General features: G+C 35.9%; 4 protein-coding genes and 2 long non-coding RNA genes across 6 annotated transcripts; 5 read left to right on the top strand and 1 right to left on the bottom strand.

The window, feature by feature from the left end:
- Positions 1-12,924: 12,924 nt before the first annotated feature.
- On the top strand, positions 12,925-14,076 carry LOC123723391. Its single transcript, XR_006756728.1, has 3 exons — positions 12,925-12,951; positions 13,238-13,398; positions 13,888-14,076. It is a non-coding gene; the product is annotated as an uncharacterized LOC123723391 (long non-coding RNA).
- Positions 14,077-15,383: 1,307 nt separating this feature from the next.
- LOC123723042 lies at positions 15,384-16,208 on the top strand. Its single transcript, XM_045685582.1, has one exon. The coding sequence runs from the start codon at positions 15,384-15,386 to the stop codon at positions 16,206-16,208; it is 825 nt and encodes a 274-aa protein (XP_045541538.1).
- A 3,580-nt stretch (positions 16,209-19,788) lies between these two features.
- LOC123723043 lies at positions 19,789-20,613 on the top strand. Its single transcript, XM_045685583.1, has one exon. The coding sequence runs from the start codon at positions 19,789-19,791 to the stop codon at positions 20,611-20,613; it is 825 nt and encodes a 274-aa protein (XP_045541539.1).
- A 6,575-nt stretch (positions 20,614-27,188) lies between these two features.
- LOC106715889 (paraplegin) lies at positions 27,189-33,972 on the bottom strand. Its single transcript, XM_014509248.2, has 15 exons — positions 33,647-33,972; positions 32,990-33,142; positions 32,661-32,801; positions 31,249-31,386; positions 31,066-31,159; positions 30,777-30,910; positions 30,494-30,658; positions 29,914-30,065; positions 29,545-29,767; positions 29,320-29,453; positions 28,707-28,843; positions 28,165-28,367; positions 27,838-27,957; positions 27,581-27,763; positions 27,189-27,495 (listed from the first exon to the last, which is right to left on the bottom strand). Exons 1-15 carry the CDS (start codon positions 33,824-33,826, stop codon positions 27,277-27,279), a joined length of 2,376 nt encoding a protein of 791 aa, XP_014364734.2. The 5' UTR covers positions 33,827-33,972; the 3' UTR covers positions 27,189-27,276.
- Positions 33,973-34,287: 315 nt separating this feature from the next.
- On the top strand, positions 34,288-42,209 carry LOC123723044. Its single transcript, XM_045685584.1, has 2 exons — positions 34,288-34,386; positions 40,787-42,209. The coding sequence occupies exon 2, from the start codon at positions 40,845-40,847 to the stop codon at positions 42,207-42,209; it is 1,365 nt and encodes a 454-aa protein (XP_045541540.1). The 5' UTR covers positions 34,288-34,386; positions 40,787-40,844.
- Positions 42,210-48,897: 6,688 nt separating this feature from the next.
- LOC123723408 lies at positions 48,898-49,785 on the top strand. The gene is made up of 3 exons (XR_006756734.1): positions 48,898-49,025; positions 49,243-49,386; positions 49,706-49,785. It is a non-coding gene; the product is annotated as an uncharacterized LOC123723408 (long non-coding RNA).
- The last annotated feature ends 22,304 nt before the right edge of the window (positions 49,786-72,089 follow it).

The raw sequence follows: 72,089 nt of genomic DNA on the forward strand, positions 1-72,089 counted from the left end.
AAGATAATTTAAAAATATCAAAGCATAGTAACACTTTAGGTGTCGAATGGGACCCTAATGCTGATAATATTTTAATGACGTGTTCAAAATTGCAAGCGATAGGTAACCATGTTAAGTACACGAAAAGGACCGTCCTATCTGTAGCTTCGAGTATATTCGATCCTTTAGGGCTGTTGAGTGTATGTGTTATCCTCTGTAAAATTTTTTGCAGTCTTTGTGGTCACAGAAAATGGACTGGGATGACGAAATACCCCAGGCACCAAACTGTATCTGGACCAGATTTGTGAACACTATGCACCACCTGGTAAATGTAACTGTGCCTCGTCATGCAATCTGCAGTCATGCAGTGACGACTGAAATTCATGCATTTTCAGATGCATCCATGAAAGCATACGCTGGTTGTATTTATTTGCGCTCATTAGATGCATTAGGCAACTGTACGGTTCGACTTCTTAGTGCTAAAAGCAAAGTAGCGCCCTTGAAGGCTATAACCGTAGCTCGGCTAGAGCTGGTCGGTTCCCTCCTGGTCTCACGCCTCTGTAAAAAGGTCCTGAAAGCTCTACGCTGTAGCATTGTAAAATGTTGGTTTTGGACTGACTCTAAAATAGTTTTAGGTTGGTTGAGCCTATCTCCGCATAAGTTATGCACGTTTGTGTCGCACCGAGTTGCTGAAATTAATGATATTTTTCATAATACGAAGTGGATGTATGTTCCTTCTGCACAGAACCCCGCTGACTTGGCGTCCCGCGGCGTGTTCCCGGACGAGTTGGCGTCGTTGTCACTGTGGTGGGAGGGACCTTCATTCCTGAAGGATAACAATCAGTGGCCTGAGCAATGCGGAGTGACACAAATAGACTTACCTGAGATACGCGCGCATACGATAAGTGTTGACAAACCGAGTGCTGCGAGTAAAGTAATTGAAATGTCTAACTATTCTAGTTTTTTGAGACTAAGACGAATTTTTGCATATGTATGTCGGTTTATCAACACTTACATAAATAAACAGAAAGGTTCTGTTTCTGGGTCGCTAACTGTCGATGAGCTTGAACAGGCGGAATTAAAATTGGCCTATATTTCTCAAAGAGAAAGCCTTTCTGATTTTTATAATGATAAAAATAAAGCGTTTCCTGGTTTAAGCAAATTGAATCCTTATGTTGACGACTCAGGTTTAATACGTGTTGGAGGGAGATTAGATAATTCTAATTTTAATTTTGAAAAGAAGCATCCGATTGTTCTGTCAATTAAAAATCATTTCACGATATTGTTGTTCCGGTATTATCACTTGAAGCTGATACACGCGCCGCCGCAGCTTCTCCTTTCAGTCGTTCGCGAGCAATATTGGCCTTTAAACGGCAGAGTACTCGCTCGGAAAACGTTTCGTTCTTGCACGCGCTGCAAACGAATGAAAGGTGAAGCTGCCCAGCAAATCATGGGAAATTTGCCGTCACAACGTATTGTACCTGGGTTTCCATTTGAAGTCGTTGGTACCGATTATGCTGGGCCATTTTTGGTTAGTGATAAGAAAGGACGTGGAGCAAAATTATCTAAATGCTATCTCTGCATTTTCGTAGATTTTAAAGTTAAGGCGGTACATTTAGAGCTTGTTAGTTCTTTGTGCACGGAGGGCTTCATATTAGCATTACGTCGCTTTATATCTCGCCGTGGCAAGCCACGAGAGATATTCAGCGACAATGGAAGAAATTTTGTAGGCGCCAATCGTGAGCTTGGTGAATTTCTTAATGTTCAATCTAACTCTGTCTCCGATGCGTTTGTAGATGACGGAATTAAATTCAATTTTTCTCCAGTCAGCGCTCCTAATTTTGGGGGCCTATTCGAGTCCGGTGTAAAATCGGCCAAGTATCACATGAAGCGTGTCCTTGGCAATACTCATTTAACTTTTGAGGAACTCACTACCTTGTTCACACAGATAGAGGCTATAATGAATTCCCGGCCTTTATATCCTTTGTCCTCGTCTCCACAAGATCTTTTTCCTCTCACCCCGGGGTACTTCCTCATTGGAAGGCCACTGACTTCGCTGCCTGCGCCTAACCTGCAAGAAGTTAATCCCAGTCGAATCCACAGATATGCGAGAATCGAACAGGCACGTCAGCATTTCTGGGCGAGGTGGAGCCAGGAGTATATCTGCGAGCTTCAGCAACGTAATCGTTGGCAGCAACGACAGCCGGATATCAAAATTGGACAACTGGTGCTGATAAGAGACGAGAAGACGTCCCCACTGCAGTGGCCATTAGGTCGAGTTCAAGCAGTTTTTCCTGGATCCGATGGAGCCTGCAGAGTCGCTGATATCCTGACCTCCAAGGGCACCATACGGCGGGCTATCAACACGATCTGCCCATTCCTCGATGATGAAGCAGCTTAAAGCCAAGGCTTTAAGAGAGGGGAGTATGTTACCGCGAGTAACAACAGGTGCACTTACACATACGAATTGTACACCTGGCGGATCTTGAGCGACGTCACGGCGACGTCACGACCCCACCCCGGCGCCGGACCCGTGCCTGCATTTTACAGCCGCGACGGCAATACATGTTATCAATATAAAAGTTATACTTACCTGTACCAAACATTTTGTTATAAATAAAAAGTTATACTTACCTGTACCTAACAACTGCCTTGACACTTGTTGTTGTTGACACATATTGTTCTCTTTGCTTTTCAAAGAGAATGAGAGATATAACAATATGTTTTTGTACAGATGTTTCTGTATTAGAAATCCACTGTAATCTCAGATTAAGAATTAATGTAATAAATTAATCAATGACCAAAGACAGATATGGCCCGCTTAACAGGCTACAGTGCCTTGAACCCAGACCGTAAATTTTGAATGGCGAAGCACTTATCTCTTACATATGAATAGTATTGCTATCTCCGTTATATCAAAAATAATGAAATATGATAATGATAATATTGTAATACGAGCATCTGTCTTAACACTAAGATTCATTGTAATACTCGTAATTGTTTTAGACAACAATAAAGATGCTTTGATACGAACTTAAACAATATTTCTTTAAGATAAATCACTTATTACATCCAATATATTTAAATATATAAAAACAATAAGCCTGAAAACTGGTATTTTACTTACTCCTCCAGTTTATAGGTATAAAGGGGAATAAAAAGACAATATGATCTCACAACATTAATATTATTTATTTACTCTTTTTTCTTCATATAAGCAACACATTAAATTTCACAAATTATTAAATTACAGTAAGAAGAGAAACATATATATACAATAAGAATTATTGAAATGATAGTTCTTTTATTTAAATTTTATAGAAATGTAATAAGAGGTTATCTAGCTTAAGGCTTTTTAATTAAAAATGTTTATCAGAGATAGTAAAGGATAAAACTTATACTCAGGGTCGCGTTACTAGTTCGCGTGTCTTGATCAACTTTGCTTTTACCCACTTATTATTTTTAAACAATATTGAACCTTTAAATTATACCATTTTAAACAAATTAGTTATAAAAAAAAACACAACAAGTCCCTATGCTCAATCAGGCATATACCTGTGCAGTGGCGGCTCGGAGGGAAACCTCCGGATAACAATCCGAGCATCCACTGGACAGATCCTACTCAGGAATTTGGTGACACTGACCTGGATGTTGATTTGAAGTGATGGTAAGGAAGGTTGTACCTTACTGCATCCTAAGCTCTTTGCCTGGACTGCGGAACGGACTTCAAAGAAGCATGACTAGTAATGTACATGCTTTAATCCATAATTTCTATTATAAAGTAACAATTAAATCGAAAACGGAGACGAATGTGAACGAAATATAAAGAAAACCCATCTGAAAAAGACAAGACAGCCATTAGGACAAATCTAACAACTATAACACCGAATAAATTGAAATTATTTTCCTATACATACCACGGCGGCTGCTACAAATTTAATTTTGTTCTAAAGGACTTATAAACCAATCCGCTCGCGATTTCCCACCTCTCCCTATGAAACAGCGAAGGGGTCAATCAACGTGCTCAGCCCTAAGGCTTCAGGTTTGAAGAAATATGATTTTAATATCATAAAAAAACTTACCATTGTTATTTATTTTGGCTAACCTGCCATAATATTTTCAATATCAAGTGCGATCAAGAATGATTTAAATTCTCTAAAAGTAGAATTACAACAGCACAAATAATAAATCCGAGGACGGTAGACTACCACCGGCAATTGATTTTGACAATCTCCCTTTTTATACGACATTGACATAATTGACAGATGTGTGCGTTCGGAAACCGAAGAGAAGAAAAAAAACCGAATCAAGTAAAAGAAATGATGCGAAAAAAATCGCAACGTTACAATACCCCTCCACCAACGAAAGTTTCGAACCAATGAGAAACTGCGCTGCCCTCAGCGTCGGTAACACAATCCTCAATTTTCAGAGATATTAAATTAAACAAAATGAAATTATAACACTTTTATACAACAACTAAAACTGAATGTTTCCGAACGACTCATTAATTACTGTTGTGAGATTCAAAAAAAGTAAAAGCAAAAAACAAGCAAAAACAACAAGGACGAACAACCAAATCGGCAACACAAACCCGCGACATACACATTTCCTACACCAATAAAAAAAACAAAAGAAGAGAAAAAAATTAAAAAACAATGCAGCACATATTGTGAGCCAATTGTGCGCTCAAACTACCCTTCTGTAATCAATACCCCACCCCGCCAATCGTCAGGACTATTCTTACACTCAATCAAATTCCCTGCTGTCCGGACTATTAAAGTAGCAGAAAAGTTTGTTCACTTCTGTCACCCATTACGCGAACTTGAACTCTGAGTTTTACGGAGAAACTCACACTCCCTATTTAAGTTTACTTAAATTAATACTACAATGGCGTTCCTACCTATTTTGTTATATTAATCTACCTTCATAGTACAATAACCTATTTTCTAAGTACACACTGTAGCGTCTAAATTACTACAAAAAAAAATAATCACTCGTATAATAAATGTAGGGTGACAACCGTCTTCGCGGCATCAAGGACCGCTCTGGTTTTTAAACAATAGACCATATATTTGGTATCATTTATGATTACTAACTAAATCTTATATAACTAATCCTAATATGTAGCTATATAATAGGTACCGATTTTATTAGTCGGGTTAAAAATAAAAAAAAAATAAAAAAAATCAACTTAATAACTAACGTAACTAAAACTAAACTAAACTAAGGTTTGCCTTGGCATCGCCAGTGCTCCTGGGAGACACTGACACACGTAAACGTGGCCTACGGCATGGCAGATTTAGTTACTGGCCTTGAGGTCCTTAACATGCCAAACGCCTAGTGGCTTTCCATTATGGGAAACGAGTTCGTACACTAAAGGTGAACGAACCTTTGCCACTATGCATTTCTCATATTTAGGAGCGAGTTTAGAGGCTTTGTAGTTAGCAGCATCGCTTTGAATGTAAGTCTTCCGCCAAACTTCCTGACCTACATTAAAAGTGACTTGCCGCCTGCGCAGGTTGTAATATTTGGTGTTGGTTTGATGCGCTTTAAGGATTTTTTCTCTGACTTTTTCAAAGACCTCTTTCAATATACCAAACTCGCCTGCATATTCTTCTCGCGGAACAGTAACCTCATATTCGCAATCATCCGATTGCTTATAAAAAGAACCATTTATAATAGGCTCCCTGCCATGCACCAAAAAAAATGGCGAAAACCCTGTGCACTCGTTTACAGCGCTATTTATCGCGAACTGTATCTTGGACAGATTCGCGTCCCAAGTACGATGATCGTCTTTAACATAAGACGAGACTGCTGTCATTACAGTTTTATTATAACGCTCGACTAAATTAATCTGTGGCGTGTATCTAGGGCCATAATGCACTCTAGGTATATTGTACCGTTCTAAAAGTCTACGAAACTCCGATCCCGTGAATTGAACCCCATTATCGGTAATTACGGTTTCTGGAATCCCGTGCGTTAGCAGAACAAAATTTTCGAACGCCTTCGATACCAATGCACTAGTCGCGCGTCGTGAAGGAAACAGCATTGTATATTTGGAGAAGCAACAAGTTACCACTAAAAGATAGATATACCCAGATCGCGACTTAGGTAGAGGACCAACCAAATCGACGGACAATGCTTGAAAAGGTCTGTAACACTGTTTCGGTTTTCCCATTAAGCCTGGAGTGAGTTGAGTTGTGTGTTTATATGCAGCGCACGTACTACAGTTCCTAACGAAACCAACCACGTCTCGGTACATTCCGGGCCAGTAAAATTGCAATGAAAGTTTCCTATGGGTCTTAAAGACACCGAAATGACCAAAAGTGGGAGGTTCGTGGTGTTCAGCAATAACGCGAGATCGTTGCGCTTTGGGCACTACAACCTTCCAATCGAACTCCCGAGTCAGCGAGTATTTACCTTTACAGAACCGATACAGTGTGTTATTTTCCACACGATAGTTTGGAAAGTTTTGTGGAAAGTTCTTACAACCGTCAACTATCTTATTGTACCACTCATCGGTATTATCAACGTTACTAATCGGTCCTACCCGTAACAAACGAGACAATGCATCCGGTACTACGTTATCCTTTCCCTTTCTGTGTTCAACAGTGAAATTATATTGTGATAACCTACATCCCCAGCGTGCTAATCGACCTGTAGGATTCTCTAAACGCAAAAACCACTGCAGTGACGCATGATCTGTAACTACCGTAAACTTCCGTGTTCCTAAATACGGTTCAAATTTTTCTACTGCGTAGATTACTGCCAACGCTTCGCGCTCAGTAGCACTATAATTGCGTTCGTTTTTTGTCAAAGACCTACTGATGTATGCAATGGGATGTTCCTCTCCGTTCAGTACCTGTGTCAGCATACCTGCTACACCGTAGTTAGAGGCATCACAGTGTACAAAAAAAGGTTGCTCAAAATCAGGACAAGCTAATACTGGAGCCGAAACTAAAGCGTTTTTGAGTTCTGTAAAAGCCGAATCTGCCTCCGAGTTCCACTTAAACTTAACCTTAGTACTCGTAAGTGCATTTAAAGGAGCAGCAATACTCGAAAAGTTCCTTATAAATCTACGGTACCATGAACACGTCCCTATGAACATTTTCACTTCTTTCGCATTTGTTGGTACAGGAAAATTTAGAATAGCGCTCACTTTTCCCGGATCCGTACTTAACCCACACTCATTGTCTACGCCAAATTTAAAAAGTGGCAACATTGCCACAGAGCAGCGACAGTCTCAGATGAAGAATTATATAGATATGGCATGCGCGTTCACCCGTAAGGGACAGATAGAGAGTACCATAGACTATACCTATATATAAGTAAAAGGATTGGGGTTACCAGTTATTTGTTTTGTCCCGAAAATGAATAATTACGATATAATTTAATATAGACCAATTTATTTATTCCCAATTAAATTGTAATTAATAATTATAAATTGTAAATAAATATAAAAAACAATGCGTAATTTTTGTTTCTGTGACTAAGATTACGTAAACAGATTTTTTTAGTAATACTTAGTCAGGTCATAAATTCTGTCACATGTTTAATATAAAATAATTGAAACAAGTTTATTCATTATGTGACCATTTATATACCAAAATGAACTTAACAAAACATAGATTCTTATGACACTAAAGTTTATTCAAAATGACATCCGTGATTTTGAATACAGGCCTTCAATCTGCTCGGCCAGTCGTCTATCACAGCACGAACGAGGTCCATGTCAATATCGGCGGCTGCTTTAATCAAGGATGTCTTGAGTGACTCCAAAAAAAGAATTTCCCGATATTTTTTTCCCGCGTACCGCTTCAACAAAGCGCGGCATCTCTTCAGTCTTAGGTCCATTAGACGAGCATTCAAACGATGTCCTATTTTTCTTCGATATGCACGAAGCCCTAAGTCTTCATAAAAAGCTACAAAAAACATACCAATATTATAGTCATATAATTTTAAATTACTCTGTATATCATTACAGTGAACACTACATGTAAAACTACTTAATATTAAACTATTTTGATTGTAATTTCTAAGAAACAAAATTTACATGGGACAAATTAAAAAGCATACTCTTTAAAATCAACGGGATAAGAAAGTATCAAATATTTAAAAACACAGCATATACCAGAATTAAAAACTCCTTTTGAAATCTGTTGAAAATAGTATAAAAAATGTGAATTGTTTCATTTATATACATTATACATACTATAATTTATTTCCCCTAAATTCAGGGTAATTTTTACAACAAGATGGTGGTATTCTTTTTACGGGTAATAACCAACCAATTTGAAAAGAAGTTTAATATGGCCGCTTGTTTCCCAGATCTACAGTATATTATTTGACACAAATGACATCTGCGTTTGGGCGCATAATGTTCGAAAAATACTATTTTATTTTAGCTGATTTTACCCGTATTTTAACATATTAGTTATTAAAAAGACTGTAAAGAACAACTAGTTTGTATTTTCTTCCTTATTTTGTATGAATACATGTGAATAGGTGCGTAGTTTCAGTACTTACGAGTGAAAGGTTATGTTTTTCTCTTTTCGCTGACTACGGCTTTTACAACCAACAATACAGCAGTATACCATGTTTTATACACTTGATCTCACTAAAACTGTAATATCAAAATATTTTTGCACAATTACAGCCACTAAGTACTCACAATTTTCGAAAAATAGCACGAATGTCAAACTTTGTTAGGGACAACCTAGGTTGTTTGTAGGGGACAACCTTTGTTCACTTCAATTTCAACATCCAACCTTACAACAAGCACGCGATCAAGTAAGATCTTTCAATGATAAAATGAGTAGGGATTCATCGACTGGGAAAAGTCCTCAGAGAAATGAGTGTGAAAATATTATAATGAAGCTGAAAAATAATTTTACTTTGATTTTTGTTGTTGTGATTATGTATGTGTGTTCTAGTAACTAAAAAAATTGTTTGTTATTTAATTATATGAGCAAAATTATGAAATCTGCCTTTTTCTCTTTACCTACTGTTTTCTACTGTTTTTTAGGCGAGTTGTTGTTTCTTAGTTTTTTGAGGTTGGCAACACTGAGTTACATACTCATTGGATGACTCTTTGCTCATTGGTATGTGGTTTAAGTTAAATCCGTTACGCCTGCGTCGTGTTAATTTAAAAATTGATTTTGTGATCGCTTCGATATACGTCTGTTTGTTTTACGTTAAGAATAATCTCATCTTAATTTAAAGTAGTGCCTCGTTGCTGCCAATTTTGATGTGTGTGTTATATTAACCATGGGTATGTAAATTATTGTGAATGTGCACAAATATATATATATATATATTTGATATATATATATATATATATATATATATATATATATATATATATATATATATATATACATATATATATATATTTATAAATGTTATAGAATTAAGTTACATTTTTCTCCTCTTTTTTTAACCCCGCTATGTTCTTTAAAGCCAATTTTCTTTAAAGAATTTATTCTGGGTGGAAAACCAAAGAACCTGGGTGGAAAGAATATAAAAATATACTGTTCGTAAGAAACGGGATTCTTACCACGATTAGGCTGTTTGAGCTTATTTGAGCTTAATGTGCAGTGAGAACGCGGATAGTAGTAGTGGTCGCCGAATCAGAAAGAAGGTAGACCGATACGGCTATCTTAACATTTTTTACACTACCGCACAACACCAGTCAACCCGTGAACATGGCGCATGCAACTGTGCCGAAATATCGGGAGCTCGAACAGCCTAATCGTGGTAAGAATTTTCTTACGAACAGTATATTAGTAAAAACCACGAAAGTCTGAAGTTAAATATAATAATATTCTATCCTATTCATCAAAACCAATCTATGTCGGTCCGCAGCATGACATAAAGCAGGAAATTCTTGTTAACATAAATAAGTTGTTGAGAAAACCATAAAATAGCGAAGGCAATTTAAATAATTCGAATCTAAATTCAAAGTAATTTGTGAACCATTTTGCCTTCTATGGACCACTGCTTGGAAACCATTGCTTTTGAGAAACCCGAAATGACACCTCACTTATCAAAATCAAGTCAGTTATTTAGGCTAAAGGCAATCATAATAGAATGTACATATGTACCCATTAATATAAAATCATACTGATACATATGCGGCAATAACTTTTCTCCTGATAAACACAACAAAAACAAAGTTAAATAACATTTCACTTAACCTTTAGAATTCACTTTTGACATCCTGTCTATGCTGAAGAAGGTGAAGGTGGATCTAGCAAAGAAACAACATAAGCCTGCACCGCAGTTCAGCATTACGGAAGGGGTAAGTTATTCTACAGAATTGACTTAATCATTAAAGCTAAACAACTAGTTGACAAATTTTCCTTACCTCCTATATTGGATGTATTTGATTATATTAGCTAGCTCATTACAACAGATTTTTAACAAGATAACTAAATATAAAAATTTTTGTTTAACAATAAAACTATATTAGAAACTGTCTGTTAATCTGTTCTTGTCAATAGCTATTTACCATCATTAGCACCTCGGGCAAGATATCTGCAGTGCCCTCTTTTTTTACCATGCTTTTGTTGGTATATGGTAGGCAAATGCTTAGACTGCATTAACAAACCATAAAAAAGTTCATTTTTTTATAAATATGTTTGCCTTTTTTGTTTGTCACTTTTTACTCTGATTTATATGCATTTTTAGGTATCAAAAAGAACACAATTACTAAATAATTTAAGGAGAAAGTCAAGATTATTGATTTTGGATGCCAATAGGCGTTTACAAGTGCCCAATAAGGAACGTGACACGTCCAAGAAACTTGAAGAATTAGAAAAACGTAAGAAAAGGCTTTTAGAGTGGAGAAAGGAAAAAGAGAGGGAAAAAAAAGAAGCTGCAAAAAAAGCAAAGCCTTTCATAACTGGAATTGTTAAAGCTCAATTGAGTTATGTTCCACCACCACCACTACCCAAAGTTAAAAGTAAAGAACCTGCCTTCCAGGCAAAAGCTAAGGTTATGGATATAACAAAAAAAGATTGTAAAATTGCAAATAACAATACAAATAAGATTAAAAGTAATAAACCAATTTCAACTTTGCCAAAGAAAAATGAGTCTAATTTAGCCCCTAAGTCTAAGAAGCCTCCATCATCTAATTTGGTACAAGAATGTTCAAAGAAACCGCAAATGGTTTCCAAGACGTCAACATCACAAGCCGGTCAAAGTAATCAGTCAAAAGGTAAAGGGATTGTGAGGACCAAGAAATGCTTAGATAAGGAAATAACAAAAAAAGGTATTTTTAAGTTTTTACTTTAATACTTTTTGTTTGACATGCTGAAATATATTAGACATGTAATACATTGACAGTGTTATAATATTGGATTGTGTTGTGCTTTAATTTAAATGATTCTATGGCGGACACGTCGGAGCGATGGTCAGAGCATCGGTGACTCAGGGGTTAAGCACTTGACTTGCAATCTCCAAGTCTTGGGTTCGAATCCCGCACTGGGCATGCACGGTTGAATATGGCCTAGTCACCTCTAACTTAGGTTAGGTTATTGGAGGGATGTATATTGAGCTGATAATGCTGAATGGTGGACAAACAGTTAATTGATTATATTTCATACTAGATATCTCCAAAGAAGATGTTTCTGTCTCAAAGTTTCGAGTACAATTAGATTCAGAGGTTGATCGAATTCTCAAGATGTGTAAGTCATGGGACAGAGTCTACAAGACAACAACCCTTCCTAACTTTGCACAGGTAAATATTTTTTATCAAATCATTTTTTTAATAAACATGTACATTTTATACTAAACTATGAATTTACTTATCTATAGTTTTATATATTTAAATTGACTTCTTGTCTTGTCCACTAACAGTTTTGCAGTCTTGTGTTGTGTATGAAGACAATGGTTGAACAATGAATGTCATTATTTTGTGAAACTGTCCTTTAATCGCTGAAAAGCCATTATAGTCTCCTGTAATACTTAAAGTATTTTTGGTTTAAAAGAACATGAAAAATAAGCACTGACTGAAAATTTTATAAAGTGGTTTTTCTCTTACCAATTGTTTTCCTGTAAAGTTTAGAATTCAATGTAAATGCTCTTTGCAAATTATGACACAAACATGTCTGCTTTTAATAAGTCAGCGATTACAGTCTTATAGAGGTTAAAAATTGTTTGGATAAAATGAGAGAAGCCAGTTATAAATATATTTTAGTTTATCATATAATATGAATGATGATGTTTGGTACAGGAGCTAGTGATGTCGGCAACTGGGCAGGGCAGGCTATTGGTGTCGCAAAAGATGAAGCAGTTCCGCTCGTTGGTGGACTCTTGCGAGCAAGGTGTGTCCGGCCCCGGGCGAGTCACGCCGCAGGACCTGCACGGCTTCTGGGACATGGTCTACATCCAGGTTGTTGTTCTTTCACATCATACTCCTGACCTCTACATAACTTGTACAAGTCTCTCCAAACAATATATCTGCTTAGTGCCCTCTGCCTGCATCCCCCAACGCCCCGCTACACCTAACATTAAGTTCTGCGCAGCGACTTGTACGAAAATATGAGCCACCAAGAAATTAGAAAAAACTATACTAATAAATGCCAAAATTAACGGATGAGTATTTCAGAATATGCTTGCAAAATGTCCAAAGTAATGAAATGAAATTTGGCATCTCTATGCCAAATTTCTGAAGTAGCGCATAGGCTACTTAATCATCATCAGCTCACCATACGTCCTCACCGAGGAGCTACTACTAATTTTGTATTTCGAGCGGACGAAGTCACGGGCACCAGTTAACTAATAAATGAATTGTTGAACAGATCGAAGATATAAACAAACGTTTCAAACAACTGGAACAACTGAAAGCAAACAATTGGAAGGAGAATTCAGACGAAAATAAGAAGCAGTCTAAAAAGGAAAAAACCAAAGATAATTCAAATCCTCAAAAGAAACCAGCAGTCCAAAGCCGCATTCGTGAACTAATTTTAGGTAAAAACATTAATGCTATTTACAACATTTTAAAACAAGTTATGATTAAAAAATATTTTTTGTTTTGAATTGTGTTTTACAACATTTTGACTTATTAATATTGTTCTATGCCCTTTCTACTTATATTCCTTCTATTCATTATAAAAAAATATCAATAAGAAATACACCGATTAATTTTTCGCTTTCTTTTTCTAGATGATTAAATTTTTTTATAAAACAGATCCTTCATCAATAATATCCACTGTAATAACTTTTTTGTTCACTTTATTAATTTTTAAAATTTCAGAAGCGAGAAAGGCAAAGAAAATGTCAGGTAAAGAAGATAAAAATGTTGACATATTTGATGCAGCCTTGCTTAGTGTACAATCACCAACGAAGCCCAGCATTTCACGTAAAAATTCCCGGCTAGTTGCTGAATCTCCCATCAAAACACCATTCAGGGAACAGGTAAAATAGTTATATTACTTATTTTGACTGCAGTAACACTTATATAATAAACCAGCTTTTACCCGCGACTCCGTTCGCGCGGAATAAAAAAAAATGCATACAAGATAAAAAAGTTCCTATGTCTGTCTCCTAGTTCTAAGCTATCTCCCCATCGATTTTCAGCTAAATCAGTTGGACCGATCTTGAGTTATAAATAGTGTAACTAACACCACTTTCTTTTATATATATATAGATTCTATTTGTTTCTGTTTTGTAAAAAACAATGAAAGGGACAAAATGTATTACATTAAGACAAGTATCAGGCAGTGGACATTTAGCATTACATCTACTTGTTTGATTTCACCTCGATCACTTTAAAAATTAATTAATTTTATCTTATTTGAATTTAAAAAAATGCCATTTAACAAAAAGATGGTGATTTTAAAATTTATTAATCTTATAGATTGAAGAAAAAAGAATAGAATAATGTTTTTATTTACTAATTCACAGAATCGTGTATCAAGAGCTATACTTCGGGCATCTCTTATCGGAAAGTCTGTAGAAAATTGATTGGAGCGCTATAAAATTGTAATATATTAACTTACTTAAGATATAGTATTTTTATCTTACGAAACTAAGCTTATAACTACGCTAAGAATGTGTGAAGTCGTGAAGACATGTGGTATTTATAATCTTTATCATACTGCCTTTGTTCTTATTAAGGATCAAGACAGTATTTACTCTTCCATACATCTTTTACTGAAATTATTTCCTTTTTACACATATCCTCTTTCACATTTCAAATCATTCTATTTTACACTACACATAATTTTATCACATGTATATTTGCTATATTTTTTATACAATGCACATTTTCGACTTCAGCCGTGTCTCTGACAGTACTGAGATTTTTTACGCTTGCACAAATATTCACAGTTTGTATGTAAACTTAAACAAGTAAAGCATTCGTTGTTTCGTGTGATAAATATACTATTTTATAATTTAATTTTTTTTTGTAATTACTTGACTTCATATTTTTATTATATAAAATAAGTTTAGAATTATTGTGAACATATAAATCGACATGGTATTAATATTGTAAAAGTAATTTCAATTCAGTCTGATTAAAAAATAAATAAACAAGGTATAATTATGGCTTTTTATTTCTTATCTGATTTATTTGACAACAATAAAAACTCTCCCCTAGCAACCCACAATGACATACATATAAACTATAATATCTAAAAACTATAAGGCAGTTATTTTGGAAACTGCACGCATAGTGAGGAGGTTCCTGTCTCTGTAGTCCTCATCACTGGTTGCTTGAGTCATGGAATTCTGTAGCCGGTGTTTTACTATTTTTTTTATATTTTATTATTTTTTTATAAAACTAGCTTTTACCCGCGACTCCGTCCGCGCGGAATAAAAAAATAGAAAACGGGGTAAAAATTATCTTATGACCGTTTCCTGGTTCTAAGCTAACTGTCCACTAATTTTCAGTCAAATCTGTAGGTGACCTTCTACATATTCCAAAAAACACTCCACAGTCACACATACACACTCTTACATAACACACACACACACACACACACATAAATACAGGTGCTTGACGAGTGGTCGACGTCGCGCGTGACAACTAATTTTATTGACCTCTGATTGGCAATTTCAAAATTGCAACGCACAGCTGAGCGGGGGTCACTGACCGGTTTTGCACACGCACCGGACTTCAGTGGAGTTTTTACAGTGCCGCGATATACCACGCCGCTTACGATTTCTCAACGTGTACTTTGTTTCTCGAACAGTGATATTTCTCTTTCTCCTGTTACTTTTACTTTTCTTCGCTGTGTTGTACTCTCCTTCTATTTATTTATTGGTGTGTGTACGAGTGAGAATAAATTGTGTTGTGAATAACGGTCGCATCATTTCGCTACCTCACACCCTCACATCACCGCATCTCTCACCTTCCAACACCCCACACCACATTGGTGACCCCGAGGAGCATCAAGATGAGCAACACCGAGGATGCATTTCAGGAGGCACGAAGTTTGCAAAATGAACCTTCTGACCATGTATGTAAGGTTGGAATTCGCATACCACCGTTTTGGCCGGAGGAACCCGAGATATGGTTTGCCCAAGTGGAAGGTCAGTTTAGCATTGCCGGCATCACAAGCGACTCGACCAAATTTAATTATGCCATTGGTCAGCTGGGAAACCTATACTCCAAAGAGGTCAAGGATTTAATTGTCAATCCACCCTCCACCAACAAATTTGAAAAATTGAAATCGGAGCTGATTAAAAGACTAAGTGCATCAAAAGAAAAGAAGTTGACACAGCTGTTGATGCATGAGGAGATGGGTGACAGGAAGCCGTCACAGTTTCTTCGGCATCTTGAGAGCTTAGGCGGATCGCAAATCTCAACCGACTTTTTGAAGACAGTTTGGGTCAGCCGGTTACCTACCGGCATTCAGACGGTTTTGGCCGGACAGACTTCTACCACAATTGAAGAGATGGCGGACATAGCAGATAGGATCAATGACCTGGTCCCCTCGACACCTCAGGTGGCATCAACCAGCCGACAGAGTGAGAATGTCGACTTGGCCAGGGAGATCGCTGCTTTACGAAAGGAGGTCCAACAGCTGGCCCTCAGGCAACGAAGCGGCAGATCAAGAACCAGGTCCCGACTACGCGACCGTCAGCGCTCTTCGTCGAGATCCCAGTCCAGCTACCGGCGACACCCAGTCTGTTGGTACCACTTTAAATTCGCTGACAAGGCGACAAAGTGCTGCCCCCCATGTGACTTCAAGTCGGAAAACTCCAGAGGCAATCGGTAATGACGACCGACGATTGCCCTTCTTCAACTGGTCGCCTGTTCGTCACCGATCGCAAATCCAAGACACAGTTCCTGGTCGACACTGGGAGCGACCTCTGTGTCTTCCCGCGGTCGCTGCTGCGAGAGCGTCGTGCCCGGACTACGTATCAGCTAAGTGCCGCTAATGGTTCTTGTATAAACACATATGGTTATGTTCATTTACAACTTGACTTTTGTTTACGTAGAACTTATAAATGGCGTTTTGTTGTTGCCGATGTGACTAAACCTATTATAGGTGTAGATTTTTTAAATCATTACAATTTAATAGTTGACTGTCGTAACAAACGTATTATTGACAATACAACATTTGTAACAGCTTGTGCGTTGCGAGTTAAATGCAACGACATTTCATCGGTCAAAGTCCAATCGGGTGACTCGGGTTACCACAAAATTTTGTCGGACTTTCCCGATATTACTCGACCATCCGGCACGCACCGTATCATACCACACAACACGGTACATCACATTCGCACAACACCAGGACCACCAGTTTCATGTTCACCTCGTCGCCTCGCTCCTGACAAATTAAAAATCGCTAAAGAAGAATTCCAGACCATGATTGAATGCGGTATCGCTAGGCCGTCTGAAAGTCCTTGGTCGTCGCCGTTACATTTGGTACCCAAAAAGGACAACGGTTGGCGTCCTTGCGGGGACTATCGGATGTTAAATGCCAGGACAATTCCCGATAGGTATCCTATTAGGCATATACAGGACTTCGCTCACAGTATAGCAGGGTGTAAAGTGTTTAGTACACTGGATTTAGTAAAAGCGTACAACCAAATACCTGTGAGTCCAGAGGACATTCCCAAAACTGCAATAACAACCCCTTTTGGTTTGTATGAGTTCCCGTATATGAATTTTGGTCTTTCAAACGCAAGCCAAACGTTCCAGAGGTTTGTAGACGAAATGACAAGGGGACTTGATTTTTGTTATTGTTACTTAGACGATTTTTTAATTTTTTCAAAGGACGAAGTAGAACACAAAGACCATTTACGTATTATTTTCCAACGTTTAAAGGACTACGGTATGGTGATTAATGTGTCTAAGTGCGTTTTCGGGGCCCGAGACGTGTCATTTTTAGGATATCACATCTCCGCGAGTGGCACCAAACCACTAGACACTAAGATAGAAGCGATTAAAAATTTTCCCATTCCTACTAACATTCGTCAACTTAGGCGTTTTCTAGGAATGATTAATTTTTACAGACGTTTCTTACCGCGCGCGGCAGAATTACAAGCGCCACTAAACAAGTTATTAGTTGGCATAGTAAAAAACAACCAGCCGATAACATTGAAAGATGAGTCACTCGATGCGTTCGAGCGCTGTAAACAATCCCTTTCAGACGCTGCGTTATTAGCGCACCCGGATTGCCAAGCGAAACTCGCACTTGTTACCGACGCATCGGACACAGCTATCGGCGCTGTATTGCAACAATTTACTGATAACGCGTGGCAACCGCTTGCATTCTTTTCGCGCAAATTAAGTCCATCTCAAGTTAAGTATTCACCTTACGACAGAGAATTATTAGCTATTTATGAAGCCATTAAATATTTTAGGCACATGTTAGAAGCTAGACATTTTATTATTTATACTGACCACAAGCCGATCAGTTTCGCATTCCACGAAAGGAAGAAAAACTGTTCGCCTAGGCAGTATAGGCATTTAGATTATATCGCTCAATTTACTACGGATATTCGCCATATTTCCGGTAAGGATAATGTTGTTGCCGACACTTTATCGCGTGTCGAAGCGTTGGATCAACCTCTAGACTTAGAAGCCCTAGCTAACAGTCAGGCTACGGACCCCGAACTTCAAAAATTAATTACTGAAGGTTCGTCGTTACGTCTAGAAAAATTAACATTGCCCGGGTGTCGAACCCCATTGTACTGCGACGTAAGTACACCGACGTCTAGGCCATTTGTTACTAAATTTTTCCGTAGACAAGTATTCAATTGTTTACATTCGTTGAGCCATCCAGGCGCTAATACAACAGCGAAGTTAGTCACAGAACGCTACGTATGGCCGAGTGTTAGAAAAGACTGTCGTGAATGGGCAAAAACCTGTTTAGATTGTCAGCGCTGTAAGGTTACGCGACACGTTAGCGCACCGCTAGGCACATTTAATTTGCCCCGCGCAAGATTTAAACATGTACATATCGATCTCGTAGGGCCGTTGCCGTTATCGGATGGGTATCGATATTGTTTAACTTGCGTTGATCGCTTCACTCGGTGGCCCGAAGCCGTACCCATCGCGGATATTACAGCGGAGACAGTGGCTAAAGCGTTGCTTTCGTGCTGGATATCTCGTTTTGGCTGCCCGACGGATATTATAACAGACCGCGGCAGGCAGTTTGAGTCGGCGTTATTCCAACACCTCGCGAAAATAGCCGGATTTCAGCACAAGCGTACGACTGCTTACCACCCAGCAGCTAACGGTCTCGTTGAACGCTTCCATAGACAGTTGAAAGCGTCCATAATGTGCCATGCGCGAGAAAAATGGACCGAGTCTTTGCCGTGGGTATTGTTGGGAATACGATCTTCATTTAAAGAAGACTTGAATGCGTCCACTGCTGAACTCCTGTACGGGGAGCCTCTTAGGTTACCCGGGGAATTTTTTGACCCTTCAAGTAGCGGTACAACTGATGTCAGTGACTTCATCGCTAGATTGCGCGCTTTTGCGCAAAAGTTAAACCCAACCCCGGCCTCGCGACATGGAAACAAAAGCGTTTTCGTTTTTAAAGATCTCGCCAATACCGGTCACGTCTTCCTGCGAGAAGACGCGGTGCGGGCGTCGTTACAACCTGCGTATACCGGCCCTCATAAGGTCGTTTCTCGGAGTGACAAATCTTTTACTATATTGATTAACGGGAAGGAAGTGACAGTCTCGATTGATCGTCTTAAGCCAGCGTACATTTTATGCGACAACACCAACAGTACCGCAACTAATGACGAACCTGTGACTGCGGAGTACACGACCCGTTCGGGACGTAAGGTAAAGTTTACCGATTTTTATCGCCCTTAACCAGGTCTCTGGAGGGGGGTGATGTAGGTGACCTTCTACATATTCCAAAAAACACTCCACAGTCACACATACACACTCTTACATAACACACACACACACACACACACATAAATACAGGTGCTTGACGAGTGGTCGACGTCGCGCGTGACAACTAATTTTATTGACCTCTGATTGGCAATTTCAAAATTGCAACGCACAGCTGAGCGGGGGTCACTGACCGGTTTTGCACACGCACCGGACTTCAGTGGAGTTTTTACAGTGCCGCGATATACCACGCCGCTTACGATTTCTCAACGTGTACTTTGTTTCTCGAACAGTGATATTTCTCTTTCTCCTGTTACTTTTACTTTTCTTCGCTGTGTTGTACTCTCCTTCTATTTATTTATTGGTGTGTGTACGAGTGAGAATAAATTGTGTTGTGAATAACGGTCGCATCATTTCGCTACCTCACACCCTCACATCACCGCATCTCTCACCTTCCAACACCCCACACCACATTGGTGACCCCGAGGAGCATCAAGATGAGCAACACCGAGGATGCATTTCAGGAGGCACGAAGTTTGCAAAATGAACCTTCTGACCATGTATGTAAGGTTGGAATTCGCATACCACCGTTTTGGCCGGAGGAACCCGAGATATGGTTTGCCCAAGTGGAAGGTCAGTTTAGCATTGCCGGCATCACAAGCGACTCGACCAAATTTAATTATGCCATTGGTCAGCTGGGAAACCTATACTCCAAAGAGGTCAAGGATTTAATTGTCAATCCACCCTCCACCAACAAATTTGAAAAATTGAAATCGGAGCTGATTAAAAGACTAAGTGCATCAAAAGAAAAGAAGTTGACACAGCTGTTGATGCATGAGGAGATGGGTGACAGGAAGCCGTCACAGTTTCTTCGGCATCTTGAGAGCTTAGGCGGATCGCAAATCTCAACCGACTTTTTGAAGACAGTTTGGGTCAGCCGGTTACCTACCGGCATTCAGACGGTTTTGGCCGGACAGACTTCTACCACAATTGAAGAGATGGCGGACATAGCAGATAGGATCAATGACCTGGTCCCCTCGACACCTCAGGTGGCATCAACCAGCCGACAGAGTGAGAATGTCGACTTGGCCAGGGAGATCGCTGCTTTACGAAAGGAGGTCCAACAGCTGGCCCTCAGGCAACGAAGCGGCAGATCAAGAACCAGGTCCCGACTACGCGACCGTCAGCGCTCTTCGTCGAGATCCCAGTCCAGCTACCGGCGACACCCAGTCTGTTGGTACCACTTTAAATTCGCTGACAAGGCGACAAAGTGCTGCCCCCCATGTGACTTCAAGTCGGAAAACTCCAGAGGCAATCGGTAATGACGACCGACGATTGCCCTTCTTCAACTGGTCGCCTGTTCGTCACCGATCGCAAATCCAAGACACAGTTCCTGGTCGACACTGGGAGCGACCTCTGTGTCTTCCCGCGGTCGCTGCTGCGAGAGCGTCGTGCCCGGACTACGTATCAGCTAAGTGCCGCTAATGGTTCTTGTATAAACACATATGGTTATGTTCATTTACAACTTGACTTTTGTTTACGTAGAACTTATAAATGGCGTTTTGTTGTTGCCGATGTGACTAAACCTATTATAGGTGTAGATTTTTTAAATCATTACAATTTAATAGTTGACTGTCGTAACAAACGTATTATTGACAATACAACATTTGTAACAGCTTGTGCGTTGCGAGTTAAATGCAACGACATTTCATCGGTCAAAGTCCAATCGGGTGACTCGGGTTACCACAAAATTTTGTCGGACTTTCCCGATATTACTCGACCATCCGGCACGCACCGTATCATACCACACAACACGGTACATCACATTCGCACAACACCAGGACCACCAGTTTCATGTTCACCTCGTCGCCTCGCTCCTGACAAATTAAAAATCGCTAAAGAAGAATTCCAGACCATGATTGAATGCGGTATCGCTAGGCCGTCTGAAAGTCCTTGGTCGTCGCCGTTACATTTGGTACCCAAAAAGGACAACGGTTGGCGTCCTTGCGGGGACTATCGGATGTTAAATGCCAGGACAATTCCCGATAGGTATCCTATTAGGCATATACAGGACTTCGCTCACAGTATAGCAGGGTGTAAAGTGTTTAGTACACTGGATTTAGTAAAAGCGTACAACCAAATACCTGTGAGTCCAGAGGACATTCCCAAAACTGCAATAACAACCCCTTTTGGTTTGTATGAGTTCCCGTATATGAATTTTGGTCTTTCAAACGCAAGCCAAACGTTCCAGAGGTTTGTAGACGAAATGACAAGGGGACTTGATTTTTGTTATTGTTACTTAGACGATTTTTTAATTTTTTCAAAGGACGAAGTAGAACACAAAGACCATTTACGTATTATTTTCCAACGTTTAAAGGACTACGGTATGGTGATTAATGTGTCTAAGTGCGTTTTCGGGGCCCGAGACGTGTCATTTTTAGGATATCACATCTCCGCGAGTGGCACCAAACCACTAGACACTAAGATAGAAGCGATTAAAAATTTTCCCATTCCTACTAACATTCGTCAACTTAGGCGTTTTCTAGGAATGATTAATTTTTACAGACGTTTCTTACCGCGCGCGGCAGAATTACAAGCGCCACTAAACAAGTTATTAGTTGGCATAGTAAAAAACAACCAGCCGATAACATTGAAAGATGAGTCACTCGATGCGTTCGAGCGCTGTAAACAATCCCTTTCAGACGCTGCGTTATTAGCGCACCCGGATTGCCAAGCGAAACTCGCACTTGTTACCGACGCATCGGACACAGCTATCGGCGCTGTATTGCAACAATTTACTGATAACGCGTGGCAACCGCTTGCATTCTTTTCGCGCAAATTAAGTCCATCTCAAGTTAAGTATTCACCTTACGACAGAGAATTATTAGCTATTTATGAAGCCATTAAATATTTTAGGCACATGTTAGAAGCTAGACATTTTATTATTTATACTGACCACAAGCCGATCAGTTTCGCATTCCACGAAAGGAAGAAAAACTGTTCGCCTAGGCAGTATAGGCATTTAGATTATATCGCTCAATTTACTACGGATATTCGCCATATTTCCGGTAAGGATAATGTTGTTGCCGACACTTTATCGCGTGTCGAAGCGTTGGATCAACCTCTAGACTTAGAAGCCCTAGCTAACAGTCAGGCTACGGACCCCGAACTTCAAAAATTAATTACTGAAGGTTCGTCGTTACGTCTAGAAAAATTAACATTGCCCGGGTGTCGAACCCCATTGTACTGCGACGTAAGTACACCGACGTCTAGGCCATTTGTTACTAAATTTTTCCGTAGACAAGTATTCAATTGTTTACATTCGTTGAGCCATCCAGGCGCTAATACAACAGCGAAGTTAGTCACAGAACGCTACGTATGGCCGAGTGTTAGAAAAGACTGTCGTGAATGGGCAAAAACCTGTTTAGATTGTCAGCGCTGTAAGGTTACGCGACACGTTAGCGCACCGCTAGGCACATTTAATTTGCCCCGCGCAAGATTTAAACATGTACATATCGATCTCGTAGGGCCGTTGCCGTTATCGGATGGGTATCGATATTGTTTAACTTGCGTTGATCGCTTCACTCGGTGGCCCGAAGCCGTACCCATCGCGGATATTACAGCGGAGACAGTGGCTAAAGCGTTGCTTTCGTGCTGGATATCTCGTTTTGGCTGCCCGACGGATATTATAACAGACCGCGGCAGGCAGTTTGAGTCGGCGTTATTCCAACACCTCGCGAAAATAGCCGGATTTCAGCACAAGCGTACGACTGCTTACCACCCAGCAGCTAACGGTCTCGTTGAACGCTTCCATAGACAGTTGAAAGCGTCCATAATGTGCCATGCGCGAGAAAAATGGACCGAGTCTTTGCCGTGGGTATTGTTGGGAATACGATCTTCATTTAAAGAAGACTTGAATGCGTCCACTGCTGAACTCCTGTACGGGGAGCCTCTTAGGTTACCCGGGGAATTTTTTGACCCTTCAAGTAGCGGTACAACTGATGTCAGTGACTTCATCGCTAGATTGCGCGCTTTTGCGCAAAAGTTAAACCCAACCCCGGCCTCGCGACATGGAAACAAAAGCGTTTTCGTTTTTAAAGATCTCGCCAATACCGGTCACGTCTTCCTGCGAGAAGACGCGGTGCGGGCGTCGTTACAACCTGCGTATACCGGCCCTCATAAGGTCGTTTCTCGGAGTGACAAATCTTTTACTATATTGATTAACGGGAAGGAAGTGACAGTCTCGATTGATCGTCTTAAGCCAGCGTACATTTTATGCGACAACACCAACAGTACCGCAACTAATGACGAACCTGTGACTGCGGAGTACACGACCCGTTCGGGACGTAAGGTAAAGTTTACCGATTTTTATCGCCCTTAACCAGGTCTCTGGAGGGGGGTGATGTAGGTGACCTTCTACATATTCCAAAAAACACTCCACAGTCACACATACACACTCTTACATAACACACACACACACACACACACATAAATACAGGTGCTTGACGAGTGGTCGACGTCGCGCGTGACAACTAATTTTATTGACCTCTGATTGGCAATTTCAAAATTGCAACGCACAGCTGAGCGGGGGTCACTGACCGGTTTTGCACACGCACCGGACTTCAGTGGAGTTTTTACAGTGCCGCGATATACCACGCCGCTTACGATTTCTCAACGTGTACTTTGTTTCTCGAACAGTGATATTTCTCTTTCTCCTGTTACTTTTACTTTTCTTCGCTGTGTTGTACTCTCCTTCTATTTATTTATTGGTGTGTGTACGAGTGAGAATAAATTGTGTTGTGAATAACGGTCGCATCATTTCGCTACCTCACACCCTCACATCACCGCATCTCTCACCTTCCAACACCCCACACCACAAATCGATTCAGCCGTTCTTGAGTTATAAATAGTGTAACTAACACGACTTTCTTTTATATATATAGATGTATTATATACATAATAAGGTAATAAATTAATATGAAATGTAATAATAATAAATAACTGCTTTATTTTAACTCATACACAATTATGTGGTAGCCTTGAGTTCCTGAATTAGGGCAAAGCCCTGTGTATCACGAGCCAATCCCTTCTCCCTATCATTAAATTGATTTTACATTTAGTGACAAAAGTAAAGAAACAATTATCAATAATTTTGAAAATTAAGTTGAAAAAAATAGTGTATGTATGTTTGTGACAGTGTGAGAAAAACTTTACACATATATCAGCATATAAAACCTTTTTATAAAAGATCAATACATGTTACACTCCCTTGAGATATTTCTTCCCGAAAGGTCTTTAAGTGCTACATAGGACTGCATTCAACTAATTTACAATAATCTTCCTCCTCATGGTTCCCTGCATACGGCGCTAAGCAATTAAAGTGAACTATCCTCTGTTTTCCACGCGACGACTTTTGAATTCTGTAACAAGTATCATTAATATGCTCTAAAACTTTATAGGGTCCTGCCCATGCGTTCTGTAATCCGACAAGCCTCTTCTACGTTGAGGATTATAGTTATAGAGTAAATCTCCGTTTGAAACATAGTCGTTTTTTTATGTAAAAGATAATGACAGGGATGACGATAACATATTTTCGTACACTGCGTAGATTTTGTCGTCAGAAACCAACGGTAAATTTTCGATGACTGTCAAACACTGAATCTCTCTATAAGTGGACTGGCTATACGACATAGTATTTTGTGCGTATTTGATTTTCGGCAATTTGGCGCCAATGGTAGCAATTTGTAGCAGTGGTGTATATACGAACTAATAATTTATATAGTATTTAACAGAGCTGGGCATTAACTCGTTAATCCGTTAATCGTTAATTAACGAAGTTAACATTTTGCTTAACGGATTAACTTTTAAGTTAACTTCAAAAAGTGTTAACGCTTTTGTTAACTTCCGTTAAACTCAACTTCCGTTAATAAAAGTCCGTTAATCGTTAAATTAGAATCTTAGAGACGTGCTGTCATTTTGTTTAAATTACGTGCCACGCCACGCTCGTTCAGCTATGTTAGGCGACTGTCCGCGACTCGAATCGTGAACGAACGAGTTGATAATTGATATATTTGAAGTTCGCGTGCAAGTATGATGCATCAGAGCGTCCGGGAAAGACGTGACCAACAGGACAAAATCAAAAGAAGGTTCGAAATAGTATATTTCATTACGAGTATATAAAAGAGAGAGTATGTAAAAGCCCACATTCCGAACGCTCTTCGTCCCTGCAATACGCCACTTTTTGAGCAATTGTATTAAAACACTTTTACTCGTGCTTTTTCTTTAGCTTTTCCAAACTCGTGCGTTCTCTTTCCCAACTGTCAAAATAATGTCTATTAAAGAGAAAAAAACCAACCACGAAATTTTTCCAAAAAAAAAAATCATTGAAGTTGATTTATGCAAATATTTATAGAAAGAACCACCTAATTTGTTACAATATCAGATTTAATGATTTGATTCAATGAATTAGGTTAGGTTTCATTTTATTTTATCACATTAAATTTCATTTTCATTTCATATCAATAAAAATAATCTACTGAAGATTTGGCCGTTTGGGCATAGTTCCCTTTGCCTTCCCAGAATGGGTGAAGAAAACAAAAAAAATCTCTGGCGCCATTTTTCAAACATTTTAGTTAGTTGAGTTTATTGTGTTTTTATTATTCTATTAAATTGCTTCATTTTTTCGCAACTATATTAAAAATAGTTGTTTAGTACATGGGTGGAACTGTCATTACAACTTGTTCCAACTGTCAACCCTCACCTTCAGCTGCGCCTCGGCTCGCTTAGACATTTGTCGGTACTCTTTGCAATGACAGGCTTTCCGCGCTCGTAATGAAATATACTATAATGCATTCATACTTGTCTCTTATACTACATTAGTATATTATAGAATGTATAGTCAAATTACTATTTTAAACAAGTGTCTCCACAATAAGTGTGAAATTAGTATGTATAATTTTGGTATGGTTAACTGTTAACGATTAACTTTAACTTGCGTTAAATTTTCGAAAATGTAACGCTTTAACGATTAACGAAGTTAATTTTTTAATTAACGAATTAACGATTAACGAAGTTAACTTTTCGATTAACTGTGCCCACCTCTGGTATTTAACATCAACGGGCGCTTTCAAATTGAAATTTAGTGACAACAGTCACTTCCAAGCAATCGCCTCGTTGATTTATAAAGATTAATGCTGTTAAATATAAGCAGGCGAGCGATGCGCGCGTCCAAACGCTTGCTTCGTGTTTCACCTCCTTCATCCCCCTAAAAAACACGAAAGTCCAAGAAAGCAGCGCCTTAAAAGAAGTACTTTTTATATTACTTTATATATATTTAAAAGATTTCTCGATTTTAATAAAAACAAATTTATTTTGAAACAACACTTTTTTATTTGTGATAGTACCAATGACAATAAGTTGACAATACAGAATGTTACATTTTTCACGGTGTGAATAGATGGACTAACCCCAAAGAACATAAAAATCATTAATAAAAAAACATGGTGTCTTACATCTATAGTATTTCAAAAATAAATATTATCGTTCATAGTAGTTATAGGGAGATAATTAACTATCACCTTCAGTGCGGTTAATTGGTCTGTACAATATACACTAAGGGTACTTAACGACTGTGGGAGCAATGCACCGACCTCTATGAATATGGACAGGTCGATGCTTTGAAGACTCTTACTTCTTTTTACCGTTGGTTTCTGAGACCAAAATTCTTGTACAAAACAAAACGTCATCCCTCTCATTATCTTAGATAAAGGAGAGATAACAATATGTTTTATACAGATATTTAAGTCTCGGAAACTAATTAAACTCACATAGTAATGTTATTGACCATATCTATTTATTAATTCTAATCTCACCACCGATAACAACTGGCTTGTGTTTAAGCCAAAATGACTGAGAAATAAATAAAATAATAAAAAAATATGGTATAGCCTGTCCATATATAGAGGGTCAGTGGAGGTGTATAATGTTTATATAAGATGGTCAATGCCGGGTCGACTGTCTGGTTTTGCGGACGGTGCGCCGACATTGGGAGACTCCTGCGGTGTGGCGGCTTGCTCTAAACTCTTTAGATTGTTCTCAAATTCAACCGGGTCTATGAATTTCTTTCTGGGAAACGGCGGTGGGCCCAATATTGCTTTCACATCCTCAAAATTAAGAGTCTCCTTCTTTAAAAGTTCTTCAGCGAGCTGAAATAAAAGTGTAATGTGAAAATAAATATATATCAAGTATCATTTAGTAATCAAAGAAGGTGATAATAAAAAAAATATTTACATTGATTAATTTATCTTGATTTGCCTTGAGAATGTCTTCTGTGCGATAATATGCGTTCGCGATCAACTTGCGAGCTTCGAGATCGATGAGGTTCTTTAGTTTGTTGCTGAACGGACTCTTGCCGGTGTCTTTATCAGGGAACGAGACCAAACCGACTTGCGGTGACATGCCGTAGATTCTTACCTGACGATATAAATATCGATTAAATGATCTGAACGTATAAGTGATTACAATAGCAAAATAATAGTATATTAAACCTGAGCGTAGGCTATCTTGGTAACTTTTTCAAGGTCATTTTGTGCGCCGCTCGTAACCGAGTTGAATGTGATCGCCTCCGCCGCCCTCCCGCCCAATGCCATGCACATACGGTCGAACAACTGCAATATTTATTCAAATTATTGCAATCAATCATGGTTTTTAATTTATTCTCTAAAAAGTATATACAGTATATAAAAAAATATCACTTAGGTACAATATCTTTGTTTCCAAAAGAGAATGATAGAGACAAAAATATAGCAATACAAGTGTCTCTTCAATTAAAGCTGTAAATTAAAAAAAAAATGGAATTGAAGCCAAGGGTATACCTCTTCCTTGGTGTGCAACTTCTGATCAGAGCCGGTGTACTGAGCAAAACCTAGAGCGAGGTTTGTTCGCGGCACGATGGTAACCTTGAGCAACGCCTCAGTATGCTCAAGCAGCCAGCCAGCGAGCGCATGACCCGCCTCATGGTACGCCACCACGCGCTTCTCCGCCGGCGACATCGCGTGACTACGTTTCTCTGTACCACCTATTTAACATTACTAGATTCATACAAGAACTGTTAGGATAGAACAGTATAGTACTGCTATTGTTGGAACGCATACAAATACTTTCATAAGAGGACAAAACAGTGAGAAAGAACACTAATATAGTAGACTATTACTGTACTGTACTACTTTTTTGCTGTCGCCATTTGCCTTCAAACAAATACTGTACTTCCTACAATTCCTAATAATACAAGCGTTATATTACACACAATGCGGAACCAATATTCTATCCTTGCTTAAAACATAATACCCGATCCTAACCCAAAAGTTATAAAAGCATGACTCGATATGAGATGGACTGTTGTTCGCCGACAACTTACCGACAACTTTCTCAATAGCGTGCTGCAAGTCCTGCGCGCGCACGATGTTCTGTTTGTTGGTAGCCGCACGCAATGCAGCCTCATTGCACACATTAGCTATGTCCGCACCGCTAAAGCCCGGCGTCAAATACGCCAGCCTACATACAATTACATATATACATAGTTACTATCTGCAGCCCGCGACTTCGTCCGCACGGAATTTAAAATAAACTTAATAATTAACAGACTATGTTCTACATCTGTGAAAAATTTATTACAATATCTTCAAACAAACATCCATCAATCGGTAAATTTAAACATTCTCATTTATAATTTTCGTAAAAAGTGAGATTAGTAAATAGCAGTTAAAACAACCTTTGCGCTATTTTACACTGTAATCTGTATCAAATTTCATACTGTTTCGTTGAGTTGTTGTGGAGTTACGAGGTGAAACACCACATTATCATAGACTAATATAACACATAAGAAATAATAAATAAGAGCAGTTGGCCGCGACTGTATACATATACAGTTTAAGACTTCATTAAATTCCCCATGTTAGGTGTAAACCTAAACTGGGTGTGATCCTAAACTCTAGCCTTATTGTGGTATGTTAAAATAACCTTATACTTACCGCTTAAGATAATAAGGCGGCAATTCTTCCAAGACGATGCTTTTACAATGCCGCTCGAAGATTTCCTCCCGCTCTTGCAAGGTCGGTAAGTCTATCAGGATGTGTCGGTCAAAGCGGCCCGGTCTTAGCAGAGCCTGCAAATTAAATTATAGAAAAAGGCAAGTGTTAAGTGAAAGAATAATTTTTTGACTTAACGTGTGGAAGGAGAGGGGGTCAAAGTTGTACCTTGTCGAGCACGTCAGCGCGGTTTGTGGAGGCGAGCACGACAACCCCGTCACGACTGCGCATGCCGTCCATCTCAACAAGCAGCTGGTTGAGGGTCTGCTCGCTCTCGCCCCCACCAGGACCCCACGACCCGGTGCCCGAAGCCCGCGCGCGACCTACAGCGTCCATCTCATCTATGTAGATGATGCACGGAGCCCGCGACGCAGCCTCTTTGAACAAGTCCCTGAAATACAAGTTTAGCAATCCATTTTATAAAAACAAATGTTCCCTCCAGAGAACCAATTTTAACAGAGATAAACAAAAAAAGTTCAACTTCGAATATTGCCTTCGGCCATTAGAAATAGGATAAAAAGGATAAAGAAAAATTACCGGACTCTAGCAGCTCCAAGACCTCCAATCATTTCAATGAACTCCGAACCATTCATGGAAAGAAAGGGCACATTGGCCTCTGTGGCCACGGCCTTAGCCAGCAATGTCTTGCCACAACCCGGTGGTCCCAGCAGCAGCGCTCCCTTGGGCACCTGTAACACACCTACGTATTTAACACTGGCCTTCACTTCACAGCGTCTTATCTTTTACTATATTTCAAATGCACTTACACTTGTATAAATACATATCCATCACCCTCACATTCTATTAGACAACAATATGTATAAAGTTTAGTTTTAAGTTAAATAAGTTCAGTAAGGCAAACATTTTTAGATTATTCCAAGCCACCGGAGATCGTTGAAATAACGAAATGATTGTTACTATAAGTAATTTAGAGGCTACAATAAAATTGCATCTTCCTTACGTTTAATGAAGGAAGAGAGAATTAATAGACTGGATATTTCCGTCTCATCTTATTCTAACAATCACATAATTAAAAAAAAATAGTTGTACATTGTGTCCTCTTCGTTGAATTCGATTATTATTAAAAACAATTAAGCTAGTTATAAATTCAACAAACCTTGGCCCCCAGGCTCTTGTAATGTTCAGGTCTCTTGAGATAATCAACAAACTCCATAACTTCGATTTTGGCCTCCCTTAGGCCTGCCACATCTTCAAACTTCACCCCTTTGCCTTGTCCACTCATTGAATCAATCAAGGTAAATTTGGCTCGGCTTAATTGGCTCTAAGATAATATAAAAAAACAACAAATAGTCAATATAAAATGTAGCACATAGTATTAAGTTAATTGTAATCAGCTTTTTTTTTTTTTCTAAGAAATTGACAGTTATGACAATACTAACAAACCCTCCAAGATTTATGTTCATCCTCATGTTCTTACTGGAGTAGAGTAGTGAGATAACCAATGCCGCAATCAGCATAGTTGTAATCAATTTGCTGGCTAACCCACCATTCCTATCATATATGACTCTAACACCTACAAAAAAAAAAAGTATATATATCACTTAATTATGGCTACTACATATTTTTAAGTGAATATTTATCATATGAACGTAATTCATATTTGTATTCTTCATCTGAGTGCCGGAGTTACTGACGGTTTTTCTTTTTAATAAAAAAATAATATATCACCTTCTTTAACACCTAGGCTCTTTTCAATATCTCGTAGTTTCTCCTCAAATCTGTGGATATCACCTACATTCATGTGATGTACTCGATGTGTTGCCTGTAATAGTACTTAGTAAGATAATCTCTACATTAGATAGGTCCTAAGTGACCATTAAAGAATTTTGAATATGAAGTATTTGTACTTACCCTCTTACCCTTTATAATAGCACCTTCATAAAGAATGATAGTGACAACTTCTATATCAGGCCTAACAATTAGTTGTTCCACTTCCCCCTTGGCCAACATATTGTACACAAATTCATTCCATGAAACATATCGAACAACCTATAACATAAAAATAATTGTAGCATTGGTAAAAGTTCAGCAGTGTATTTATATAGTACTAGCTGTGCCCGCGACTTCGTCCGCGTGAAATACTGTTTTCGTTAAGCATTTTTTTTAAGGATTATTATTTTACTTGACCGACGTGCTATGCGTTGATGTATAGATGTAGACATAGAGATAGGTGTGCCACGACCGCACCAAATGTAGGTGTTTGGTCTCTACCTATCCCTCTGGGTTACGGGCGTGAATTTAGTTGTTGTTGTTGAGGTATTTTATTTAAACTTATAAAAAATTACAACAAAACAAATGGAACTTACAAAATATTCATTTACTCTTATGCAAATTTTCATCCCCTATTCCCTTATTATATTGCAACATTAAGGGTAAAACTTTTACAAACTTTAAATGACCTATTTATTAATATCAAATTAGCAGCCTAAAAAAAGTTATAAGCTTCTAACTGTAAAAATGACGATACGTCCATACAAATTTCCACCCCTACTTTTACCCTCTTATAAACCCTCTTTCTCGATAAAAATTAATCTTTGTCCTTTCCCAGGCTCTAAGCTAAATATCAGTAAGTATAATAGTAAAACATATTAAACAAAACATTCATTAAAACCTCACATATTGCGAAACAAATTTTCATCCCCAATTAGCAGCAATAGAAAGAAGTTTCAAGCTTCTTACTGTAAAAATGACGATACTTCCATACAAATTACCACCCCCACTTTCAACCCCTTACAACCCTTTTTTCGCGTTCAAAAGTAGCCTATGTTCTTTCTGAGGCTCTAGAATATCTGTGTACCAAATTTCATTTAAATCGGTTCAGTAAACAATAGTAGGCGACACTTCCATACAAACTTTCACCCCCACTTTCAACCCCTTTTTCGCGTTAAAATATAGCCTATGTCCATCCTCAGGCTCTAGACTATCTGTGTACCAAATTTCATTTAAAACGGTTCAGTAGTTTTGGCGTGAAAGCGAGACAGACAGACAGACAGAGTTACTTTCGCATTTATAATATTAGTAAGGACTAGCTGTCGCCCGCGACTCCGTCCGCGCGCAGTTAAAAAAAAAAGGGGGGGGGGGGGGGTATGAAAAATAGATGTTGGCCGATTCTCAGTCCTACTGAATATGCTCACAAAATTTCATGAGAATCGGTCAAGCCGTTTCGGAGGAGTACGGGAACGAAAACTGTGACACGAGAATTTTATATATTAGATGATAATGATTGAAGTAAATTGAAAATGTCTTCCTACAACAAATTATACCTCATTTGGTGAAGAACTGTCGGCGGGAACCATTAAACTGCTCATTATGATAAAAATGCTTGTCGCAATCATCCAAAATGCGGCTTTCATAAATAATGAGGACAATGTGGCATCATCTTGTTTCTTCTTGTCCTTTTTATTCTACAAATAAGTAACAAAAGTAAATTTGAATAAAAAAGATTGTTAAAATGTTTAACCCACAACAAACAAGTATTGCTTAGAAATTCATCAATCTGTAGGCATCCATCTATCAATCTCTGAAAATTTTTTTTTAAATGGCTTGAAATCACACGGGTAATAAACACAATGTTTTTTTTTTAGTATCTCACCTTGTCGTTATCAACATTTGGCTGATTGTATCTAGTTGAGCTGGTGTGTATGCTTCGAGATGGATTATTGAATAGTGCAGAGATTTGTGGCAAGTTTGACCTTCTGAACAGTGCGAGAGCAGCTTTATATTCCGCATTGAATTTTACTAATTGCTGTAAAAAATAATGGAACACTGTGCAATATACAATTTAAAGTATTGTTAGGATGTAAAGACTTGCAGGGGTAAGGCTTGATCTTTTCTGCAAACAAAATTTTAATGTTGCCAAAGGTAAAAAATCAACTGTCTTTTGTAATACAACGTTTATGGCAAAAAATACAAATTCTGATCATATACAGTGAAGCCATCATTAGTACATTTTGACTAATATATAAGTTTGCCACATGTGAAGACTACTTTATCATATTATCTCTACCGTAGGGAAAATACTTGCAGCTACAATAATCCAAGATTAGTAAGCCAATTGAAGAACAAAATTTATACAAACAGCTCTAATCAATAGTTAACTAAAATATTTGTAACTAGGATATATAAAAGTACAAAATTAGTTAAGTAAATTGAAACATTTTGAATAATAATGCTATTTATTTCTATTTAAAAAAATACCCTCATATAAAATTTCATGGCGTAATATGATGTAATAAAATATTTTTCTTACCGGATGCTTCGATTTATGTGTTAAATTATGTAATGTGGACAATGATGAGCACAACTTAGAGACACTTATGCTACAATGTTTATTTATTTGCCTTTCAAAATAGCCATTTTTCTGATTGCAACGTACGTTTAATTGTATTTTACTGGCAGTAAAGTTTGATAATCTCTTCATTGATAGCATGATGGAATTATTAAAACTAAAACTTCAGTTGTTAAGTCTTGCTTTCCAAATAATCTACTAGCAAATTACAATTTTGTTTTGAATTATATTTTGTGTTTGAGGTTACGTTACGGGTTATGAATGACATTGACATTGACAGAAGGGAGATAGAGTATTGGATTGTGACGTCACCATTCCTCAAATCTTGCTCTGAGAAAACTTTTATTTTTCTATTATCAATAAAGTATACACGCACGTTTGATAAAGTTAATTTTTAAACAAATACGAACACATAGTACTAATAATCATACAGTGACATCAAAACATTTTCTTGTTTAAAAATAAGTCAACTTCGAAAACTTTTACTATCAGGTGGTATATCAGTATTACGTACTCTTTGGTTTCCACTGATGATGTCATTTTGACAAAGGATGAAAACTATCAAATCGATCAAGCTATTTATAACAAACTAGCTGGATTCACGTTTTGACAGGTCGGTGGACGCACGTGTATCGAGGTTTTGGTGTTTTTATTTTGCATTTTAAGTGTAAAAAGTTCTTATTTATATTTTAAATTGGTTAATATGTAATAATTTTATAAAAGGTAGTTTTAGTTTTCTTAGATGGCAGCACTGCTCGACCCCGCCACTCTTTTGTGACAACTTCCGGCGAATGGATTGAGAGTGGTGGGGTTGAAACAGCGTTTTGATTATTGAGTCAGGAGCTCGGCAGTCGTTGGATATCCGTCGATGTGATAAGTCGTCTAGTGGAAAGACAGTCGTCTAGTAGAATTGACCGTTAGAAATGTTGAAAATGGAATAAAAGTATTCACTGTGCAATGAATTGGAGTTTTTCTTGACATTTCAGAAGCGGGATATAAAAATCCAGGTATGAACGCCCTCAGAATTTTAAATACTAATTTACATAAAAAAAAAAATACTTTAAAGTACAAAGTAGCTATAACGCTTGTTAATTTTTTTTTATTTTTTTTTTAATTTTACTTACGATACTGCACAAATATGACACTGTCATACTGCATTTGATCACGGCTATTTTCCAAAAATACAAATTATGCATATCTTCTATATATCTATATATATAAAAGAAAGTTGTGTTAGTTACACCGTTTATAACTCAAGAACGGCTGAATCGATTTGACTGAAAATTGGTGGGCAGGTAGCTTAGAACCAGGAAACGGACATAGGATAATTTTTACCCCGTTTTCTTTTTTTTTATTATTCCGCGCGGACGGAGTCGCGGGAAAAAACTAGTGTTACAAAGATTTTTTATTGAGATCATTATTTACGTCATTATTAAAAATAATTATTTAATGACTTATTGATTTATAAGTATCGAATGTGATTTTAACTCGTATTTTCACTTTTCTTTATTTATATTTATGCTACCTATTTTGAATTCTTTAGAATTTTAAACGTTTTACGGGATATTTGGAAATTGAATATGGGTAATGATTTCATAGTTATACAAGCGAGACCCCCCAACAGGGAAATAAATAATAGAGGTTTCTATTTTATTATGTATGAAACTTTATTTGTGTGTGAATCATTTACTTACTTTTTTTTTTGTATTTATGTCTATTGAAATTACTCGCTTCGAACGATTAAACAGTGGAGAAATATCATGTTTTTGGGATACCGATTGAGCGAACAATGAATGTTCGCTGGATAATGATTGAGCGAACAATGATGTACGCTGGATAATGATTGAGCGAACAATGAATGTTCGCTGGATAATGATTGAGCGAACAATGATGTACGCTGGATATTGATTGAGCGGGCAATGATGCTCGCTGGACTGTAAGAATCGACTGAACTTAATGACTGAGTGAACAATGATGCTCGCTGGACTATAAGAAACGACTGAACTTAATGATTGAGTGAGCAATGATGCTCGCTGGACTGTAAGAAACGACTGAACTTAATGATTGAGTGAGCAATGATGCTCGCTGGACCGTAGGAAACGAATGACTTTAAATTTGACTGAGACTGAACTTTGATGTAAATAAGAGAGATTGAGACATGATTCCAGGGATTAAATACATTTAGATATGACGTCAGACGATGACTAAGTTGGAGGTACGCTACCTACAACTCCACCAAGGAAGCATAAGTACGCAAAACGGAGGAAAGTAAAGAGGAAAAGAGCTCCTTCGACGTCATCTACTTCGACGTCGTCAAGTGAGAATAAAAGTAAATGTGTGAATGTAAGGACGCTTGTTGGGATGAATGTGTATTGATGTATGATTGCGTGTGTGTGTATGTTTATGTACGTTTATAAAAGTAAAGTTCTATGTTTGTATCAAGGATGAAAAGTTTCTATACAATTAAATCAATGAGTATAATATGAAATAATATATTTTGCATTTGAAAGAGGTAAGATTGAGTATTTTGTTTTCTTTGTGTATTTTGTTATGTAGACATGGGCTTAAGAAGTATGAAAATTTTCCGGAAAACGTAGTATGAACTCTTGGCACTTCACATATATTATGTGCGGAGCGTAGAATGAAGATTAGCTCGTGATTGTATGTAATTGATGAGTGATGATGAAGGATAAGAGCCGGTATATATAGTTGCCTTACTGTAAGAACTTCACATTCCCTGTACAGGTTAGCTGTTGGATATCTGTACGGGCGGTTTGTGCTGCATTTTAGTATACCGCGTTGGGCTCTCTCGAGTGGAAAAAGATTTATTTTATTTGAACCTCCCCAAGACGAAATACAATAACTTAGCACAGACTGACATAGGGAGTAATATAACATTTTAATGATGTCTTTTATATGCACAAACCCTGATGTTTTGAAAACTGCAGTTAATTTTCTGATTCGCTGAGTTAATTGATTACGCTAAGATATCTAATTGAGGTAACTTTTTGTATGGTCTGGCATTTACACATGATATTCGGGAACCTGTTTTGGCAGGTAGATGAGGTGTGTGCAAGTAGAAAGAGGGACTCGAAATTCTGCGGGTTCTTAATGGAAAATGTTACATGCTTTGTTCTATATTTAATGTTAATCTATTATTTCTGAGCCACATTGAGATGTTGTTAAACGCTCCCTGGGCTGATGCAAAAGTCTCAGGCCAGGTGTCTCCTTGGACAACTAAAACTGTATCATCAGCATAAGTGATATTGATACCGCGATCGACTGGGAGGTTGCAAAGCTCGTTTATATAAACTAGAAAGAGGGTAGGCCCTAGTATACTGTCCTGCGGAACACCACAGCTAACAGTTAAGGAGTCACTTATATGAGGTCCTATCTTTATGCTCTGTGTCCTATCCGAGAGGTAGTCTTTGAAAAGGTTAAGTTGAACATTTTTGATTCCTTGTTTTTAAGCCTTTCTAACTTGTTTAAAAGTAGCGGTATTGGCACAGTGTCAAAGGCCTTTGCAAGATTTAGAAATAGAGCAATACTCTTCTTTCTGATAGTTTTTGGCGACATATTCTGTTAATGTTAGTACAGCATTTGAAGTCGACCTATTTCTTCGGAAGCCAAATGGATTTTTAGAGAACATGTTGTTGTGTTCTAGATAACTGACCAATCTATTGTTAATTATCTTTTCATAAACCTTCGATAAATATGTTAATATGGAATTGGGCCTGTAGTTACCAACAATCATTTTATCATCACTTTTGTGCATAGGTATTTTTTGCCATGTTTAAGAGATTTAGGAAAGACTCTTGACTGTAGGGAAAGATTAACAATGTGTGTTATGACTGGTGCAAGTAAGTAACTATTTTGGCGTAGTACAGCGGAGGGAATATTGTCCCAGCCCATGGAGCTATCGATTTTTAACGCGTTAATGGTGTTCAGAATTTCAGGTATATCGGCATCTGTTAGGATCACGGAATTTAGTGTTGTATTAGTTGGCTGTAGACTATTACTTATATCAGTGTCGGGAGCAATATTTTCTGCGAGAGCTTTACCTATATTAACAAAATAACTATTCACATCGTTGACTGCTTTTTTTATAGTTGGTTATTTTCTAGAAGATCTTGTGATACCTTGGGAATTGTTTTAAAATGTGTAATTTCGTTTATGATTCGCCACGTTATTTTCATATTTTTCGCTTTACTAGCTTCCCTAAGACGTTCTATTTCATAATTGGCTTTTGCTTTTCTAAGAAGGGTTTTACAGTGATTTCTATAACGTTTATATGTCTTAATAAAAATAACATTAACAGGTTGATTTCGTAATTTCATATGCATTCGATCTCTATTTTTCATGCACCTTAATAGTCCTGTCAAGATCCAGAGTTTTTTTAGTGTCTGGTAATTGGTTTAGATATATTATCTAAAAGATAGTTTGTGGCCAAGTTACAATCAGCAGTAATAAATATTTTTGAGAGGTCCGATGCTTTGATTGTTTCAGAAACTTCTTTGTAATTAGTCTTGGTAACAGTGATAGTGAAAAAGGGTTTTGTTTGGTTAGTATCCATGACTAGGAAGGAATATGGTATCGTGGTCGGTGAGAGCATTTTGAACATTATGTTCATATCACCTGTTATTACGATGTTTTTTTTTTTATAATTCTTACATGAGATTAATAGTTCTTCTAATGATTTAAGGAATGGTATTACATTATGAAATGATTGCGATCTGTAAATGGACTTTAGGATAATACCATTTTTTATTTGTTATAATACAGGTAGCATCTGAAAGTTTATGTTCAAAGGAATCACAGTGTAAATAGTTTTTTGTGTATATCATTATGCCATCGTTTTGGTTTTTTTAAAAATTATAGACTACTAGTATTGTACCCCATTATTTAAGGGATACATAAAGAATTGTTAAGCCAGCATTCTAATAAAATAATGGTGCCAGGACTTATTGCTATTCTGGAAAGAAGTAATAGGAAACCGTTAAAATTGCACAATATACTCTTTATATTCTGTGTTAGAATCTTTAGTTTATGTGTTGGTGATTTTATTAACGAGTTGAATTCTTCAGATGTGCAGGTTTGTGCCTTAGATGTTACAATGTTGTCGATGTTATCATTAATTATTGAGATTGTGTGGTACATTATTTGTATGTCGGATATAATTAAGGGTACATTAGCACTCCTACCAAAAAAATTAATGGATATAAGTACTACGTTTAGGGCTGTTTGTTTTGTAAAACATCAGAGTGCCTTAGTATGTGTATACATAATACGACATATTAATAGAGGTTTAAATTGATAAAACGTATGTTTTGATTTTGTAAACAAAATTCGTGCTTCGTTATTAAGTAACAATAACAGTTTTCATGAAGTTGACACTATTGGAGGAATGATGTTGTATTTTTATTGTCATGAGTTTTAATAATGTTAGTTGATAGTGTGAAATTGATATTTATATCATTGTATATAAGATATTGTAGATTAGTAATATGACACGTATATTGCAACTTTTATTGTAACTTTTCATAAATTTAGTGTACATGAGTAATATATAATGTTCTCGAATGGTAGTAGTAATAGGCCGTACAGTGTGTTGATGTTTACACAGTACCAGTATTTACAAATTAAGCAACCGTAATATGGAACATTAATTTCAAGGTTAGCATACTTGTATGATAAACAAATTGGGGAACTAAGGTGAATTTTATAAGTATGCCTGGCATTGTACACTTCTATGATGCGGTGGTAGTATGTGTGATAAGAGTAAGTTGATTGTTGGCAGTTAATTGTATTATTTTGGGAGTGTTGATTTTTATGTTTTAGTAAAGTGTGTCTACATATTACATTTATAAAATGAACAAGCAAGATAACATTATGGACGGTATATGTTATACAAATGTGTTTAAATATTGTACTACGTAGAATATTTTATTTTGTGTCCGTAATGAATGTAGTTGATCTTCGTTTTTAATGACAATGCCCCTTCTGTTTTTCGTAAAAGTATTTTACCATTTTTAACCCAGCTGTGAGCGTATTTTTCTGCCTTTGCTAATTCTCTGGCGAGAAAATGTACTCTTCTAATTTTTGTTAATCTCTTTTAATCTTTATAACATGTAAACTGGAATGACTTCTCCGACGAAAGGAAGTTGCTTGGAGTTTAGTTCGTCAGTTCTGTTTTTCTGTGCTTTTGACAGACGCTAGCACATCCATTTCAGTCCGGATTATTGGTATTGGTAAATTCGACAACGACTGTAGACGTTGTGGAGTCGGCTCATTCTTCTCAATTTGAACATCCAAAGTATTAGTTAGGCGCTCAAAAGTTTGTAGGAGATTGGATTTGGATTCTTGTTTACCAGGGACGTTTCTTATTTAACGGCTGTTTTTAGAGGAAAACGTTCCAAAGTATCTAATCGCTCTTCAAGTAGCGATGTCCGTTTTTCCAGATCGCCTCCTCAGCTAACGTAGATAACTTACCTTCGATGTTTTTTAATTGGTCCGTTAGGAAGTCTAAACTTTTATCAAGCTCTTGGTTAGATTGATTGACTTGCGATTTTAAATCTTTCATAAGAGCTTCTACTTGAGTCTCTAATAATTATTACGTAGGTTGAATACTTTTATGAGGAAAATAGATACTTTTATACCGTTTTATAATATTGTATTATAGTTATGTATATTGTTAAATTAAATTAAGATTTTATTATATTAGCTTCAAAATTATAATAAGTAACTTAAGTTAGTAAGTAATTAATTGGCAGAGTTCCTGATGTTTTAGTGTGCCAGGAGGCTACACATTTCGTAGGATGGCCGAATGTAATAATTTTATAAAAGGTAGTTTTAGTTTTCTTAGATGGCAGCACTGCTCGACCCCGCCAATCTTTTGTGACAACTTCCGGCGAATGGATTGAGAGTGGTGGGGTTGAAACAGCGTTTTGATTATTGAGTCAGGAGCTCGGCAGTCGTTGGATATCCGTCGATGTGATAAGTCGTCTAGTGGAAAGACAGTCGTCTAGTAGAATTGACCGTTAGAAATGTTGAAAATGGAATAAAAGTATTCACTGTGCAATGAATTGGAGTTTTTCTTGACATATACTAACTCTTTTGCTGCTGGTAAGTAGAAAACTATTTGTTAATTCGTGAGACCAAAATGGAAACAGACCCTCCAAGCGAACCTCCCGATCCGGGAGCCACTCCTTCCCGCAAACGGCAAGCAGACGATGGAACAGTCTCCTCCTCTTCTAAAAAATCTTTGTCTGATCCCTCCCAAGCAAACCCATCTATAGGAAATTTATATATTCACCCGTCATTTGCCGAAGGCCTTAAATCTTACGCCAACGATGATAAAGGTCCATTCGTCGTCCAAGTCTCTAGGGACGTCGAAGACCCGACTTCCGGAGCCTCGTTAAGAGCCATTACTTTCGGTCAATTCCTTCACAAACATAAAATAAGCTCCATCTTACATGATGGTGTTAAAAACGTTGGTCGTAACAAAATAATCGTCGAGTTTTCGACAGCTCATGCAGCCAACCACTTCCTTGTCAATCCTATCCTCTCCCTATGTAAATTCAAAGCCTTCATCCCCACATATAATATGACCAGAATGGGATTAGTGAAGGGAGTCCCCATAGACTGGTCGATGAGTGAGCTCGTTCAATCTTTGGAGCTTCCCCCAGGCTGTGGTGAGGTGCTCAAAGCCCGAAGGTTGAACAGAAAAACAACTCAGGAAAATGTCACCACCTGGATACCGACTCAGTCTGTTGTCCTGACCTTTAGGGGTCAAATACTTCCAAGTAAAGTTTATTCCTACCACACGTCCTTACCTATCGAAACCTACAAACTTCCTACCATTCAATGCTTAAACTGCTGTCGTTTTGGCCATACCAAAACAATCTGCAGATCACAACCCAGGTGTTATAGGTGCTCCCAGTCCCATGCAGGGGAATCTTGTGAAATAGATAAAAATCTAGCCTCATGTCTACATTGCTCAGGCAAACATTTTGCCAATGACAAGGCTTGTCCTGAATTCACTAGACAGCAATCAATTAAAGTAATTATGTCTCAGAATAATATATCCTACATGGAAGCGGCAGCTCAATTCCCTTCTGTCCGGCGATCCTATGCTGAGATGGCAAAGGAAATGTTTACTCCTCCCGCCTATTCACCTAAGACCCCCTCCTGTCCGACAACTCAACCCACACCCAAAACTTCCTACCGTCAAACAACATTCCGGTCTCCTCGCCCTCGAGCCCCACCAGGCAAGGGTTATGACAGAGGTGCTCACCAGAATATTGTTGGTGAATGTGCTTCATCCCTTCCGAATGGACATGCTCTCAATCAAAATTCTCCCCCCAATGAAACTCTACCTATGTTAGAACAACTTTCCACTCTCCTTCTCAGTCTTATCACTCCTTGTAGTGACATTCCTCTACCGTCCAACGTTGCCAAAAACATTTCCAAACTTTTTAAAATCCTCCAAGATGGCCCCAACAACCATACTTCAATGGAACAGTAAAAGCTTACGGCCCAAAAAACACGAGTTATGCTCCCTCATTAACCTGCATAAACCTGTCATTGTTGCCATCTCGGAGACATGGTTCATGCCTGGTTCCCGGTTCCGGGTACCTGGTTTCTCCTGTTTGAGGGATGACAGAAATGATGGGTATGCAGGCAGTGCCATCCTTGTTCGGCACTCCCTTCCCTTTTCCCAAATCCCCCTTCCTCCACATAGTCAACAGATTAATGCTGTTGCTGTCCGTGCCTTAGACATTTCTTTTGTATCTGTGTATATTCCTCACCCTACCCCATCTCTACTTCCTGAACTTCAATCAATCTTATCTTCGGTCCCAAGTCCTATCATCGCCTTGGGTGACCTTAACACTCACCACACCATGTGGGGGTGCTATGGCTGTGATGGGTTTGCTCCGCTGCTGATTGACATACTTGATGATGTAGGTCTCTGCATCCTCAATGATGGCTCTCCAACGCGCAGGGTATTCCCAAATCAGAACCCTAAAACTGCCGTGGATCTTTCCCTCTGCTCTCCTAATCTTGCCTCCCAGATTACTTGGAAAACCCTCCCATCCTCATACGGCAGCGATCACTTTCCTATCATTCTCTCATTAAACAATAGGTCCTTCCTTCCTTCTTCTCATGATCCGCTTTTAAAATATCAACTTAAAAAAGCAAAATGGACAGAGTATGCCAGATCTGTTGATTTCTTGATAGACTCCTTGCCAGATCCGGTAAGTGATGGAAATATTTTAGCATGCTACGATCTTTTTTTTAAATCTCTCATATCTTCAGCTGACTCTCATATTCCTAAAAAACACCCTCCCAAAAATCATCTGCTTTCTTCTCCCTGGTGGGATGATGAATGCAATGATTTATTTGCTCAAAGAACATCTGCAGAAAAGACATATTCAAATTGTATGTCTCAGGAGAACTTTATTAAATATCAGAGGCTTGATTCCAAAGTTAAAAAGTTAGTTGCAAGGAAGAAAAGAAGTAGTTGGACTCGGTTTTGTGAATCACTTAGTCCTAGATCCCCATCTTCAATTGTATGGACGAATATTAGGAAATTTCGACGTTCCCTCAACCATACTGATCCCTCATCCAACAATCCCTTGGATTGGCTTAATGACTTTGCTGACAAATTGGCTCCACCTTATGTCCCTAATATTGACTCGTTTCCAAATTTTACTCCAACTCCCTCTTCAGATGATATGGATGCTCCCTTTTCTTTTTCTGAGCTCCAAATTGCTCTGAATGGCTTAAAGGATTCGACACCAGGGGAAGATGGCGTCCCTTATTCGTTTTTGACTAATCTAAATGACAAAGCTAAAATCCATTTCCTCAATATAATTAATAAATTTTTTGAAACTGGTACTGTCCCTCACTCCTGGAAATCCCAAATAGTTATTCCTGTTATCAAACCTGGTAAAAATCCCTTGGATTCTAATTCCTATAGACCCATAGCTTTGTCAACTACATTGGCAAAAATAACAGAACATCTTCTTAAAAACCGCCTGGAATGGATAATTGAAAGTAAGAATATTCTTCCCTCCTCCCAATTCGGGTTTCGGAAGGGACTGAGTACTACTGACAGCCTCGGCATATTGACAACAGACATCCGGATAGCCTTTACAAAAGGCGAGTACCTTGCGGGCGTTTTTCTAGATATCGCTTCTGCATATGACAACGTTCAACTTCCGGTACTCAGGCAAAAATTGCAATCTCTGAGTATCCCGCCGAAGTTAACACATTTTATATGTAGCCTGCTGTTCTGCAGGTCCATAGTGGTCAAACACCAGTCATCCTCTCTTCCCCCCAGACTCGTCTGGAAAGGTCTCCCTCAAGGCTCAGTTCTCAGCCCTCTTCTATATAGCATTTATACACATGATCTCGAATTGTCTGTCAGCAGTTTTTGTAACATCCTGCGATACGCTGATGATATTGCCCTCTATCACAGCTCTGACAGTGTAGAGGAAATATCCTGTCGTATTAATTCTTCTTTATATTATCTAGGTCAGTGGCTTTCTGATCATGGTTTGTCCCTCTCTGTAGGGAAATGCCAGGCAGTGGTTTTTACAAGGAAAAGGTCCCTTCCATCCTTCCAATTTTCAATTGAGGATCAACTAATCCATCTTTCAGATAAAATAAAATTTTTGGGTATTTACCTTGATAACCGCCTTTCTGGAATTGCACATTCTGAACATATTATCAAAAAATGTGAAAAGGGGATTAATGTGATACGAGCAGTGGCAGGAGTCTGGTGGGGTGCCCACCCATACTTCTTAAAACTTTTATATAATGCCTTAGTTAGAAGCCATATGGATTATTGCATGTTTATTCTTGAACCTTTTAATAAATCTGCAGTTCAAAAACTTAATAATATTCAATTCAGATGCCTCAGAATTATACTGGGCGCAATGAAATCTTCCCCCACCAATGCACTTCAAGTGGAATGTGTGGATCCTCCTCTAACAATTCGTCGCCAGTACCTTTGTGACCGGTTTGTTAGCAAGATGTTACAATTATCATCCCACCCCCTTTGGCCCAGATTAACTCAACTATCTAGTGCTCCCCAATCCCGTAACTCTTCATCATATTTAGTAGATAGTTTTTTGAAATACACTAATCTCCCTCATCCGGTTTCAACTTTCCCACTTAATCCATTGTTTTCTACTTCTTATAATGCTCTAGTATATAACCCTCTTATCATCACTGATATTGGCCTGGTTAAAGGTGCCCCAGACACTAACAATAAATTTCAAAATTATATTCACCAAAATTGGTCAAACCACATTCTTATTTATACTGATGCATCAAAGCTGTCCCCTGATGGCTGTGTTGGTGCTGCCTGTTAGGTTCCCAGGTATAAAATAATTTTAAAGTTTAAATGCCCTCCCGAGTCTTCTGTGTTTACAGGAGAAGCCACTGCTTTATTGGAAGCAATTTTGTTTGCACATTCCCATAACCTCAAACAAACTGTAATTTTGACTGACTCCCTTAGTTGTTTAATGTCTATAAAAGAAAACCCTTTTCGAAGCAAGTCAAGATTTCCCATTATTTTGAAGATCAGGGAAGCTTTGCTCTCGTGTAATCAAAAAGGATTAACCATAATTTTGGTTTGGATCCCTAGCTACTCCGGTATCCCTGGAAACGAGACTGTTGATTCCTGCGCTAAATTAGCTGTTATCTCTGGCTCTCTTGACCATTTCCAAAACTCGGCTCAAGATTTATGCGGTCTTGCAAAAACTTATCTTAACCGATCTTGGAATACACTCTGGAATGAATCAAAGTCCATCAAAGGAAAATATTATGCCTCAATCCAGCCGGACATACCAACTCGACCCTGGTTTTTCAAATATAGGCATGCTGATCGCTGGATCACCTCTACTATTTCCCGGTTACGGCTTGGTCACTCTTGTACACCTGTTTTTCTGGCCAAACTACAGATAAGGAATAGCTCTATATGTGAATGTGGCTTGGATGAAGGCACTGTATCACACATCCTTTTCAACTGTCCCAAACTTCTTCATCCTCTTTATGATGTCCTCCCCCCTAACATCCCACGTCCCGTAAACGTTGAGTATTTGTTAACTTTTGTGTTTAGTTCATATTGTAGATTTTTATGTAAATATATAGAATGTAATAAAATTAAACTGTAGTGTATTATGATTAAATACTTCTTATATATAATAATTAATTAATGTTTGTTCCTTTTGTTCTGTTGTAGGTGTGAGTGTGGCTAATATTAAAAATAAACTTCTCTTTACTACATAGCTGATCAAATTTTGCAACATATATCACCGATCAATCTCCTTCGAGCCTCCCTCTTCAACGCGACACTGGCGAAACAATCGGTGCCCAGTTGGCACACCTAAAAGCCACTGCTTGGAAATTGAATTGAATTGAACAAACTAGCTTAGACTTAGATTTTATTATTATTATTAGTGATGTGTACAGTATCCATGTTTGCAATACAGTTGATTTTTGTTCAAATATTGCGTTGTTTTAACATAAAAATGCATTTACTTAGTGTATAATAAAACTAATTGCGGTTTGTAACACAAAGTCCGTGTAACGCCACGCCTCCAGCCTCACTGTGAATTTGGATTTGAACATGTCTCCATTTTTTCATATTTTTGACAACATACGATTACAAACTTTTCCATCACTTATTCAAGCATAACATATTTTTAGCCGACTTCAAAAAGAAGGAGGTTATCAATTCGACTGTATTTTTTTTTTTTTTTTTTTTATGTGTGTTACCGCGAAACTCGGCCCCTGGTGGTCCGATTTTGATAAAAATTATTTTAATCGAAAGGAAGTGCTTGCAGGTGGGTCCCATTTTTTTGTTTTTTTTTTTAAATAACTAGAAGACTAGTAGATTTTGAATATAGCTTCAAAATTTGTTGCGGAAATTAGGGACATTTTTGCTTTCAGCGCTTACGTAGGCTAAACTATAGGACCTACATAAAAATGATGTATGGCGAATTGTAGCTCTTTAAATGTGCTAAATAAAAGTCCGCGATAGCATATATCTATCTTTTATAGTTTTCTCACAATAACCATTTTTTTCTTTAGAAACATTAATTAAATTCATGCCCTATTTCCGACGCTATTATTCAAGTTCAGTATTAACCCTTATGTAAATAAATATGTTCATTATCAAGAGAATTTAATGTAGATTATATTTGCAATTGAAATTATATCATTCTGTCTAATAGTTTAGGAGATATCGTAAGAATAAAATTACGCGGAAACGAAAAATGCTACATCGCGTTACAATGAATAGCACAAATTTGCTTTCTGGGCTTACGTAGGTCAAACTATATGACCTACATTAAAATGATGTATCGAGTAATTATAGATCCTTAAATTTGCTAAATAAAAGTCTCAGGTGGCATATATCTATCATCTATGGATGTCTCACAAAAACCATGTTATTATGAACAAACTTCGATTAAATTGCACACGAAAAACAGCGTCGTAAGCTTACGGCGCTATTATATTATATTCGATATGAATCCTTATCCAAATAAATATGTTTGATGGCTAGAGTATTAAATGCAGATTACATTAGCCTTTAAACTATGTAATTCTGATCAATAGTTTGGAAGATATTAAATTATTAAAAACTACGCGCATTCGAAAAATGCTACTGCGGCGCGCGGCTGGACAAAATTAAAGGCACGCTACGATGTATTAGTTCGTTAATTTTCAATTTGTATACCGATTTTGATAATTATTTCATTGTTTAAAGGATAAGTGGTTATCTGGTGTATTCTAAATTAGTTTTTGAATTGAAGTACACACATATTAAATAGGAAAGTCCTTTTCTTTATTTGTCTTATTTATGTCCTTATACGTATTAAGGAAATTTGTAATTAAACTTCAAATTCACTAAAAATTGAGAAATAAAACAAACATTTTAAGAAAAAAAAATAGCCGACTTCAAAACAAAAAAAACTATCTCAAACAAAATGCGCTTAAAAGTAACTTAAAAAAAACAATTTCAAACAAAATGCACTCAAAAGTAACGTAAAAAAACAATTTCAAACAAAATTCACTCAAAAGTAACATAAAAAAACAATTTCAAACAAAATGCATTCAAAAGTACCATAAAAAACAATCTCAAACAAAATACACTAAAAAGAAACAAAATAATGTCATGAAAACTTCTTTCTTTCTTTCTTCTCTCTTTCAAAAACCCTCTAAACTCTAAAGAAAGTTCTCTTCTTTCTTGTAACATGTCTATATTGTATAATTATTGTTATTTTGGAGTCGGTTTCGGCCTAAGTAGGGACATAAACGTAAGTATGTCTAATACATCTCAAATATAAAATGTCACCTATTTACTTCGGCCGACACCGACTGCGAAATAACAATAATTATACAATATAGACATGTTACAAGAAAGAAGAGAACTTTCTTTAGAGTTTAGAGGGTTTTTGAAAGAGAGAAGAAAGAAAGAAAGAAGTTTTCATGACATTATTTTGTTTCTTTTTAGTGTATTTTGTTTGAGATTGTTTTTTATGGTACTTTTGAATGCATTTTGTTTGAAATTGTTTTTTTATGTTACTTTTGAGTGAATTTTGTTTGAAATTGTTTTTTTACGTTACTTTTGAGTGCATTTTGTTTGAAATTGTTTTTTTTTTAATAAATTGAGTTTCGAGTCGGTATTGCGGTTACTTCTTACAGTTAAATTGATTTGATAATGGAGCTACTTCTAGTTGTGTCACTGTTTTCTTTGGTTCTGGCTTACGATAAAGGTGAGTATAACGAAACGATCACAAGCTTACATTGTTTTAAACTTGCTATCGTTACCTTGTACTGCTGTAGTTTTAATGTTTATAGTTTGTATAATTGTTAAAGTAAAGTAAACATTTGTGCAGCATCTTTCTATGGAGCAAGTTACATAGCATATCCTCTCCAAGAAGCCAAAGGAGCCACAGATATTAGCTTCAAATTCCGCACCCATTTGTCAGATGCTTTACTTCTTCTTGCTGCTGGAAAAACTGATTACTGTATGGTGAGTTGATTAAACTTTGATTTTTCATTGCTGTGCAAGCATAGACTTAATATTAGCATCTAATATATTTGTTGATAATATTTTACATTTGGCTACTGCTTTGTTTATTACAGCAACTATTAGTTTTATGTTATTTGATTGTAGATTCGTCTTGAGAGTGGCCGTTTAAAACTGCATATAAACCTTGGTGCTGGTGAAAGTGAGCTTTCCTCACCTAAAGGGATACATTTAAATGATACTCAGTGGCATCATGTCAGTATTATTAGAAGGGAAGCAAATCTCACAATGAAGGTAAGTATTAATAAGTTTGGTTGTATGATTTCAGACATAACATTTTATGTCAATATAATTATTTAGTATGAAAATGAAGTCAGATATTGTTATTATCCATGATCACAATTATCTTTATAACAAATATATAGATAAATATAGAACAGTATTGCCAATATTTTACCCCCCTCATATTTCAAAGTTGTAATTTTTAATGCAATCTTTATCATTTTTTTAGATTGATGAAAGTACAGTGAAAAAGCGACTACCTGGAAGGTTTTTTGAACTGAACATACACTTTGGTATATTCCTTGGTGGACAAGGTGACTTCTCTGAATTGTTTCTTGGCCACATGGAAAATTTTCGTGGATGTATAGAAGATGTAAGTTAAAATTTTTTGAATAACCTAAAAGTATAAATATTTTATCAAAATAAATGCATGTTGTGTTCCTTGTTTTGATTTGAAACCTTAATTAAGTAAACAAAAGATCATCTAATTCCTTACATGGCGTAAATTTATAAGAAAAAGAGAAGTAATATTGTAAAATAAGGCTAGCCAATGTTGTATAGCGTACCAAAGTACCGTTCCGTAGTGAAGTGTAACACCTGTAGTGTTTTATAATTTTTTCATTTTAGCAAAATTACACTTTGCATATGTAATTTTTTTGTGGTTGACTTAATAATATAATATTATTCCTTAGGTATACTACAACGGAGTTAAGATTATTGAGAAAGCACGAAGCCGCAGTGGTTCGGTGCATGTAGAAGGCGTTACTTGGAATTTCGCACCGGAGTTCGACGCCGACATTAACTCGGATATAAGTTTTGTTGACGAAGGCGCATATTTAATTTTACCTAGAATTAATTCAAGAGCTGGTGGGCGGTAAGTAAAGATTGTCTTAACACAAAACACTATTAATATTTTTTTAATAAGACAGTTCTTGTGGAGTGAGGTTATGATCTCCGATTTGAATAAAGCAAAAAAAAATATATATTTCAACACCAGCATTATACTTTGTAATCTTTGTACTGTTAGAGAAAAAAATCAACACTGTGCCCAAGTCTATGACACGGTAATAATAATACCGTGAGTGAGAGAGATACAGTTATACCTAATTCCTGTGACGTGACAAAGACAGGGATAACTATCTTCTGTCCCTTTCTGCGTACCAGGCTTTGGGGTTTGTTTGGAACAAAGGTTGTCCCCTACAAACAACCTAGGTTGTCCCTAACAAAGTTTGACATTCGTGCTATTTTTCGAAAATTGTGAGTACTTAGTGGCTGTAATTGTGCAAAAATATTTTGATATTTCAGTTTTAGTAAGGTAAAGTTTATAAAACATGGTATACTGCTGTATTGTCGGTTGTAAAAGCCGTAGTGAGCGAAAAGAGAAAAACATAACCTTTCACTCGTAAGTACTGAAACTACGCACTTATTCACATGTATTCATACAAAATAAGGAAGAAAATACAAACTAGTTGTTCTTTACAGTCTTTGTAATAACTAATATGTTAAAATACGGGTAAAATCAGCTAAAATAAAATAGTATTTTTCGAACATTATGCGCCCAAACGCAGATGTCATTTGTGTCAAATAATATACTGTAGATCTGGGAAACAAGCGGCCATATTAAACTTCTTTTCAAATTGGTTGGTTATTACCCGTAAAAATAATACCACCATCTTGTTGTAAAAATTACCCTGAATTTAGGGGAAATAAATTATAGTATGTATAATGTATATAAATGAAACAATTCACATTTTTTATACTATTTTCAACAGATTTCAAAAGGAGTTTTTAATTCTGGTATATGCTGTGTTTTTAAATATTTGATACTTTCTTATCCCGTTGATTTTAAAGAGTATGCTTTTTAATTTGTCCCATGTAAATTTTGTTTCTTAGAAATTACATTCAAAATAGTTTAATATTAAGTAGTTTTACATGTATTGTTCACTGTAATGATATACAGAGTAATTTAAAATTATATGACTATAATATTGGTATGTTTTTTGTAGCTTTTTATGAAGACTTAGGGCTTCGTGCATATCGAAGAAAAATAGGACATCGTTTGAATGCTCGTCTAATGGACCTAAGACTGAAGAGATGTCGCGCTTTGTTGAAGCAGTACGCGGGAAAAAAATATCGGGAAATTCTTTTTTTGGAGTCATTCAAGACATCCTTGATTAAGGCAGCCGCCGATATTGACATGGACCTCGTTCGTGCTGTGATAGACGACTGGCCGAGCAGATTGAAGGCCTGTATTCAAAATCACGGATGTCATTTTGAGTAAACTTTAGTGTCATAAGAATCTATGTTTTGTTAAGTTCATTTTGGTATATAAATGGTCACATAATGAATAAACTTGTTTCAATTATTTTATATTAAACATGTAACAGAATTTATGACCTGACTAAGTATTACTAAAAAAATCTGTTTACGTAATCTTAGTCACATAAACAAAAATTACGTATTGTTTTTTATATTTATTACGTTTATTAATTACAATTTAATTGGGAATATATAAATTGGTCTATATTAAATTATATCGTAATTATTCATTTTCGGGACAAAACAAATAACTGGTAACCCCAATCCTCTCACTTATATATAGGTATAGTCTATGGTACTCTCTATCTGTCCCTTACGGGTGAACGCGCATGCCATATCTATATAATTCTTCATCTGAGGCTGGATGGTGTATTGAAACGTCACCAGAGATAAGATCGGACGTCGTTAGTTTGTAGGACTCACGTGCGGTAACTCCGCTTATCAGGTGGGGGCGACCGCATTAGCTATTCAGTTATGCCAACTATCTGATTGGGAAGCCTTTCACGTATCCATTGTAGATGAAAGGGAGAGCTACAATGTTGTGGTTAAAGAAATAATAGACGATGCGAGATGGAGAGATGGCGTTGACAATAGCATTTTTAAATTGTTATGATGCTCTTTTAACTTTTGTCATTACTATGTCTTTTATCTTAAGACTTTGTTGTTAAATATAGATTACTATCAGCTATTGCTTGTTATCTAACAAATCAAGATAAAAAATGCATTAAGTTATCGCGTCCAGTTTATTAGTTCTCGTTTTTTGGTGGTGTGAAAAAAAAAATGTCAACTTGTCTTTTAGCAATAAGTGCGTCACTGCCAAGTTTTTTTCTTATTGAATTACTATTAATAGTTTATGTAAAAACTACTCACTCGGTTTAATGTGGTATGAAGAATGCTTTCATTTCTTTAAGAAGTATGAAGTGAATGTTAATTTAAATAAAAGCAGAATACAGCATTAACCAAGAGTTTCTGAGTCCAAAATCCGTATTAAAAACATATTGTTATCTTTGTTTTGTCAAAGATATTGACAGGGATTACGATATTTTTATATAGAGATTTTGTTCTTATAGATCAACGGCTGTAGTCATTATATTAGAATAGTTTAGGATGAACTTAATATGTATTCAGCTATCCCTAAAGTTTCATAATGCAAAGGTACACCCTCAAAGCAATTCAAACAACTACGTTGCAATGTTTACAAAATTGTATCCATTATTATTTAAATCATTCTGACACATAACTCTTTCATCCGGCATGAAAATGGGCTAAGAGACGTCGCGGATAGACGTTTATCAAGATGTATACTCTACGACGATAAACTCACAAACTCGTGATCCATCAATAAGAAGTAAAAGAGTGTTCGTCGCGGGAGGGTGTAGGAACCGACTCAGACGCATCTTCAGTTCGAATAAAGACTCGTTACGCTGCCGGGACTATGAATGATGGATGACCGTTGCCAGCATGTTGTACTTACACTGATTCCATGATCAATTCCAACCAAAATCAATCTCTATCATAGGCACTGAAGGTTCAGGTTCTTGTGGTCATTAAATGACAAGTTGTGGTTGAAGCTTGCGTGCATTGTGCATGATTGACAATTCCGTGTCGATGTTATCGTCCGTCATAAATAACACCGCCACATATGTTTTCGTATTCTTTCCTTTGAATAAGTTTTGATGAATGTGTGATTTTGTAAGACCTTATAAGAAATATATTTTAAATTAATTTCTTTATTTGTTTGTTAAAAGGAAAAACAATATTCCTGATATCGTTTTTCCTTAAAATCTAACATTACCTAAATATTGGTCGTTAACTGGCACCTGCCATGTGTGGTGGGCCCTCCCAACCCTTGGAAAGGGATACAGGTTTAGAACCCCGTCCCTTCGTAGTTTGGCACTGCTAGCTGCAAAAATAAAAAAGGAGAAATCTTACTAATTATTTACTATCTTACTTCCTTAATATTATCTTACTAATTTATAAATACAAAAGTTTAGATGGGTGGATGGATGTTTGTCAGAAAGTATCTCCAGAACGGCTCAACTGATCTTACTGAAATTTGGCATAGATGTAGAACATAGCCTGGAAGAACACATAGGCTACTAATTAAACTTTTTTTATTAATTCCACGCGGACGGAGTCGCGTGCGACAGCTAGCCTTTTATAAAATTATTCAATACTAGCTGACGCCCGCGACTCGGTCCGCGCGAAATTTAAAGAAAACTTAATAAGTAGCTTATGTGTTCTTTCAGACTACGTTCTAAATCTGTGCCAAATTTCATTAAGATCCGATGGTCCGTTTCAGAGACACCTTCTAACAAACATCCATCCGTCCATCCATTAGTAAGATTACGGTTTTTGAGTAGATTGAAATATAATTTCAGATATTATAATTAAATCTTTTTGAATATAACAAGATGATATAAAGTAGCTTAATAACTAATTTACCCTGTGTATCCAAAAACTGAATTTGTATGAGCGGACTTTAAATATTTACACTTTTTACTGAGAAAAAGGTAATAAACATGTGTATCAAAATGTACAGATACAATATGTATACACATTTTCCTTTAAAACCAATTTGTTTCACAAAATCCCACAAAAAGTGCGACTAATGATCCGAGAACCGCGCTACTCTATAAATAAAAGTAATCCAACACCATTCGTATCAATCAGTCGTTTAACGGAATAGAACATAAATATATAACAAACACCACGATAAAAACATATTGAAAATAATACTACATTAATTTTATTCCTGTTGTTTTTTTGTTTAAAGTGAGTTTTCATTGCCTCAGAAATCTATTTGTGAACATTTTGTTATCTCTGCCCTTTACATTCTCTTTAAAAAAACTGAGACAACAATATGATTTATTACAAGTGTCGTGACAGTCGAAGCCTAAGGTTGATAGATTTATTATGAATATATTCGGAGGAATCCAAATTTTATACAATATCCTTAGCATGTCATGTTATTGTTCACGTTTAGTGTTTAACTTTATAAAAACAAAAACAACTGCAGACCTTTTCTATAAAACGAAAGTGGTAATACATAAAGGAAAGTTACGTTGAACAATTCAATTAATACTTCTATAGGGGAAAAACTAAGGATGCTCGTTTATAGTAAAAAGTGGGATAGAAAGTGTTTCTTGCACTTAGCATATTTTAATTAGTGGTAAAAGGAAAAAGGAAAACATATAAAAAACCGATAGATACCTAATCAGTTTTTGGGAAATAATGAAAGGAAAAATTCAAGCGAAGAATTTAGTGATCAATTTAAGGATCATTGTGTCACATATTAGCATCATTTGGTCATATCATAATATTTTGTGTACTGTGTTTTATCAATTCAAAATATTGCTCAAATTTATTAGACATAACAGTCAATATAAGCGCAATTTGGCAACTCGTTTTTTTATACTAAACTAGCTTTTACCCGCGACTTCGTCCGCGCGGAATAAAAAATAGAAAACGGGGTAAAAACTATCCTATGTCCGTTTCCTGGTTCTAAGCTACCTGCCCACCAATTTTCAGTCAAATCGATTCAGCCGTTCTTGAGTTATAAATAGTGTAACTAACACGACTTTCTTTTATATATATATAGATGGTTGCAACCAAGCAAGCGGCCCCCAGAATTCGCTAAAATAGCAAAGTGACCGATGTCCATAGACAACTTCTTTAACAATAATTTGCAATTATACGATTTTAACAAAAGACGCCGTCTTGTAACAACTGGTACCTACTTAATTTCTTTACTAATGTCTTATTGTGTATTATTATTATCTTATTGTGTATTATGTATTTTTCATAACGTCTTATTTCATTACATTTATGTTTTACAGTTTCTGTCTTGTTATTCTATAAATCATATAAGACAGTTGCTTTTCGGGAATTCTGTCTTGAATTTTCTGCTTAGCAACGAAATCGATTAAAATACGATTTTCATCATCAAGAAGTTTATTTATAAAGAAAAGAGATCAGACTTATGTAAATTACCACCCGGACAAAACCAGGGCTAGTAGATTAGTGAATTATAAAATGTATTGCAAATATTAAGTATATGGGAGTCAATGAACTAAGTTAAAATCTTATCTTACTTCTTACTAATCTTACTAATATTATAAATGTGAATAATATGAAGGTATCTCCGGAACGGCTCATCGAATCTTGATGAAATTTGGCATAGATGTAGAACATAGTCTGGAAGAACACATAGGTTACTTTTAAGGGTTTTTTTTTATTTACAGCTTTTATTTACAGCTAGTAATACACATTTTGCCTATCCTCCTTAGGTTAAGGGGCAGGGAGATGTTGACAGCGTTAAGTTCCATTATTAGTAATATTATTTGTTCGAAGTTTAAAACTAATATTATTGCGGATATTTCTGATATAAAATGCTTAACTGAATATTAAATTAAAAATGGTAGACTCTAACAATGTCAGTTTAAGTTATTAGATTAATATTTTTTTTTAGATTTTATCTCCAAAGAAATGCATTAATGAAAGTGTACGAGCGTATTTCACCTTTTGTTTGTCTTTTGTAACAGAACATTACCATTTCTCTTTGTATTTAATCCATTTATAGCTTATATACATTTTATATTTTTATCTAATATACCAATACATAATATTACGATGGTTCGAGCAAGTGTAATAACACATCATAAATATAAAAAAAAACTAGATGACGCCCGCATTTCCGACTGCGCGGAATTATAACATAACTTAGTAAGTAGCCTATGTCTTCTTCCAGACTGTGCTCTACATCTATGCCAAATTTCAACGAGATCCGTCTAAGGGCTCTGGAGATACTTTCTAACAAACATCCATCCATAACAAGTAAGATATAATACTTTTAAATTAACTCAGATAATATTTCTCATTCTCCGTAACATATTTTTTATTTTATTTACGTAGGACTTAAATTATAGTGGGAATATCATTTTACTAAAGTTTTCTTGTATGTTGGTAGTGTTACGTCACAAATTAAATTTATAGATTAATCAGCGTAGCCCTTGAGACTAGTTTAGAAAGCTTTGAGTCATTAAGCACTAGTTTGTTACTAAAGCATATACATTCGGAATATATTTTATTTGATTCCAACTATGACCTAGCACACATTTGATATTGCCTATCGTTATTACTACAAATTAAGGTTCCATTATCTTTATTACTGTTTTTAATACCCACATAGCTTAAACATAAAAAAAGAAAGCCAAATACCAAGTGCGGCTTTTGTTTCTGCAGTAAAATCTCGGTCAGAAATAATAATTTCGGGTTATATATAAAGTAAGATTAAGGCACCAAAATCTCCGTATAAAACATAGTCATTCCTCTCACTCAATGACAAAAAAAATGTTATGTTTTAAACTAGGATTTCGGTCTCAGAAACCGACGATATGTATAACAAAGGTATTGAGAGGTACCAACTGTATTATTACCATCAATACCTCTGAAGACTTCCTCCAATGCCGTATACTACTGCTGGAATACGCTATATATTTTAATGGTCTGCATTCACACGTGTGACATTATTTTCTACAAGAAGGAATAAATTGTACAATATTCGTTGACCTCATTAGGTTAATTTGCATTGCAAACGTTTAGCATTTACTACCGTTGGATTTACTTATCTAAAAATACAATTAAAACAAAATTAAAAGGTCTAAGACTAAAAATTTACTTCCAATTATTTCTGTAAAAATACGCAGTCTACAATTTAATCAAAGACATGTTTTTAATAATATTTATTCATCCATATCTGTTAAACTAAGGTACTGAATGACAAAAAAATCATATTTGTAATTTCAACTTGATTTATTTCAGTAGCTTATTGTGAAAATTTTCAAATCATTCGTTCAGGGTAATCTCCGAAACAGTTAGACCGACTTTTATACGACTTACACTAGAAGGTGGCCGATATATGTGAGAGTAACATAGGCTATTTGTGAATTCCACACTGACGAATTTTTATCTTTATTAAAATAAACTATTTAACAAGTTTTTTTTCCACTTTTTTGTGTTTTTTCGCGGCAACAGTAAGTACTTCATAAATAGAACTAAGAAATTAAAGTAGGTTTCCACTGCACAAAACATGTTATATCTACTGCGCATACATGTTATTGTAATTAGTATATCTGCAGTGGAAATTGTGTAAAGGCTAATAATAAATACGTTTAAATACAATTTAAGTTAATCTACTCTAATTTTATTACATTCCTATTTAAAAAAAGGATACATGATAATAAATAAAGTATTTTATATAATGTATACAAGTATATAATTAAAACTGAAAATTAATTGTATGTATTTTTATACATTTTTTAAGTAACATATATAAGTACAACATTTTATGATAGAAATACAGAAAAAAAAAACTAAAAAGTATGTAATTTCACAGCACTACTAAGTTTACTGTTATTATTTAATAACAATACAAATGGGTCTATATCATGCTTCTTGCACAGTATGTTGAAACTGGAGCTCGCACGCACCACACACGTATTCTGCCTGTAGTTGGTTGACGCATACGGTACGCTTATGATGGGATTGTATCGACGGGATTTGCTAGGTACGCTAAAGTTGATTTTGGATAGTAATTCCGGACAGTCAATATAATTTTTTAATATTTTGTGGACGAACATAAAATCGGCAGTCTCACGACGGTTGATAAGCGGCAATAAATGAAATTTTTTACAAAGTGAGATGTAGTCTTTAGAGTGATAAGGAATTCTTTGGTGAAAGCAAAGGAACTTAATGAATCGTTTCTGAATATTTTCTAACCTGTCAATATATTTATGGTATCGGGGATTCCAAATTTGCGACGCATACTCTAGATGGCTTCTGACGTAGGTACAGTAGAGTATTTTAAGAGTCTTAGCTTCAGTGAAACATTTAGCGTGTCGCATGATAAACCCGAGCGACTTGGAGGCTTTTTTGGCAATAGTATCAACATGCATATTGAAGAGCAAATTGCTGTCATGATGAACGCCTAAATCCCGGGTATTTGTGCATTTAGGCAGGTTTTGACCACCCAGCGTATAGGAAGTATTAAATATCATACGTTTTCGAGTATAGGTAATTACCGAGCACTTCAAAGGGTTAAGATCGAGTTTATTAGTGACGCAATAATTTTCTAATCGACAGAGATCGGCCTGAAGTGCTTTCATGTCATCAAACGATGATATTGTGGTAAATATTTTCATGTCATCGGCAAAACACAATAGGTTTGAAGACTCAAGGCAGGAAGCAATGTCGTTTACATAGATCACAAATAATAAGGGCCCGAGCAAGGAGCCTTGGGGAACACCGCTAGGCACAGTAATCCAACTCGAAATGTAGTTATTTAGTACGACAGCCTGAGATCTATTGTCAATGTACGATGAAAACCACCGAAGTAGGTCACCCCTTATACCTATATTACAGAGCTTATGTAATAGGATGTCATAATTTATACGATCAAATGCCTTGCTGTAGTCGGTATATACTACATCTACCCGGTCGCCTCTGTCCATAGCTTCGCTAAGGAAATCGTTGAACAGTCGCCCGACAGGAAATCATGCATCTATAATTTTTTTTTGCGAATGTGGAATCTGTACAAAACACAAAACGGGATAAATGTTGTCCATACAAGTTGTGTGGTCATTGATGTCATACATACAAGATTGTTTGCGCGGTCATGAATAAATCATTTTGTGTTCTGACAACAACGAGAAACGGATGTCTACTGCGCGAGCTGCGACTGCATCTTTGACAGTGGGTTTCGACTGTCTTAACATTTGTACTGAAACATATTGTTATCCCTCTCATTCTCTTTGAAAAAATAGAGACATCAATGTGTCACGGCCGCTCAATGTTACATCAACCTGCAATATAAAGTACGGAACAGTCGCCTCTTATAACGGCGCGTTCCTCTTATATTTAAGTGTCTATAGTTATCGTCGCTCCCTACTTAAAGAATGTTAAAGTTTTTTTTTGTTTTAGAATTAAAAACATCTGCGACACCGTAATTACTCAACCTAGGAACAGAGTTGCATAATTTAGAGATTACTGAATCATATAAACAATTATTTATTCTATCTATTTCTACCCAAACGTCTTAGGTTAATGAGCTTCCGTGTTTTCAAACTGAATTACAGGACGTCCGCGATAGCATATATCTATCTTTTATAGTTTTCTCACAATAACCATTTTTTTCTTTACGAAACATTAATTAAATTCATGCCCTATTTCCGACGCTATTATTCAAGTTCAGTATTAACCCTTATGTAAATAAACATGTTCATTATCAAGAGAATTTAATGTAGATTATATTTGCAATTAAAACTATATCATTCTGTCTTATAGTTTAGGAGATATCGTAAGAATAAAATTACGCGGAAACGAAAAATGCTACATCGCGTTACAATGAATAGCACAAATTTGCTTTCTGGGCTTACGTAGGTCAAACTATATGACCTACATTAAAATGATGTATGGAGTAATTATAGATCCTTAAATTTGCTAAATAAAAGTCTCAGGTGGCATATATCTATCATCTATGGATGTCTCACAAAAACCATGTTATTGTGAACAAACTTCGATTAAAATGCACACGAAAATCAGGGTCGTAAGCTTACGGCGCTATTATATTATATTCGATATGAATCCTTATCCAAATAAATATGTTTGATGGCTAGAGTATTAAATGCAGATTACATTAGCCTTTAAACTATGTAATTCTGATCAATAGTTTGGAAGATATTAAATTATTAAAAACTACGCGCATTCGAAAAATTCTACGGCGGCGCGCGGCTGGACTAAATTAAAGGCACGCTACGATGTATTAGTTCGTTAATTTTCGATTTGTATACCGATTTTGATAATTATTTCACTGTTTAAAGGATAAGTGGTTATCTGCTGCATTCTAAATTAGTTTTTGAATTGAAGTACACACATATTAAATAGGAAAGTCCTTTTCTTTATTTCTTTCCTCATACGTATTAAGGAAATTTGTAATTGAACTTCAAATTCACTAAAAATTGTGAAATAAAACAAAAATTTTAAGAAAAAAAAATAGCCGACTTCAAAAAAAACAATCTCAAACAAAATGCACTCAAAAGTAACATAAAAAAACAATTTCAAACAAAATGCATTCAAAAGTACCATAAAAAACAATCTCAAACAAAATGCACTAAAAAGTAACATAAAAAAACAATTTCAAACAAAATGCATTCAAAAGTACCATAAAAAACAATCTCAAACAAAATGCACTCAAAAGTAACATAAAAAAACAATTTCAAACAAAATGAATTCAAAAGTACCATAAAAAACAATCTCAAACAAAATGCACTCAAAAGTAACATAAAAAAACAATTTCAAACAAAATGCATTCAAAAGTACCATAAAAAACCATCTCAAACAAAATGCACTAAAAAGAAACAAAATAATGACATGAAAACTTCTTTCTTTCTTTCTTCTCTCTTTCAAAAACCCTCTAAACTCTAAAGAAAGTTCTCTTCTTTCTTGTAACATGTCTATATTGTATAATTATTGTTATTTTGGAGTCGGTTTCGGCCTAAGTAGGGACATAAACGTAAGTACAATATAAGCGCAAATTAATAGGATATTAAAGTATAATAACCATTGTACTAGACTTGAAGTTAGAGACAGGAACACTAAGTATATGGCAAGTAGGAGTTTTCTATTTTTCGCAGAATTTTTTGTTTTACTTTTCTTGACGAGAAATATCTATAAAATGCTCAGGAAGGCAGAAACCTCTTACCTTTGGTCTTTTAAGATATAATTTACTATGCTCGAAGGCTTAAGCAATGTTAGAAGTCTTATACAAGTTTTTAAATAATTTATACGACACTTATTGTAAATAAGATCAATAAGTATTATAAATAACTACCCTAGTGTATTGAAATAAGTACCCTAGTGTAATGTAACGACTATGTGATAATAATTATTATATATAACCTACTAGCTTTTTCCCGCGACTCCGTCCGCGCGGAAAAAAAATAGAAAACGGGGTAAAAATTATCCTATGTCCTTTTCCTGGTTCTAAGCTACCTGCCCACCAATTTTCAGTCAAATCGATTCAGTCGTTCTTGAGTTATAAATAGTGTAACTAACACAACTTTCTTTTATATATATAGATTTAATGAGTAACTGTAAAGCGTATTAATAGGTATCGAACTAGGACTCATCCAGTAACAATCTGCATAAACTAACAAAATATTCAGACTTTAATAAAATTATCAGTACTCAAAATATCTCATTTAACCCGACTGATTACCTAAATGATAAATAGGGTAATGTTTTTCGCGCTTATGTTAGTTTGTTTTATGTATGTGATTTTGTATTAGTAAATTCCATTGTGACTGTCTAAAGCCTAAATGACTGAACCGAGTTTGACAAGTGAGGTGTCATTGGATTCGTCTTCTTCCCATGAGTGTCATGGGGTATATTACGTCGGCACAGAACACGTATAGTGAACGTAGGAAGTAAAATTCTAAATTAGTGATAAACGAATTGGAATCTCACACTTCATAACTTTTTACGGATTTTTCGAATATTAGTGTTATTAAATATTACGTACATTAAAGTTTAAATAAGAAATGTTATAATCTTTGTTTCAAAAAGTATCCAATAGATGGCGCTATCTGAACTCTAAAGCCATGCACAATCTGTTAAACACGAACAATTACAAAAATAAAGAAAGACAGTTTTTTAACGAAGTTTTTTCTCTCGACAGCTCATCACACACTCATGACAGTACAGAATTGTAAATTTAAAACCTCCTGATATCTGTAGGTGGCCAGTAATCCTTAGCGGAATATTATGTGAAATAAGACAAAACCTTTAATGAATATAAGGTTTTAATTAGCTAAAATTAACAGTAAAATTTGTTTTGGTTACATTAGATACATTGACAAAGACACTAACAAAACGAACAAAACAGATTGACAATGACATCAACTGATAGTTTCAAGATCAATAAGCAAACTCTAACACAATCTTGTGATATTTTTTGACGTTGACAAGAGGGGATGGCTATTAGTTTGACTTATGCCCATTGGTTCAAATAACCTTATCGATATACAGTACGAAAAGGATTATAGGAAATCTATAGGCGATTGCTAGGAAATGACAGCTTTAGCTTCGTTCCGATTTAAATGCGTGTGTTGATTATATGTACTCGTAACAGTTGATTCTATCTATATTATTAGTCCGAATCTACATCACCAGCTACAATCAGCCCCAAAATGGTTAAATCAAATATATACAAATTACTACTTCTTATATCTAGTCCATTTAAAGAGGCCGGTGGGATTATGTGACACTTTTTTATATTGAGTGAGCTGTAAAAATTTTTTTGATTAAAATTCATCCGTCTATACTTTTCTATTTAAATATTATTTTTCTCTTTGGTCTATAGATATGTCACAACTCACAACATAATTTGTCAGAGGGTTAAAGGGATGACGGGAAATAAAAATTGTATTTCCTATGACTTCACTGTTTTCACAATTCATTACATTTAATTAACAAATAACAAAATTTTTGTAACATTTATACACAATGGCTTTTGATCTTGCGGAAAGGTTTCCCAAGGGAACAAAATATTACGCACTCCTTGATCCTGGACAATATCAATGTATTTCCGATAGAAAACAAAAAGAAAGCATAGCACCATTTCTTTCAAAATCCCCTCGTGTTTGTCAAAAAGTTAATAAAATCTGGACACATGCTGCTTACAGCCCGAAGAGCGACCGATTTTAAATCATCATCATCAGCTCACTATCCTTCCCCACTGAGGGACTCAGAGATTACCATAAGTCAGGGGTGACTAGGCCATAATCAACCACACTGACCCAGTACGGTGATGCTCTTAAATTTTAAATCGGTAACTTTTAAATAAGTTACTTTTTGATCCTTCGATGTCGGCTCTTCCTATTGTAACTAACATTATTAATTAATTAAAGAATTAATTAATAATAAAAGTACTTATTTAAAAGTTTAATTTTCAATGGATTTAAAAGTCTTTTAAAATATATTAATATAATATATTATTTTAATATTTAGATACTTAATTAATGGATGAAACATATTAAAAGAAAATATAAAAATATAATGGGGAGTTCATGTAATGAAAATTGGAAAAAAGAGTTAAAGTCCCATAGAGAGTTCGCGTAATGAAAATTTTCAAAATTTTTCTAAGTTGAAAAATTATTGAGTGTTCACGTATTGAACTTTTATTTTTTTCCATTGATAAAAAGTATATGTTTGGACTTGGAATTGAAAGGGGAAGATGAATTAATAATTAAAAATTTAGGGGATAAAAGTGGTTTTTAAAACGTGAATGCCCTGTGGGAAAACGGCTCGTGATATACATGTCGAGCATATATCTATATATGTGGGTGTGTGGTGTGACTAAAATGGGAAAAATGAGAAATTCCAAAAAAGTCAAAATTGAATGTAAATATGTTAATATATCAATAATAGATATAAATTGATATAACTTTGTATATTTTAAAAGGGGGTATACAGAGTTAATAAAGAAATATTTACATAATAAAAATAATTTATTATTATTATAACACTAGACGCATCAATATAAAATAATTATATGAGTGTAAGGACTCTAAGAAAGTGCTCTGAAAGAGACGTATACATAATTGCATGAATGATAATGATTTCACATAAGTTGAAAGGTCTTGTATTTTTTTCATATTTATATAACTGATACCAGCTGGATATAGTGGTGATCTAATCATTCGCTAAATATATCAGTATGGGAGGAGTATGTGCTAGCGCTTCGGTGTTGGAATATACTCAGAACCATATTTTAGGGCTACGGCTTTAAGATAAGGGAATTTAATGTCTTAGAGGCTTGCTTCTATGATACATTGAATTACAAAACTTTCCGAAGTTGACTTAGACTAAATATATGGACTAAGAGGCTGTGAAGCTTGGTGTCTGCAAGTGGATTATATCGATCTAGCAAATATGTGAATACATACTTGCAGCAGTAATGCGTTGTGTATAAGTGCTGAGATTGTATATGATTTTAGTGCTGTACATTGATGCTTATTGCGAGACGATATGACGACTTGTGATGGTTATGAGAGATGTTGTCTAAGACATATTGGAATTGATTTTTCATGAGTTGGTGATAGCACTCTAAACCGGAACTTGTTGTTTATTGCCTACCGATGGTACATCTCTGATGCGACTATCACCGGATTGATTATTTTCCATGGAGTGGATTATTGAGTACTTCATAGTAGTATGAATACATTATATTGGTCTGAGTTGATGGAGGTATTTGCTAAGATATTGTTGTTTACTGTGATATCTGATATGCGTCTTGAATGAAGTACATTGGAGATCTTATGATGACCTTGTGCAAATTCAATGATAGCGCCTAATATTGTAGTATGACGCTTATCTTAATTAGATTTGCCCAAGTCGGATCTCTTGCTTCGAGATTGCAGACTGTCTGACCTCCCATGTTTAACAGAATTAATATGGCCATTAAATTGTCCACATTTTGAAATATTAATGACGAGTTGTAATTGAGTGATGCAAATTTGATCGATGTCTATGCTTTGCAATAAGACACAAAAATCTCACCTACTGAATAATTGAATATACTGATATATGAAATTGTGGCAAATAGCTTTCTTGATCATAGTTGGTGGAGCATATGCATTTGTCTCATGCGTGGTGGTAGCTGGAGGGAACAAAGTTCTCAAGGCTGCGAAAGCATTCGCTCAACGTTGGACCCCACCCCTTGAGGCGAGCAGTAGACTCACAATGCGCTCTGCAGGCTGAGACCGTTGCTGACTATGACCTGAGAGTCTTGCCTTATTTTATTTACACCTGTCGGTGTACAACACGCATTGATATGCGATATCGATTGAATTTGTGCTTACGCACTGACAATGAGTTGATACTCACTTGCTGGTTCGCCAGTATTTATTGGAATCCAAAGGCCAACTATTGTCCCTACTTCGGGGGGAGTGCAATAGTGGGTCGGCACTCACCGCACACAGCGGGAGATGTTTTTGGAGCTGTGTGCCTCCCCACATTTTTTTTTTAAGAAATGAGGGGAGCGACTAATACTTGTAATGGGAATTGTAAATATAGCTTGTAATCTTTTACAAGTATATTAAAGATAATTTTATTTTCCTTTAATTTTAATTAATTATTAAGAGATACTAAACTCGGATTCGAGAATGGAAGTGAATAGTCATTACTCCAAATATAACCTAAAAGAATCAGTTACTATAAAAACACAACGTAGAACAAAATCCTAAATTAGACGATCACATATGTAAAATATTCCTGGCACAAATAACAAACTCAACCTTTGGAAAGATATACAAATTTTGTGTCCTTAGTCTACTGCAAAATGTTGTATAAACTGAGAGTTTGCATATATTTTAAAAAGGATAGTTACAATATGTAAGGACCTAATATAATTTTGTGGGACATAGTTGTATTTTAGGTTAATATTGTATTATAAACTAGCATTTACCCGCGACTCCGTCCGCACGGAATAAAAAAAATGCACACAAGATAAAAAAGATCCTATGTCCGTCTCCTAGTTCTAAGCTACCTCCCCATCAATTTTCAGCTAAATCAGTTTGACCAATCTTGAGTAATAAATAATGTAACTAACACCACTTTCTTATATATATATATATAAGATAAATAAATAATAGTGAATAAAACTCATTTGCCAAATTATAATACACTTTTATTTTTCTCAAAATTTCCTCATCAGTCCACACAGCTGTTCCAGGGCAACCCTGATGCCTGCAAGCTCAGTGTTCAAAGCTGTCTCTCTGCCTGCACGCTCTTCTTCCAATTGAAACAATCTCCTCCTGACATCTGAGCCAGTAGCCGATTGTCTCCTTCTAGATTGTGCAGGTTGTGAGGCTGCAAAACAAAGGACAATGGGCAAATTTGTATGGAGTCTGGGCCAACATCTCAACAGTGATGAAACCCATGCCATTTGAAAGATTATGGGGTGTTATTTAATTCATACTATGGCAGCCATGTCGAAATCGAGTGCGAACATGGTGTTTTCGAGCATTCAAAAATATAATAATTACTATGGGAGTTAGTAGCATTAGCGTGTTGTGTTTTATATTTAAGAGAAAAAAGAACAACATGTTTGTTTGTTTATTGCTTTATTATCATTTATTACATAGATTTAAACATTTTTTTCGAACTACAATAATATTTTAATAATATACAAACATCTGTTACATTTTTGTTTCGGTAAAAAAACAAAAATGTAACAGATTTTATTAAATGTAACAAATATTTTTGTAGTTCGAAAAAAATGTTTAAATCTATGTAATAAATGATAATAAAGCAATAAACAAACAAACATGTTGTTTTTTTCTCTTAAATATAAAACACAACACGCTAATGCTACTAACTCCCATAGTAATTATTATATTTTTGAATGCTCGAAAACACCATGTTCACACTCGATTTCGACATGGCTACCATAGTATGAATTAAATAACACCCCATAATCTTTCAAATGGCATGGCTTTCATCACTGTTGAGATCTTGGCCCAAAATGCCCATTGTCCTTTCCAATTATTATACATTGACAGATGAAAGTCTATGATACTTGAATGCATGAAAAGCATGAGATATTTTATATAACTGTTTATTTGGCACACAGTTATTTTTTTTTTGACAATTAAAATAAAGGTACTTTTTGCCATTGCTGGATTGTTTTTGTACAACCACCCGTAGAATTGAGTGAATTGCACAATTCTTCCCACAGTCTCTTAGTTTGGACATTGCCATCGGCACCTCTCAATCTTCCACGAGCAAGATCCCTATGCTCGTCCAAGAAATCGAGAAGTACGTCAATTTGCTCTGGAGTAGCTGTACCCGTATGTGGAACCATTTGTTAAACTGAAAATATGTACTTCTAGATTCGTATTATGAAGAAGAGGCGATAATTATAGTAAACAAACTAATAAGTAGGTATAATATGAGGTTTACTTACGAAGTTTATTATCCAAAACAAACGTCGAGACCTCGAGAACAAAGTGCAGACTCAAAGTGAGCTTGGAACCTTCTCACAAATTATTTATCGCGACAGCGAAGTATGTGAAAAGCACTTGAAAACATGATTAACAAAACACTTGAAGAACAAACTTTACAAAACTTTTTCAAATATTTGGTACAAAAAATCCTAAATGACGTTTGACAACATCGTGAATATATGTACAATTTTAGTTGTCGTACATTGTTACCAATGTTAAGCTGAAATCGGGCTCTTAAAATAGGTCGGTTAACATCGTCAGTGATTACATTAGTAAGGTAAGATGTCGGACATGTTTGATTTTTGGTTCTAGAACTGACAACTAAAGGATAGAATAATGACGCCGCAAATGAATCGATTTAAGTAATTAAAATATTAAACATTATTTTTTCCGCACCATATATAAAATTGAAAACAATTTTCTACTTTTACCTAGAATATTTTTCGACAAATTAGAACAATAAAATTATTTCAGACGTATTGTAATTACAGAGTCATCTGTCGGTGGAAGGGAAACTACTTATTGGCTCCAAAACCAAAGAGTATATATTGAACGGTTCGTTTGGTACCTATAACACCAACAGAGTTGAACTTATAGTTAACAGTAATGAATCATTTGGTAATAAAAAATATTTAACTGAAAACTTCAGACCACTGACCGAAAATTTAGTAACTCTTTGACAATGAACACCTGTCTTTGAATTTCAATTTTCTTACCTGATGTTGGACCTCCGTGAAGTTGGCCCCCTCACTTTAATTTTTTTAACTTTTTTTTACGCAAATCGTTTGAGAATCGTTTGAGAGAGTTTGAGAGAAAAGAAATATCGTTTGAGAGTTCCTACTTTCTCCGTAAAAACAATTTCAAATTCTAGTGTTAAGTTGGCCCCCTCACTTTACTTTTTTTTATTTTTTTCAATGCGAATCGTTAGAGAGTCGTTTGAGAGACATTAAGAGAAAAGAAATATCGTTTGAGAGTTTTTACTTTTTCTGTAATAAATATTTTAATTCTGGGCATCGAAAGTTACAAATCGATTTTCTTTTTTTTCCGAATTAAATATGGCAATCATACACTTGGACGTTTCAAATTTATTGTGTAGGTAGAGAATGGTAAAAGAGTGATTGAGAGAAAAGAGAAATCGTTTGAGAGTTAATACTTTTTCTTAAATAAATAATTCAATGTCGGAATCGAAAGTAACAAATCGATTTTCCTTTTTTCCGAATTAAATATGGCAATCATGCACTAAGACGTTTCAAATTTATTGTGTAGGTAGAGAATGCTTAGAGAGTGATTGAGAGAAAAGAGAAATCGTTTGAGAGTTAATACTTTTTCTGAAATATATATTTCAATTTCGGAATCGAAAGTTACAGATCGGTTTTCCTTTGCTCCGAAATAAATATGGCAATCATGCACTTCGACGATTCAAATTTATGGTGTAGGTAGAGAATGGTAATAGAGTGATTGAGAGAAAAGAGAAATCGTTTGAGAGTTAATACTTTTTCTGAAGTATATATTTCAATGTCGGAATCGAAAGTTACAAATCGATTTTTCTTTTATTACGAATTAAATATGGCAATCATGCACTAAGACGTTTCAAATTTATTGTGTAGGTAGAGAATGCTTAGGGAGTGATTGAGAGAAAAGAGAAATCGTTTGAGAGTTAATACTTTTTCTGAAATATATATTTCATTTTCGGAATCGAAAGTTACAGATCGGTTTTCCTTTGCTCCGAAATAAATATGGCAATCATGCACTTCGACGATTCAAATTTATGGTGTAGGTAGAGAATGGTAATAGAGTGATTGAGAGAAAAGAGAAATCGTTTGAGAGTTAATACTTTTTCTGAAGTATATATTTCAATGTCGGAATCGAAAGTTACAAATCGATTTTTCTTTTATTACGAATTAAATATGGCAATCATGCACTAAGACGTTTCAAATTTATTGTGTAGGTAGAGAATAGTAAGAGAGTGATTGAGAGAAAAGAGAAATCGTTTGAGAGTTAATACTTTTTCTTAAATATATATTTCAATGTCGGCATCGAAAGTAACAAATCGATTTTCCTTTTGTCCGAATTAAATATAGCAATCATGCACTTAAACGTTTCAAATTTTTTGTATAGGTATAGAATGATTAGGCAGTGATTGAGAGAAAAGAGAAATCGTTTGAGAGTTGATACTTTTCCTGAAATAAATATTTCAATTTCGGAATCGTAAGTAACAAATCGATTTTCAAAAACTTACAAATCTCAAAAATTGAAATATTTATTTCAGAAAAAGTATTAACTCTCAAACGATTTCTCTTTTCTTTCAATCACTCTATTACCATTCTCTACCTACACCATAAATTTGAATCGTCTAAGTGCATGATTGCTATATTTAATTCGGAAAACAGGAAAATAAATTTGTTACTTTCGATTCCGACATTGAAATATATATTTCAGAAAAAGTATTAACTCTCAAACGATTTCTGTTTTCTCTCAATCACTCTCTTACCATTCTCTACCTACACAATAAATTTGAAACGTCTTAGTGCATGATTGCCATATTTAATTCGTAATAAAAGAAAAATCGATTTGTAACTTTCGATTCCGACATTGAAATATATACTTCAGAAAAAGTATTAACTCTCAAACGATTTCTCTTTTCTCTCAATCACTCTATTACCATTCTCTACCTACACCATAAATTTGAATCGTCGAAGTGCATGATTGCCATATTTATTTCGGAGCAAAGGAAAACCGATCTGTAACTTTCGATTCCGAAATTGAAATATATATTTCAGAAAAAGTATTAACTCTCAAACGATTTCTCTTTTCTCTCAATCACTCCCTAAGCATTCTCTACCTACACAATAAATTTGAAACGTCTTAGTGCATGATTGCCATATTTAATTCGTAATAAAAGAAAAATCGATTTGTAACTTTCGATTCCGACATTGAAATATATACTTCAGAAAAAGTATTAACTCTCAAACGATTTCTTTTTTCTCTCAATCACTCTATTACCATTCTCTACCTACACAATAAATTTGAAACGTCTTAGTGCATGATTGCCATATTTAATTCGTAATAAAAGAAAAATCGATTTGTAACTTTCGATTCCGACATTGAAATATATACTTCAGAAAAAGTATTAACTCTCAAACGATTTCTCTTTTCTCTCAATCACTCTATTACCATTCTCTACCTACACCATAAATTTGAATCGTCGAAGTGCATGATTGCCATATTTAATTCGAAATAAAAGGAAAATCGATTTGTAACTTTCGATTCCGACATTGAAATATTTATTTCAAAAAAAGTATTAACTCTCAAACGATTTCTGTTTTCTCTCAATCACTCTATTACCATTCTCTGTCTACACCATACATTTAAATCATCTAAGTGCATGATTGCCATATTTAATTCGAAATAAAAGGAAAATCGATTTGTAACTTTCGATTCCGACATTGAAATATTTATTTCAAAAAAAGTATTAACTCTCAAACGATTTCTGTTTTCTCTCAATCACTCTATTACCATTCTCTGTCTACACCATACATTTAAATCATCTAAGTGCATGATTGCCATATTTAATTCGAAATAAAAGGAAAATCGATTTGTAACTTTCGATTCCGACATTGAAATATTTATTTCAAAAAAAGTATTAACTCTCAAACGATTTCTGTTTTCTCTCAATCACTCTATTACCATTCTCTGTCTACACCATAAATTTAAATCATCTAAGTGCATGATTGCCATATTTAATTCGGAAAAAAGGAAAATCGATTTGTTACTTTCGATTCAGAAATTGAAATATTTATTTCAGGAAAAGAATTAACTCTCAAACGATTTCTCTTTTCTCTCAATCACTCTCTAAGCATTCTCTACCTACACAATAAATTTGAAACGTCTTAGTGCATGATTGCCATATTTAATTCGAAATAAAAGGAAAATCGATTTGTAACTTTCGATTCCGATATTGAAATATTTATTTCAAAAAAAGCATTAACTCTCAAACGATTTCTGTTTTCTTTCAATCACTCTATTACCATTCTCTACCTACACCATAAATTTGAATCGTCTAAGTGCATGACTGCTATATTTAATTCGGAAAAAAGGAAAATCGATTTGTTACTTTCGATTCCGACATTGAAATATATATTTCAGAAAAAGTATTAACTCTCAAACGATTTCTCTTTTCTCTCAATCACTCTCTTACCATTCTCTACCTACACAATAAATTTGAAACGTCCAAGTGCATGATTACCATATTTATTTCGGAGCAAAGGAAAACCGATCTGTAACTTTCGATTCCGAAATTGAAATATTTATTTAAGAAAAAGTATTAACTCTCAAACGATTTCTCTTTTCTCTCAATCACTCTCTTACCATTCTCTACCTACACAATAAATTTGAAACGTCCAAGTGCATGATTGCCATATTTAATTCGGAAAAAAAAGAAAATCGATTTGTAACTTTCGATGCCCAGAATTAAAATACTTATTACAGAAAAAGTAAAAACTCTCAAACGATATTTCTTTTCTCTTAATGTCTCTCAAACGACTCTTTAACGATTCGCATTGAAAAAAATAAAAAAAAGTAAAGTGAGGGGGCCAACTTAACACTAGAATTTGAAATTGTTTTTACGGAGAAAGTAGGAACTCTCAAACGATATTTCTTTTCTCTCAAACCCTCTCAAACGATTCTCAAACGA

This window comes from Papilio machaon, chromosome W, assembly GCF_912999745.1.
Source record: "Papilio machaon chromosome W, ilPapMach1.1, whole genome shotgun sequence".
Classification (NCBI taxonomy): Eukaryota; Metazoa; Arthropoda; class Insecta; order Lepidoptera; family Papilionidae; genus Papilio; species Papilio machaon.

Coding starts and splice junctions, on each gene's coding strand:
- LOC123723043 (XM_045685583.1), top strand. CDS start 19,789: ATGAGCAACACCGAGGATGCATTTCAGGAGGCACGAAGTTTGCAAAAT.
- LOC123723044 (XM_045685584.1), top strand. CDS start 40,845: ATGGAAACAGACCCTCCAAGCGAACCTCCCGATCCGGGAGCCACTCCT.
- LOC106715889 (XM_014509248.2), bottom strand. CDS start 33,826: ATGCTATCAATGAAGAGATTATCAAACTTTACTGCCAGTAAAATACAA. Junction 33,143..33,646: donor CACATAAATCGAAGCATCCG/GTAAGAAAAATA, acceptor TATTTTTTACAG/CAATTAGTAAAATTCAATGC. Junction 30,659..30,776: donor ACATAAATCTTGGAGGGTTT/GTTAGTATTGTC, acceptor ATATTATCTTAG/AGCCAATTAAGCCGAGCCAA.
- LOC123723042 (XM_045685582.1), top strand. CDS start 15,384: ATGAGCAACACCGAGGATGCATTTCAGGAGGCACGAAGTTTGCAAAAT.